The following is a 60948-nucleotide window of genomic DNA, read 5'->3' as shown; positions in this document are numbered from 1 at the left end:
ATAACTGACATGACTGCGGTTGACAGATGGACAACCATCCCTGATCGCACGGGAAAGGTTGATGTTACATACCTTGACTTCTCAAAAGCTTTTGATAGTGTTAACTATACATGCCTTATCAATAAGCTCAAACGATTAGGTGTTGAGTTAGCTTTAATATATTGGCTTACTTCACATCCAAATTACGAACTTCTTAGGGTCAGAGTAAACTTAACTTTCATTAGGCTATGTAATGTTCATGTGGGGTCCCTTAGGGTTTACCACTAGTATATTTTATTTATTTAATTTACACAAACAGTCTTCCTCAGCAGGTATCGTCTGATCTGTTATTTTTTCACCGATGATGTGAAACTTCGGAGAGAAGTTTGCGAGCAAGATGATAAGCTGGCACTTCAGGAGGATCTGGTTCGACTTTAATAGCGGGCAGATAACAACGAACTTTTAGCACTTCAAAGTGTAAAATAGTCCGAGACATGTCACGGACCACGTATACGATTTAGGCCGCTACCTTCCGGAGTTATCTCAAGTTAAAAGGATCTAAGGGTCTTGGTACCACACTTTCCAAAGTCTTACGATAATTGCGACAAAAATACTATTCGAGCAAACCTTGCACTGGTAACGCTGAAGCACATTTTGACTAGTTTAACGGTAAAATGTCCACTTAACCTTCAACATCTTTATTCAGCCTCTTTTACAGTATGGAAATATAGTGTTTCTTCCATCCATCAAAAAGGATAAGGATGCATTAGGAAATATCCAACGGCGAGAAGTGAAACCAGTTCTGGGACTCAAATTCGAGCCTTATACAGAGAGCCTTAAATCATTGAATCTTTGCTCATTACAATATAAGAGTCCCAGAGGTTACCTTTCAACGACGTACAAAAACCTTGACACTCTTTGTTATCTCCTCAAATATTCAATTAAGCCCAGTCCCAACAGAAAACTTAGAGATAACACCCAGAAATCAGCGACATGACATAGCAGAACGGACTGTAGGAATATGTTGATTAAAAGTATTCAGGTTACTGTACTAACTAGTAATTCCTGAAATAGTACAGCAGTTAGTAATAGATGGGCACAAATGAACGTATTATACTTGGAATTCGTAGTCAGCGGACTATCCTGTACAAAAGAACCATAGGATCATGGAAACACCGCAAGAAGCACATTCTATTCCTTAAGAGCAGTCAAATTCCTGAATTTTATGCCTGCTACTGCGGTCCAAGTGACTTCCCAGGAGTTGTTTAGGAGAAAACTTGACATGTTTATAAGGACAAAGCCTATTATCTCAATGACATCTACTAATATTTCCCTCTCTTATCATTAAACATACCTAGGTTCCTACTCAGCGGCATCGATAATCGACCAAAATTAAATATGAAAGGCCATTAAGTGAAAGCTTATTCTATTCTATCCAAAACCATTTGTATATGTGAACCACATCGGAGAGTTTTCTCAAGGCGCCTGGTTCAACTGTAACCTCGAAGCTCAAGGTAGTTCACTAGGCTTCTCTTATACCTGTCCTGTTTTTCTGCCGTGCAGACTACTTATTCTGAGTCAAAAAACTGACAACATCAGTTGCTGATCGGATATCCGTTGGTTGAGCACAACTTAGTTTATACAAAGTCGACTATCTTAAGGTTAGATTCATTTGAATAATATTGTTTAGATCACTTTCTAATGAATAATCCAATTGAACCGTGCGAATCTGTTGCAATTAATGACACATCCACCTTGCAAAACACCGTCAAAGATTTATGTCACAGGGTTTGTTCCCTTTCTCACTAATTTTCGTGAAATAGCTAGAGAAAAACCCTTTCGATTATAATGCACACGTACAACTCATCGAGTGTCTACGAAAAATAGGCGATTTCAAGAGACTCAAAACCTCGCGTGAGCGTATGCACGAAACCTATCCACTTACTCCAGGTAATTTAAATATTGTGAAAGTGTTTCCTGACAGTTTGTTAAGTGTTGTCTTTGGCTTATACAACCTGTCTAGTTTATTTTAGCCATATAATATCGGTACGATGCTGTATTTTGTGGGTCTCCATAAGTGTCGCAGCAAAACGTAACACTTTCAGTCCCAGTAAGGAAACAAATCAGAAAAGTCTGTGCTTTCTTTGGAATAAGAATTTACCAATCCTACGTTTTGAATATATTTAATAGACGAGATTTAGTAATTTATCGAAACTTGAATTCCTCCTGGTAATTCTTTGATGGGGTTCGTAGTAGTTGTTTCGATGTTTTTGAACGTTTAATCAGTGTCCATTTAATTTGGAAGATGAGAGTGGGGAATGTTTCGGTCAGCCTTATTACTTAGTAATCTGGTTTGTTTGGTCTAGCTTGGATAGTCTTCCAACAGTCTGAGGAATCGACGATAAGACCATTCGGTCACCTTCACTGAATAGCGAAATGTAATCGAGGATTGTGACAACTTCCTTACCATTTGTTTATGTAGTGTCTAATAACGATGACTTCGAGTTCGAGTATTATTCCGTGGACTCTTTTACATGTGTTGAATCACATGATGTCATTGTCGACCATATTTTACTTCAGAAAGTTATCTAATGGTCCTGTCATTGGATTTCTCCGGTCTATTATGAATGCATAAGTCCCCTAAGATTAGACTTGCCGATAGGAGACTGAGTACTACACTTACCTAGCATTATATTGCTTGTTTGAATCTGAGCTGCCGTAAACACGACTGACCAGCAACTCTTATCTTCCATATTTCAGGTTTAAATAATAGCGATTCTATACAGTGATTCATATTTACATAGAAAAACAAGTTACTGCCAAAGCCCCATCATCTAAATATTTTCTGTCACAAGGCATATTTTCTGCAGCTTAAAGCCGAAATTAGACAACTTCAGCCACCTGATTTTTAGACAGCAATTGAAAAGTTTTTAAGTATATACACCTTAGACTCCAGCTTGTGATCACTTTATTATTAAGTTATTTTCGTTCCTGAACTTAAAGGAAGATTAGACAATGTTACTGAATAGGGCGTTTAAGTTCAGTGTGCGGGTCCGCAGCTGCTTAAAATTTAAGGAAAGTTAATTTTACGGTATTAATTTACTAAGTAGCTCTTTGAGTAGGTCTACATTATCCCGAATGAAATTTTTAAACTATGAGTCATTATTCTTGAGTTTGTGGCAAATGACCAATATGTTAGATGTTTAAACATCGGGCTTTTAACTATATCTGGCGAAATTCTCTTTTCAGTCAATTGTATGCCAGTTTTGCTTCTAGGACCTGACATACCTTTCTGACTAATATCGTCAGATTATTTCTGGCTACTGCTCAAGTTGTTCAGTACTCAAGAAATTCGTTTTGCGGCTTTCCGCTTGTTACTTATTCGTCTTTGACTCATTTGGAGGATTCGACACTTGCTTGTCCCTCATCTCTATGTTTACATCTGGCAATCGCGCTTCGATTGATTTACTGTCGTTGCTGACTTCCTGCTTGTTTGTATCAACAAAATCCTTCTTGTAGCTGTGACTTATAAATACATCTACAGTTGGCATTGCTGCTGAGTAGACTATGATTGTTTAAACGGCACTGCTTAACAGTTATGTGGACCTCGGTCAGGTGTACAATTTATTTTACAGGTATAAAGTTTGTTCAAACATCGTGAATCCAACCTTTGGATTCATCACATGCCGTTCCTCGCTGGTTAGCGACAATCCACTCAACGGTTTATTTTTGGAAACTTCAAGAAGTTCTCAGATATCTCAAAAACTTGTTACACAATGGCGCGAAATTAACCAAAAATTTATCTTACCCATTAAAGGAGTACGAGTGCCCCCAAATGCCCTGGTACGGCCGAAAGTGGGGGGAACCCACTCTCCCTCTCGAAATGCTCTCACATGGCCACCCGTATAAAGCCTCTGCCAGGGAAGTCCTACTCACTGCCTTCACGTGGCCGGGGTGTTGTTTACACAAATAAGAGGATGAAAAACGAATGTCCGGCGCATTAACTGGATTCCAAACCAATGGTGCGCATGGGCTCCAGTATCCTGAAGGGACAAATGGGGTATGAACCAATTTTTGGTCACCGGCTTCCATGGGACTGTATCTCCTTACGACGCTTCACTGCCTTGTGGATCAGACCTTCAGGTCGAAGGCTCGGGGTGTGGCCTCCTAAGAAAACCACCTGCTTTGGTTTGGGCACTTGGGCAGTATCACAACCCTCACACATATCGAATGAGATTTGTGTAGCGCATATGTATTTGGTGCCTCCTTGTACCAATATCTGTGTTAAAATAAAATAAAAAGGAGTACAAGTATAAACTATTTCAAATACTCTCCTTGATACCCTTATTTCATCTAAATAAAGCGAAACAGTAGCTTCGATGTTAAATTTATCATAAGTAAGAATTTTACTTAACGAGAATAAATGCAATTGATTTTTAGATAGTCCACACTTAATTGATGCGATATAGCTAAAATGTATCATAACTCATGAACTTTGCTTCTTATTTAAGTGCTGTGATGGCGGTTGCACCGGATTTTTGTTTTAAAGCAGACTTACTACAAACTTTTGTCGTGATCTGTGGTTTATGGACTAATCCATTTTATGGCATCTGGTTACAATTCAATAAGCTTGCCTTGTTTAATCACTAGATTTCACCCATACTATTACTCAAATTTTCTAGCTTCAACTTGTAACAAGTGATTGTGTTGCCTTTAATCTATATTTTTACCTATCTTTTCCAGCACTGTGGCTTCAATGGATCGATGATGAGCTTAATAATGCTTCTACACTTGAAGAAAAGCGACGAGTGGAAATTCTTTTTAAACGTGCGATTGATGATTATGAAGGTCAGAAGCTGGGTGTACCTTTCATACTTTTGATATTGCTCCTGCCTTTCTAATCATGTTCTGATTCTTTCAATATTGCTTCAACGTTGATGAACGTTTAAAGTGAAGACTTTTGAGGTTTATAAATTATAGCATCTAAAGTAAAAAGAAGAAACTGTGGTATCGCACCGAAACGGAAGTTAATAGTTAAATGACGTTTATCGATTTGTCAGATTTACAAGTGGATACAACTGATGTGAAGCACTTTTAGAATAATTACAATTGATTTTGCAAACCTTTCTAAAACTGCTAATGTGCATTAGTTTGACTTGTAGCAGTAAGCTTCAAATGAACAACTAATCTGACTATATTTTGAGTGTGAATATGGTACTTGTCAAGGTATTTTTCCGAGTGTATTCATAATGTATGAAGTTTACGAAAGTATTCTGTTCTATGGCAGTAGATATCTGTTAGTGTGCTCAGTGATTACTCATTTTTGACTGAAGGTTAAAGTCCAAGACCATCACTTTATTGTGTTAGTGGGAACCCCTCGCACTCAAAATCGAATTTTTGTAGTGTATAATGTCTTCAGTTTGGTTTATTTCATGACTAAGACAACAGAACCCTGAATTGGATTTTTACTGCAACTTCTGTCGGTCTCCGAATTCGAACTTCAAAGGGATAGCAACATTCACCTGTCCAAGTTATCTAAATTCTTTATATTGTATTGTAAAAAAACGTAATAGTAAAATGAAGCATATGTGCAAACAGATAATAAATGACGATCATTTATAAAAAGATAGAAATCGGTATCTATTTGTGTTGATATGATTTATTATAAACCATATGCTCTAGCGAATTCCGCAACTAGTTTTGATTTTTGGACTGCCACAGTTTCGAAATTCTTTTTATTAATTAAATCAATCACTGGCTACTTTTAAGATTCCTATTAGTTCTCGATGTAGTCACTTTTAATCCTTACTACCCGAATATATAATCAGTGTAATTACATGCAGTATCGAGAAATCTACAAGCTAACAAAAACTATCTTTTAGTTCTTAAGTACCCACGATAGAAAATTACAAGGAAAATCGCAATAAAAGTTATTGTCACTAGGGTGATCTAAAGTTTTTCAACTTGTTCTTTTCTTTTTAGTTTTGCAAGGGGTTGCTGACTTCCAATATTCCTGTTGCGCCATGCTCACTAAAAGCAAGTGCTTGAGGAGAGTAAAATAACCTGTTCACTCAAATGAAATGCTAGTATTCCAGCGAACCTCAACCTAATAAATATTTTAGCTTATATATAGTCAGATGTTCCATCATGTTTTTGTAGGGAATCTAATTCAAAAAAATAGTATGGAAAGTATATAACTTCACTGTAAATAACAATAAAAAATTTGATTTCGTTTTCTTATAGATATCAATGTATGGTTGGAATACTGTCACTTCGCAATCTCTACTTCGGATTTTAGTTCTGCGGATAGTATAAAGCAAGCGGAAGTCATTTTTGAATCTGCTTTGTCACATCAAGGACTTAATGTTGTTGGGGGTTCGATGCTATGGGAGATCTATCGTGAATATCTCACTGTAGTGTGGTCTCAGCTACCACAAGATCATAAGGTTAGGAATATCTGTTTGCTTCATGAAAAATGTAACAGTTTATTTTTCTTATCACCTTTTGACCTTTGAGTATTTCACACTGTGGCACATCTTTATTATTCACGAGTCCTCCTCATATGTTCAAATAACCTATTATTTTGTCTATAACTTCCATGTAATCTGATGTATAGTTCTCTCTTCTCAACATAATTGTTGAACGTGATCAACCTAAAGCCATCTACTGTTTATTAAGCAGGAATCATTAAAATTGAAGCAATTTCAGTGCTTACATACTTCTTAGGTTATCTTGCAATATAGTCTAAGAACATAATTTGTTTATGATCTAATATTTCCTTGTTAGGCTGCCTAGTGTATTTGTAAATTAATTCTTTGTCAGTGTGTAAAAATAATGCGTCACAAAATAATTTAAATAGAATTTTAGAAAACCCGTAAAAATTTATCGTCGTATAAATCATAAGCGCTGCTGTCAAGAGTAATGCAAATTTTTAACTGCTACCCGTTGATTTTACATTTATTAAGGCTTATTTTCCGATTAGATGTTTGTGTGCTTTGTTCTAACCCACTTTTTGTGTAATGAGTATTGGTACTTTCCTGCTGCTGATAGCCGTTTACCGAGTACCGATTTGCATATCAGTAAAGTAGTCCGTACGTTTGTCAACTTCAATCTGCTGGACGAAAGTACTAGTGAATGGGAATCAGCCAGTCACAGTTCCCCTTACTCCTCATATTTATCTAATAGAATAGTACAGCATTAAAACTGTCAGGTTTTAAATCAAATGGTTGAGTGCGTTTGTGATTGTTAAAATTGACATTAGAGTAACAATGTATTAATCCTTCATTCTGTAGATTTCCATAATAAACCTTTGGTTGGTCATTCCAAACAAAACTGACGATATTACTACTTTGGTTTGAGCGACTGCGTACTATAATTAGCTTTCATACTGAAGTATCTAGTGAATTAGTCAATTTAATTAAAAATATGATTCGCAATTGGTTTTCTATATTTGGAGTGGGAAACAATTTATTATTTTTTTTGTTTAATTAGGAAATGAAACTAGAACAACTGAATAAAATGGACCGTCTATTTCAGCGTCAACTTAGCATTCCACATTTGAGTAAGCTATTTCTGAAAGAATCTTTCAATCACCTTTACATTTCTCCCAATTGTGATTTTGAATCCAGGACCTTTGGTCTCTCGCGCGAAAGCTTAACCCATAAACCACTGAGCCGGCATCCGATAGTGTTAATATTTAACTTCAACCAATCCGCGATGTCGCACGACCATCTTCAATTGTCTTCGGTGGGTAACTGCCCCATGCCTGACACGGTTGAACATTGATCGGCTCGTGAATTTAATGAAATTCAGCATTCTCCACAATCCAAAACTAAAATTCTAAACAACTATTGCGGCCATCTTGTTGTACCTAACTAATCCTATCAATAAGTACTGTTAATTAATAAACAAACTACACCATTCTCCGTTTCTCCGCTTGTCCATTATGCTGCAAACATGAGCATTTGGTTCCTCGTAACAATAGGTTAGGAGCTAATTGTTCAACGATTTCGATAACCTTTAAACTGCAACTCAGGTTTCACAGTCGAACTGCTTTCGAAATTCCACTTTGATGAAGATTGAACTAGTATTTCTGTTTATTTTCCAGTGTATACTCTACTGCAGATCTGGATACTTATTTAAATATTCAGCAACATCATTGAAACTATTTCGAATTGAACAGCCAGTTGTTGAATGCATTCTGTTACACATACCAGAAAAATGGTCGAACTCTACCGGTGTAAGACAAGGCCTATATTCATGAAGTTATTTGTTTACTCTTGGGATCCCTATGGGAGGAAAAGTGTGCATCATTTGGTGATCAGGTTTTATAACATATCACACTAGACAGAAAGTCTAATGTTTTTAGCCACCTGAACACAATAAAATAACGTACATTCTTGCTCTATAAGTTCTGTTTTTATTGTTCCCCAATTAACTTTTTCACCTTTGATAGGATTTTATTTTCCCATTCATTATAGATATGGAGGAGACATTAACTGAATATAAAACTTTCCTGTCTGATATTGGTGTAGAACTATATCAACCAAGGGGAAATTCAGATTCCTTTGTACCACAAGAAATCAAAACGGAATATGAGAAAGCTTTAGAGCGTTTGGCTGTTATTTTACCATTTGAGGAATCCATAGAAGTAAGTGGGGTAAATGAGTTGCTTTGTCAAGGCCTGTTAAGGGAACTGTTTATAAACCTTAAATGCATGTGTAAGCTATGCGAAGATTCTCCACATAATACTTTATTGGCGAAATATTTCTTGTTTTATCCCATCAGGGTGCTCACTAACCAGTAAGTGGCAAGAATGTTTCTAGGCCATCGGTAGTAGTGTGCAGATTTGGTGCTATATTGTAGATTTACGCCTATACATTTCTGATATGTTTTGTGCTATAAACTATAAGAGTGGCCCATTTCTTTACCGTTTACACTCATGTTATAATCACAAATTTTTAAAGCAAAATTTCGTTGGAAGACGATAAGATAAAGTTGATCAAATAGTGGACATTGAAAGTACTTAATGTTATCAGGCTGCAACCTTGAACGTCCTTATGACCTTATTGATAAAAGTAGTCATCATATGTCATGGTTAACATAGAGCCTGTGACAAGTGTAATTTAACCGATATTATCACTCTTCATATTAGGATAGGGAAAGAATATTAACAAGCTTAAAATCAAATGAGCTGGGATATTAGTACTAATGTTAGTTTAAAAAAACATGAGAATTAATTTTAATGATTATGGAGGAATCAATGCATCTGTGCCACTATGATCGATTTAATAACATAAAAAGAAGGGGAAGTAAATTAATTAAGAAAAGTGACGTTTATTCATGAAAATTGAGCACAATTGTTAGAAACATCTAACCTACTTATCTACTCTATACAACGTCTGACATTACAGCTTTAATCTTCAACTGAGAAAAGTTCAAAATGAGCTCAATGTATTAGACGAATAAAACGAGGTAAAATTATACAATCCGGGAACAGATCAATGTTGGCCCATAAAATTAGATTTGAAAAAATATCAAGATTGTTCTTAGGATGTTTAATTCAAACTCTAAGGTCACAGGTCTAAATCTCGCTCGACCTACTTCCATTTAAGAAACCAGTGAATTTAAACCAAGCACACAAATGTATTCCATTAATTTCGAGTCATAAGACCTCAAATTTCTAACTGCTGCTACTATCTCTCTCTTCACCCTGACCAAAGCGCTTGCTGTTCCATAACACTCGTCCGAATTAATGAATCAGAACATGTCTACTTATTCAATCAATCAACAGTTTAGAGTTGAGTGGATTTGTTATATTATTCTCATGTTTTAAACGATAGAGTTGACGTAGAGGTTGCGTGCATTAAAATATTCATTGTTGTTGCTATTTTTGGTGGTAATGTCTTTTCAAGGTATTCTCATATATTAGAAGTGATTTTTTACTACGCTTATTTTATTTAAGGAATCTACTGACAAGTCAGAAGCGGAATCTGTTTCCAGTTGGAATACGTATATTGATTGGGCGGTTCATTGTGCAAAACGAAAAAAGCCTAAAACATCTAAAAATACTGATAGTAAGAATAATGAGAACACTTCTAACAATTTTGTTGTATCACCTAATGAGTTATGCTGTCTTTTTGAGCGTGCTATTACAGCACATTGTTTAGATACATCTTTTTGGATACGTTATGCAGACTATGTGGTAAGTTGTTTATTATTTCAAATGAATATCAGCAGTATTTATTTTTTTACAGTTTAGTGTTTCACCAGTACAACCTTCTAGTAATAATCAAAATAATGTTGTATACAAACTTGAAACAAGTAACTAGAAAAACAATAAGTTGGAACTATTATATTCAGTATGTCTTGAACTACCATTCGATCTGTATATCGTATATTGCTTTTAATTAATTGAATGAGAATGAGTGGTTCGATTGTTAGTGGTTTCTGTTTACTTGAAAACAAATAGTTGATCGAGTGAAAAACAAAACGTTTCTACATTGTCTTTCTTGTTTTGTGTGGATACTCGGATTTTTGAATACGTTTATCCTTTTATATGTCATGATTGTTTGTTGTTATTTACCAGACAATCGTAACCCAATTGAATTGGATCATTCAGTAGACATTAATGACCATTAAACCTGAATATACGCTATCATGGAATATTCTTTATCTCAGGAATAATTATCATGGGAAATATACATTGAAATGTTGTCTTATTTTAAAGGAAAAATACTCATATGTTTATAAGGTAATTCGGCATCAGTTCGGTTTAGCGAACATTTAAAGTGTAGTTATATCGTGAATTAGATCACTCTTTTTATAGCAGCTTATTTTAAATATTAACAGAACATTGTATTCTTTGTAGTGAATTGTTTATTCTCTTCCTCTGTGGCATTATTACTCAAACCGAAATCAGTGAGGCGGGTTTCAGACCTGTGATCTGTTAATTTAAAGTGGAGTATTTTTATCATTAAGACATCGATTTACGTATTCGTCGGTCATAACTTGGAAATCAACGAACAATCGTTGTACCGTTTGATACTGTACGAACCATTAGTACCGTCTCTCGTTGAGTATGAGATTGGAATTCTTGTTCGGAGTCACATTATAAAAATAGGAATTTATCTGTTCTAGTTTTAGTGTGGCTTAAATGAACTCCAAAATACAAAAAAACTTGTACTAAGTTGATTAGTGGGAACAGTTTAAAGTATAACTGATAATTGTAGTAAGAACGTCAAATTCAGTAAAAATTCATGTATTATTTTTTTAAATAAAGCTAGTATAGCTAAAAATAAAGGAAGTGAATTCGTCGAAGTTGTAAAAAGGATTTTACAGGGTGCAGATACATGAATATCGTGGTTTTTATTTACTATGAAAACGACTGTATATTTATCGCTTGTCGTCTGAAGATTCTGAACAGGTTAACTAATAGCGGTTACTGGTTGTACTTACTTACTTACTTACTTACTTACGCCTGTTACTCCCAATGGAGCATAGGCCGCTGACCAGCATTCTCCAACCCACTCTGTCCTGGGCCTTCTTTTCTAGTTCCCTCCAATCCTTGTTCATTTTTCTCATGTCTATTTCCATTTCTCGGCGTAATGTGTTCTTTGGTCTTCCTCTTTTCCTTTGACCTTCAGGATTCCATGTGAGGGCTTGTCTTGTGACGCAGTTGGGTGCTTTCCTCAATGTGTGTCCTATCCACTTCCAGCGCTTCTTCCTGATTTCTTCCTCCACTGGGATCTGGTTTGTTCTCTCCCACAGTACGTTGTTGCTAATAGTGTCCGGCCAATGGATCTGAAGTATTTTGCGTAGACAATTGTTGATAAACACCTGTATTTTCTGGATGATGGCTTTCGTAGTTCTCCAGGTTTCCGCCCCATACAGTAGAACTGTCTTGACATTTGTATTGAAAATCCTGACCTTGGTGTTGGTTGACAGTTGCTTTGAGTTCCAGATGTTCCTCAACTGTAAATATGCTGCTCTTGCTTTGCCGATCCGCGCCTTCACATCTGCATTATATCCACCGTGTTCATCAATGATGCTGCCCAAATACGTAAAGGTTTTTACATCTTCCAAATCTTCTCCGTCAATTGTGATTGGATTGGTGCATTCTGTGTTGTATTGGAGAATCCTGCTTTTCCCTTTGTGTATATTGAGACCTATTGCTGCTGAGGCTGCTGCCACACTGTTTGTCTTCTCCTGCATCTGTTGTTGCGTTTGGGATAGAAGGGCCAGATCGTCTGCGAAGTCTAGATCATCCAACTGCATCTTAGATGTCCATTGTATCCCGTGCTTTCCTTCAGACGTTGACGTCTTCATGATCCAGTCGATCACCAGGAGAAAGAGAAAGGGTGAGAGTAAGCAGCCTTGCCTAACACCGGTCTTCACTTTGAACGACTTTGTCAACTGTCTTCCATGTACGATTTTGCAGTGTAATCCATCATATGAGTTCTGTATGATATTGACTATCTTCTGAGGCACGCCGTAGTGTCGAAGAAGTTTCCATAGTGTTGTTCTGTCCACGCTATCAAATGCCTTTTCGTAGTCAATGAAGTTGATGTAGAGTGACGAATTCCATTCAATTGATTGTTCCACAATGATCCGTAGAGTTGCGATTTGGTCTGTACACGATCTATCCTTACGGAATCCTGCCTGTTGGTCACGAAGTTGGGCGTCTACGCAGTCCTTCATCCTGTTCAACAATACCCTGTTGAAGACTTTTCCCGGTATTGAGAGAAGAGTGATGCCCCTGTAGTTATCACACTTGCTCAGATCGCCTTTCTTCGGTATTTTGATCAGAAGTCCCTCTTTCCAGTCTGTTGGTACTTGTTCCTCATCCCAAGTCTTATTGAAGAGAATGTGGAGTATCCTTGCAGTTGCCGCTACGTCTGCTTTTAGTGCCTCTGCTGGGATGTTGTCCGGTCCTGCTGCTTTGCCACTCTTGATTTGTCTGATGGCCATGCTGATTTCTTCAATTGTTGGTGGGCCAACATTGATTGGGAGGTCCGTGGGTGCTGCTTCGATGTTGGGTGGGTTCAGTGGGGCTGGTCGATTCAAGAGTTCCTTGAAGTGTTCTACTCACCTGTTTTGTTGCTCTTCAATGTTGGTGATTACCTTGCCTTCCTTGCTTTTCACTGGTCGTTCTGGTTTGCGGCGATTTCCAGAGAGTTTCTTTGTCGTGTCATACAATTGTCTCATGTTTCCTTCTCTTGCATCCTTTTCCGCCGTCGTTGCTAAATCTTCCACATAGTTACGTTTGTCGGTTCTGATGTTCCTCTTCACTTGTTTGTTTACTTCTGTGTATTCAGCTTGTGCCTTGGCTTTTTCTGCTCTTGTTCGACTGGTATTGATTGCTGCCTTCTTGTTCCTCCTTTCTTGAATCTTATCCAGTGTATCAACAGTGATCCACTCCTTGTGATGGTGCTTCTTGTGACCCAGGACCTCATGACATGTTGAAGTGATTGCCTCTTTGATCCCCTTTCAGTTGCTCTCCATAGTAGTTCCTTCTCCATTGAGTAGATCATGAAAGGCCTGGAACTTATTGCTGAGGACTATCTTGAATTCGTTGAGTTTGTTAGTATCCTGAAGAAAGGCCGTATTGAACTTTTGTGATACTGTCTGCCCCGTTGTCCAGTGCTTCTTGAGTTTCAATTTCATCTTGGCGACCAGTAAGTGATGATCTGATGCTATATCAGCTCCTCTCTTGGTTCTCACGTCCTCTATAGTCCTCCTGAACGTTTTGTTGATGCAAATATGGTCGATTTGGTTTTGTGTAGAGTGATCCGGTGAAGTCCATGTGGTTTTGTGTATGCGTTTATGTGGGAATATGGTGCCGCCTATGACCAGCTTATTGAAGGCACATAGATTTGCAAATCTCTCACCATTTTCGTTTCTTTCTCCCAGTCCGTGTCGTCCCATGATGTCTTCATATCCAGTGTTGTCCGTTCCAACCTTGGCGTTGAAATCTCCCTTCAGAATGGTCAGGTCCTTTGTTGGGCACTTCTCGACTATTGACTGCAGCCTATTGTAGAATTGATCTTTAGCGTCTTCATTGTAGTCGTTGGTAGGCGCATAGCATTGGATGATGTTCATTGAAATGCCCTCTTTCTTTGTTTTAAACGAGGCTTTGATGATCCTTGGTCCATGAGATTCCCATCCCATAAGTGCATTTTGCGCTTGTTTGGACAGCATCAATGCAACTCCTTGTGTATGTGGTGCATTTTCTTCTTCATGGCCGGAGTATAACAGGAGCTCTCCTGTAGTTAGTCGTTGTTGTCCAACTTGTGTCCAATGTGTTTCACTGATCCCAAGTACCTCTAGGTTGTATCTTTTCATTTCTGCAGCAATCTGGAAGGATCTTCCGGTGTCCCACATTGTACGAACATTCCATGTACCTAAATAAATGGTCGCTCTGGTTGTCAGAAGGGGCATCGGCCTCGTAACTTCCGAAGGGATTCGGCTTTCATCATGAGGCGTCATAATTCTTCTAAATGAAGATCTTCTGACTCCCAGGGCAGAGTTTAAAAGATTTGAATAATGTTTTCTGGTTAGCGTTTTTTTAGCGAGTTAGTTTTCTACGGGATGGGGACGCTAACCCCATGCCCAACCCTCCTCCTTTATCCGGGCTTGGGACCGGCAGTAGCCCCCGGAGGGACTCCAGGCGGAGTTTACTGGTTGTACAGTTTTACTTATTCTTCTGTTCATTCAAAAATTTCAGTAAATTGTTCACTGCAAATACCTGTCATCAACTGTAAGTTTGTTAATAATTAAAAAACGATGGACATGTTTCATTTAAATTTCGGACTTCTCATGCACCCACAACCTCACTTTGGCTCTAGACCTCAACCTTCAGGTTTTGTGGCAATTGCGGTATCTTAAGTTAACAGCCATAATCCCGTGACCCACTTGTCATGGTGTTTAAAAATCGTTTGCTGATTTCATCGGTGAATCATCCGCAAATCCAGTCAAATTAGGTTAAATTTACTTCATAAGTCAGCCGCTCACGGGTAATCTTTGCGAATTAAAGTTTGGAATGACGCATATTGTTACATATTCTTTTCGAGCTTTTTCTAAGAATTCTGCTATCTTTAGCCCCTAGACAACAGAAATCTCTTAATTGCCAAAAAACTTGGATATAAATGTTGTAGGCTCCGTGATTTCAGTCACTTGTGTTTTTCAGGAATCGACCTTCTACCAGAAGATTCACTTGTGGACTTAGGATATGAAAATGATATAGCTCTGCTAGATAAAAATACTGACAAAATACAGTCTTTTAACTTCTTTCCGTAATAAAATAATGGTTTGCAGAATGCGATTCTCTCCCTCTAAGTACAGGCTTGTTTCAGAACTGATGATAGCGAGTGAAGTAGTTGAGCGCGTCAACCACTTTACTTTCTGTGCGTCTTATTAGACCCAGTTGGTTAATGTCTGACATCTCACCGTGGATTCAGAAAACTCGGTTAAGTTTCGTCAACCTGAGCTGCTTGAAGTGTCGGTGAGATGTCAACCAAGAGATAAGTTCACTAAGTAGTAGTATGCTTTGTTTTACTTTATGACTGAAACAGTTTTCAAAATACAGTATATTAATAGGCTACTAGTTCTTGATCATAGGTGTTTTCAAAACATTGTTCATGTATGCTGCGATCACTTATTGAGCAATGTTGAAGTTAGGTGCAGGGTATTAGATGAAAATGGCAAATCAGTTAATGAGGTATTGAAACTTAAACAGCTACGATGGTTGAGATATTTGTTACGTATGTTGAACTACCGTCTAACTCGACGGGCGCTTTTGTTTGGTGTAGGAGTGAACTGGAAGAAAGCTAGTGGCAACCAAATCAAGACATGGAATCAGTCCATCAGATTACTGATCACTGAAATTCACCAGTAGGTCGGTAGGTCCAGGCTAAACCACCTGGGGTGTGCTTCATTACCAATTAATAGTTAGAGACTTTGGGTGACACGACATTGTTTGAAGTGGCACAGGTGCACTCATTTTTTGTCTTCACTAGATCCTGCTTTTTAAAATTATTTTACCTTTTTTCGCATTCCACTGGTCCATATTTTCCCCTCGAATCATATTTTCTATACCTAATCTTTTCTGCTACAATTGATACTGTTACTAATTCTACTACTCTGGAAATTTAAACGAACATTAACATATATTTACAGCTCCGTACAGTCAGTCCTCTTGAAAAGCTTTTGTAGCGTAAAGAAACCTCTGTTTTGGGATAGAGTGAACCCATTTTATTTCCTCTACTATTATTCTACGAATACTCAATAGTTCTATAAATTCGATCTTATGTGAGACGCCTATTACGTAATTCAGTTTGCTAGTAAATAAAGATCATGATTACTTTCAACAACATCTGATACACTTTCGACGTAATTATGCTCTTATATTTCCAGGAATCTCAGCTAGAAACGGATGTTCTGCGTTTGCAAAAGTTATTGTCTCGATCAGTTCGTAATTGTCCTTGGTGTGTCGAGTTATGGCAGCGTTATGCATTAGTCACTGAAGCTGTGATTCTTGAAAATATTTCATTCAAATCAAATACCAATGGAACACAACAGGAATCTGTTTCCAATGAGTCTGATCTATTTAAGGAGGTTGATGGTATGCTACTTTAAAAAATTGTTTTGTAGTTATTTTAGTCATATTACAGTTATGTATAACACCTAATGATGATATATAGGTTAATATATGGGAATTAGTGAAATACACTAAGTATTGTCTGAAGTCTTAGCGATGTTAATTGTCACTGGTAACTAAATTAAGCTGATTGATTGTAAAATTCCGAATATCACAATCGACTGTCGACTATGCAGTAAGGTTCAAGAAGAAAAAAGATCAGTATTTTTTTTACCTTATTAATTTTCTTATGTGTTTTCGTAAGTAATTCACTGTTCACTTATACTGTCTATTGTCTTTTGACATACTTTTCTATGTAAGTCGAAGTAAACAAACAATTTCACACCTCGTATGTAATTGATTTCGATTAAGTTGGTTTCTTTGAACTTAATCACTTGATTTCAAAGCCTTTGTTATCATACATTCAAGATAGAATCTACTCTTTAAACTTAATTAATAATGCTGATTGAGTTTGTTTTGGTTATGATGACTACAATAAAATATCTTCAATAGTTTTATTATTCCATTGAATTTATGTGATTAGCCACTAATTTACATATTTTAAATCGTTCAAAATCCATTTAACTGAATAAGGTAATTGTAAACATGAAAAGTTAAATTTTTAAATATTTTCACTGGTGATTATGTTGATGTTTATCAAAAATAAGAAAATTTCAATTCGCATACTAATTTTCATCACGAACAAATATCAATTGATATCTTCTAGTTAATATTGCCCTGGTACGACCGCGGGTGGAGAAAGTTAGCTCCCCCTCCTCGAAATGCTCTTACACGGCCACGTGTATACAGCCACTTCCAGGGAATGTTCTACTTACTACCTTCTCGCGGTAGAGATTTTGTTTACGAAAGCAAGAGGACGAAAAGCGAAAACCCGGCGCTTTAACTGGGTTGATGAATATAGACGATCCACCTAGGGGAGTTGGAAAACCCTTATTCCAAACCAATAGTGAACGTGGGCTCCAGGATCCTGAGGGAACGAATGGCGTATGAACTTGCTGTTGGTCACCGACTACCATGAAACTGCGTCTCCACTACCTTTTGGATTAGACCTTTAGGTCAAAGGCTCTGGGTGTGGCCTTCGAAGAAAACCAGCTGCTTCGGTTTGAGCGCCTGGGCAATATTCCGGCCCTCATCCAAATTAAATGACAAAGTGTGACGCATATGTATTTGGTGCCTCCTTGTGCCAATGTTTATGTGCTTAAATAAATAAGTAAATAAACATCAAATACATCTTTTGTACGTGTTTGTTTACCTGTTCTTTGTTATGAATCCATTACAGGTATATATGAAACAGCTCTAGCAGCTGGTTTCACTAATCCAGATGATGTATTGAAAATTTGGCGTAGTTATTGTGATCATCATTTGCGTAGACTTCTTTTATTAGATAAGAGCTCTTTATCTTGGGGTAAGTTCTAGAACTAATCCCATTCATTTTCTTATTATTCTACCTCATTATATTGGATTTTAATTTTGGTGTCTATTTACATATAACTATGTTATAATTGCCTGGAGGTAACTGACACTGAACCTAGGTTTTGCGGATGGTTGGCACGATTTAACAAGACGAATTGAAAAGATTCAAGGAACTGACGTTAGATCCCTTACCTCAGAGATTTTTGAACTGCAAGCAATGTAGAAATAATCAAGTCCTACCGATTTGCACTAAGGGCTGAATATTATGACTGGTTACTACGAAGTGATTAGTTAATGTATAGATATTGATTGCTTACAATCTTGAGTTTATGTAATTCGTAAAGCAGTTGGTTCAATATTGACCATCAATGAAGCCGCTTTAATTTTGTTCTGACTTCAGTATTTGGAAACTTATTCAGAAACTTCTGATTATGAGACACTGTTAATTGACCTTAATATTAAAACACTGCTTACACATAAGTTAGATAAGCTTCATTATATAATTTAAATGTTGGTTAAATAGATATGAAATCTGTCACAATATTCACACTTTCACGGAGAACTTATAATGAAACAATAATACTTAAAATACCAGGGTATAATAAAGCAAGGACGGTGGATAAAAAGGAAAAAAACCTGAAATGTCGTTTTTACTCAACGTTAATTCACCTTTATCGTGTCTATGACTAGTCATTCTCAACACAGCACAGCAACCTGTAACTAACCATAATTAACTCATATCTCAACCACCAATAGGATATTCTTAATGAATTTCTTTTTACTATGACATAAACTGAAATATTCTTTCTTTATAACCTTTTTCTTCTATTTTTAGAATATCGACTGTCATTACTTCGAGCAACATTTGGTCGAGCTATAGAATATTGTTTTGAATGTAAGTTCATTCTGAAAATGACTATAAACATGCATTTAATGATTTAATACTATAATAACAATTTGCATATTTGAAAGCTCCAATCACAGGGAAAAATAATATCCATATAAATAAATATTCTATATATCTACTATTCAAAATGAATTCAATATGTTGTGAACAGCTTTGATGTATGTAATCAGTCAGTGTTGGAAAATGCCGTATTGGGGGAAAACTTAATCCGAATCAATAAAAAAAAACAGGACATGAAAATATGAATCTAGTTCCTTAAGACTTCCGAATTTCATAGTTAATCCGCAAAAACATCTCAAACTGCACTATAATTACCTTGTTTTCTTTCACTGTTATTATCAGTTTTTACAGCTGAGAAATTTCAGTTTCCATGATGTGGAATTTCTCAAGTACAACTTGTGAGTACGGCAACCAATGTTGATTTAAGATGATTGTAAGGTCAACTTTCAACACATTTCCGTTACATTACTTTATGAACTTTCAGTGGATTTTCACTGTGATTTGTGTTTAGTGATAAACACCCAGTTCATTAATTCTAGTCATTGTGACAGTCATCACTTACAAAACTATGATTCAGAAACCGAGCTTCACTCTCTCTAGTCAGTGTGGCGCAAGGAAGAACAGAAAAGTAGTTTTGTTCACTATATTCAAATCTGGATTGCGAATATATTAGTTTAATATATCGATTACCTCCCAAACCGGTTGGTTAAAAAGTGATGAAAGATATTACTAGTTTGTATTCTTGATTGTTGACCTATTGAATCAGTGTGTAGAACTGAATAGCAGCATTATCCTACAGAACACCAAAGTCTAGATTAGGATGATTATTGTACGATGACGTTGTTTAGAAGCACTAACTACTATTCAGTTGCTGAGTATTATGACGACCAATATAATACATCAATGATATCACTTTTGTAAAGCAAACTTAATTATTTAATGCCAGCAATCACGAGATCTGTGTTCAACCCCTTCTTTCAGTTTCATTCAATGTAACATACACAGTGATTACTATACCGCATGGAGTTTTTTTAACTTTAGCAGTTATATTGCAAACGTAATCTCTCTATATACTTATAGTTTTTTCTCGCAAACAGACTTCAAACTGAAGCGACATTCAAGACCAAGAAGCATCAGATTACCTTTTTTATCCCAGCATGGGAATTTTCAGCAGTACGCTTACATAACTCCTCCAGAGGTTGGGCCTAGGGTCTCCAAGCCTCCAGCTGCGAAATTCATATCTCAATAATTTCGTTTGGATTGAGCATAATAAATATTACTACATTAGTTATTGTTTCCTGATTAATTTATATCTTCAGTTTCACATACTTGAGGTATCTTCAATAATGTTATATTTTTCATTTATAGTATTGCACTCTCAATCAAATGTTGATTGGTCACTTTTAAATTATTATGCATTTGTTGAAGTGAGTTTCTTTTACATTCTGAATGAACTATGTACTTCTTATTTCTACATGATCTTGTGGGAAGAAAGCAAATTAGATAAAATTCCTTCAGATTTCTACCTCAATTTTTAGTAGTCGAGATCGTAGTAATACTCTACTAATAAGGTTATGGATTATACATTTCTCACTTAATGAGTTTTAAAATGTGAATTTAGGTTAGAACATTCATCGAGAATCTGATGTTTAAAACTCTTCCTTTATTTAAAGTTAGTGCATCGGTCAAGTCTTTAAAATGCCTAAAGTATTTGATAGATGATAAAAACTGTAGATGATTGTACTTCAGTATCGTGGTTGAATACTAGAACTAGATCAAATCAGTGCGTTTAAATCTCATGATACCAACTGTCATTCGTAAGAAATTAAAATAACCGAATATCAAGTCAGTGAAGATACAGTAACAAATACAAGCTGCAGTACACTGTTAAGGATTCATAAAGATAAATGGCGATTCATTTGTTTTAAGTGTAAAATGGGATGATAATAAACCAAGAAATAAGACTTTCAAGTTAAAAAGTACTCATACAAAAATTCAGGTTAATTAATGAGTTGAGTGTATTTAACACTATGAACAATCCAAGAGAATTCGATGTCTCATCGTTTTCACTGTGTATCTGAATACGTTTTCGTGAATTCATCCATTGTAGTTGGGTGCAAATAACTTTTGAGTTCTAAGCAGTCCTCACAGTAGTTGTTCTATTTTTTGATAGTTAGAGAGTTGTTAACTATTATTTTAATGATTCCTGCTTTATGGGAACATCAATGCTTTTGTGCACTTCAATCGATCCACAACATTGTGCCACCATCTTTAGTGAGTAATTGCATCGCTCGATACGGTTTAGCCCCACTGTCTACAAATGCTTACTAGAACTCTGAAGGTTGTGAATGTTCAGTACAAGATAATTTTCGGTATCGGGTTGAGGAGATGGTTATATATACCATAGTAACCAATAGAAATAGGTGTGAATTACGTTAGATCACTATAGTACGCAGATTATAACACTGTAAAGGTGTGAAAAATTGTAATAAAGACTTATTGTAACTACATCAACAGTTTATGGTAATACTGATTCAGATTAATAATGACAGTTTTTAGTGACCCTGTATCTAACTCAAATGAAGTTGTGTGCTGATTGTTATCAAAATATACATGCCACCAATTTTCGTATAATTTTATTGACTTAATTCACGTTAGAGAATAATGGGATAAAATAAGCCAAATGAGAGAATGAACTGTGAATATGTATATTTCATACAGTATTTGATTCAGACAGACAATTAGGGAAACGAAATGAAGGGAGCGAAATGAAAGGAAATGGTGCGCAGCGGAGATGGCGAGTGAGCCAACTCGTTTTGTTCAGGCGTGACTCGGTATTTTTCGTCAGACCACAAATCAGTCATGGATACGTAATGAATAAGGCAAGCAATCAACTTACGAGCATATAAAAACAATCGGGGTTAATAAGCGAACAAGTGGCAGGGTCAAAATATGGCTTGAGAAGAGTGATTAAATTGGTCTGTCCAGAAGCTAGAGTAACTTATATGGGCTTGACATAGTACCAACCGCCACAAGTTTTTTAAATCAGTGATCGTACTAAGCTACGAAAATTGGGACCTCAACCTGTTAAATCTCTTTATGTCCATAGAATTTTCCACAGACTTACATCAACTACTAACTATTGTGAACAAGACAAAAGCAGTAATTCATTGCAGCAAAACAGTAACAAGAAGTTGATTATAACGTGACTGCATACTAAAACAGACAGTAGTTGAGATCAGATCACTCGGTTTCTAAGCTTGTGCATTCTAATCTCTCCATTTATTAATTGAATCACATTTGAAAATTTTTATTACTCATTAAGAACATTGTACAGAATGTGTGTTAAAAATTTCATATTTCAGGTTTTCAGTTTAAATGTTGAGCATGTTGCACTTGTTTCTTTTTCATTTTTCAGGCAAAGTATGTGGAAGATAAAGAGCGTGCTCGTTCTCTTTGGACAAGTTTAATAAAGTTACCTGGACATGGGAGTCGAGCTGAATACTGGATACCTTATATTCAATTTGAACAGTTAGTAGTTAGACATTTTATCTATATGTTGTTTAGTTTTATGGAATGCTGCTTTTATTTATATTCTGAACTGACTGAAAATCAATTTAATATTTTTCTCTTCATGTGATTATTGATTCTTATTTACTAGGCAAGTAACAAGCCGTTGGTTGTACTTCAAACATTTTGGTATGAAGGCTAATAATATCACTCAAATCTCGATAGATTTGGCGAGGTTCGAATTCCAAATTCATTGTCTGAGAAGATATATTCATTAAATCTTCTACTGTATTTGTGTTTTAAGAGATATTCACCACCTTTACCTGAACAGGACATTTGATTACTAATCCTTTAAGTCACTGATTTTCGTTTTTTATCGAAATCAAGGAAATTTCACCCTACATACAGCGTTACTTACAGCATTTGAAAAGATATAATTACTCTCAAAAAAGGATTTCTGTAACTCAGCGTAGTTCGTGTATGTAAGTATATGCAAAGGGTAATCGTGTGGTGTTGTACAATGAAGAAGTTAGCTGAAGTAGTGTTTGACTTATGTCTAAAAAATCAGCAACCTAATTTGTCAGGTCGAAGACATAATAAAAAAGATATTGTAGCAAACACTAGGAAGACGTGATCAGTAACCTCCCCTGAGAGAGTGGTTATGCTTATGTGTGTATCTTGAAGTACTGGGGCGGTAGCCATAGGTTCAATGATATGCATGTGATGTGTGATAGACAATCTATTGTAGCAAATACATTTCAAAAGGAGAAGTGAACGTCTACCCTCTAAAGTCGGTGAATATACCTATATGTATGCTTTGGGATGCACGGGATTAAATCCGTGCGTTACCGGTATATATGTAATGTATATTTGCTGACGGGGAGGTATGCCTGTATGTATACCAAGTGATACACGGACGAAAGTCCTTGTGTCACCTAGTATGCATGTAGACTATGCCTATCCAGGGTAAGTAAAAGCCTCAAATAATCTTTTATTTACTCTCCTTGGTGCTACTCCCACACGCCAAGACCTGCAGGGCAATGGTTCCCCATAAAATCACATCTACGTGGTGGGTTTGTGGGCCTTGAAAACATGAGATCCATTCCAGAAGGGCCACTGAGCTTCACCAAAAAAGACTCTACCAACCAATCTGGCTGGAACACTGTATCACTGAGCTATACGTGCAGCGATTGATCTCCTGTAGGCAGATGTATTTATAATTGATTGATCACTGGATAGCGACCTGTGTCAAGTTCTTCTTAGTGCTGATCGCTTTCTTATGCCCGGCAATGCGATATGACCGTTTTTCAATGAAAAAAATGTTTGTTTATCTTTTTCCTTCTTGATTGCACCATTAACTTTGTAGGACTTGGGGTGATATGAAAAATTTACTTCGAATATGTGCTATGGCTATTAATTCAATTAATTTTGACCAATCAGAATTAGTATTTCAAGTGGTTTTACGTGCAGTTGGTGAAACTGGGGTACCTGTTAAACAATATAGAGATATTATTACAAAAATACATGCACGTCGAGCTTCTTTAATGGAGTCTGTTAAAGATGTTCAGTCGACAAAATTAGATACTGAGGTAACTGTCCTAATTCCAAGCGAATTATATGTTCTGAATATGCATTATTTTCTTCATTTACCTATCACTTTAATCCAGGAATAAATATGGAGGTGGAAATATTTCAGACAGTTATCTATCTTTGTGCTTGAACTCATGTTTATTTCTACACTTATGGACATTTTTCTACGTCTAATTTGTCTACGTGGTTCTCAGTACCTTAAGACGCTACGGAGTAAAGTTTATTTTTCGATTTGTCTAATTCACCATGTTGCATGGTGTTCACCTGGTATTTGTCGGACAATTGGAATATGCGCTCCTCAACGAGTTGTCAAATGACTTGAATTTATTTCTTCATAAAGAGAATTTTCAAGTCAATGAATAAAAACTGCAAATAATAATCCATTTAAATAGTTTTGTATGAATAGTCCATTTAAATTGTTTTTGTATGTCTTGACCAGGGCTTATTAACCAATATTATGTTATTACCTCATACAAGTTCAGTGATTGAGAATGATTAGTATTCTTTTCTATTTTTCCTCTCGTAGATACCAGTTAAATTAATGGAAACCAATTTATCTGGTTCAAGAAAACGAAAACTACCTGATCATCAAAATGATGCTGCCACGTTAAAATCAGCCAAAGTTAGTTTACTGGTTTGTGTTTTACAATTTTCCACTATGTTTCTGTAATTTTGTAATCGTATAAAGCAAATTACGACATATTTCTCTTTCATAAGAATAATAGTTATTGTCAATGTACTCGTGTAGCGATTCAACATAGGTTGCTCTGCATTTAGATTTTTTTCCTAGGACCGAAGAAATTTTATAATAGAAAACTTCAGATCAGTTTCATAGTTATTTTGATGTTTCTGAAGTTTTAATTATGGGATTCATGTCCATTTGTTGTAATCATTTTTTGTACTCTTGGTGTGACAACTTTAGTACGAACCCCTGTATACATCTTGGTAATAGGTAGATAATTTGAAGTGTTTTTTGACTGATTGGTATTTGCACGTTCTGTAAGAAAATTAGCGATGTTATCGTTGTTTGGAATGGGCGACTATAGACTGTTCCCTTCAAAACCAGTGGAGCAATCGAAAAAAAAGAAAAAATCAATTTAGCCATTGGTGAATCACTACAGTGTTTTTCAACACCGTGCAACTTACCGAATGTAAAATTTCTGTCTTCGTCAGTTATAATTAGGATTAGAAAAAATGTAACCGCCGGAATAAAATGTATAGGATTTACTTGCATAATTTGTAAAACTGGGACTGTAAGACTGGATAAGTTGTATTAAAGTCTAGGATTCATTTTCACACCCGATTAATTACGACTCAAGTACAGCAAACGCAATAAGAATACTGTGAGCCTAGTCTTCATCGACTTTTTACCAGATGTTAGAACCCCAATTATCCTTGTTTATTCTCATCGCTAATTGTTTTTAGTGGCCAGAATGCAACATACAATTCCAAGGGTAGTATCATCTTGCAATAGTCTTTCTGTATTGTAGACTTCTAACGGGCAGCACATAGTCTTTTAAGGATTTTTATTCACAAGGTTCCATCTTGATATGGTGTATCCACTAATTCATCTGACTTCATTTTCTTTTTTTCTTTAGGTATCAAAACCTAATCCTACTTCTCATGGGACATTTGTTCCACACGATCCATCGAAAAATGAGTTTACAGTATTTGTAAGTAATCTTGATTATTCAGTCAGTGAGGAACAAATTCGGCATACTTTTGAAAAGGTGAGTTTTCTAAACAAATATTTGTTATTTTCAACCGGTCGTTTGTTAATTTGTATTCACCCATATTCTGAATTGATTGTCAACTGGTAGTATGAAATTTTAAGTTGGATAACACATCATATTCCGGTTTTCACAGCGAACACTTATCCGCTTGATATTTCTCTGTTCAGTGGTATCGAGTTTCGGTGATCATTGTTTCATCGTTTCTCTACTCGTGAATTAACTATTCCTGATAATCATTACCCTTTATCCGTAAACAACTCACTGAAAATGTTAAGGTATTTAAAACCAAACTATACATATTTGTCGATTATACGGAAATTATTTCATAGTGACACTATATCACTTTAGTTAACTGTATACCACAAGTTTTTTCCCACATATGCGGTATACGAGAAGCACTTTTCAGATTTCAAACTTACCATTTGACTTATAAATCAATTTTACTTTCATCATTATTAGCATTGTTAACAACTGGAATAAAAGGACAATGTTTTCATCATTAAAACCGAACTCATAAATCATTTTTTTAATATTGTTAATTACCAAGCGTTGTGCAAAACTATTGAGCATCGTCAATAGGTTTTAGATATAATTTGATGATTCCCAGTGTATTTTTAACATTATGTTCACTGGTCGAGATAGTTAAACTTGTCAAACTCTCTATAAACTAAAATTCACGTCTTTTAATCGTTTACTGGTATGGTGTGTGCTACTGATGTCGATGTATATTAGTAGTATATATCATCAATCGAAAGTGTAATACATGGCTGCAGAGGGTTAAGAAGATCGAAGAAAAGAGAATGATTGTTATGGAAACGAAGGAACAATGAAGTCTGAGACGATTGACTGATCTTTTTCAAATGAAGTATTTACTGTATGATTCTCAGATTTTACTAAGAGATTCTGTAATTTTGTGTTCAAATACATTCGATTGTCCCCACTTGTTTTCTCGTTCACTACGCTGGAAATGATTGTTCAGTGGTATGGTAGAGAAAATTTGTTATTAAACAGGTTCTTAATATTGATCTTCAGATAGAAAAGTATTTCCGTATGTTATGGAATCTATGGTGAAATACGCTTTACATAACTCCTTCCACCGAAAATTATACAACAGTATCACTATCTATATTCATCTACTAACTGCTTATATTCTTGGATTGTCAGTTTTTGTCTACGTTTCCATAGTGAGTTATTCAATGTCTGAGTTTATATATGTATGTTTTACAGTATTCAACGTTTGGTTGATGACGTCATATGGAAGTATGTCTTGGAAATAGATTCAGTCATAGACACCTATTATACCTTTAGCTTAACAATATTTATGGATGAATTTTATGCCCGTGTCATCTGTAGATATTTTCAGATACGTTTATATTGATCTATAGAATCATTGTTTATTCTGTGTACCATTACTTATACTATGAACAGTTGCTAAAATTGAACCATCCAAATACTTGACTACTTTGTTATACTACCACCAAAAGCAGTTAACTTTCTTTTTTATGACAGTGTGGAAATGTGACATCTGTTCGTCTCGTACGTGATTACGCTGGTCGGTCGAAAGGATTCGCCTATGTTGAATTCGAAAATAAAGAGTCTGTGAAAAATGCACTTACACTGGATAGACAAGGAATTACACGTCCGACCTCAGAAAGTGTGCCATGTGACTCTGATAGCCAAAAACAAAAAGAAGAGGATAATGCAACAATTCCAAAACCACCTAATTGTTATGATCGTCCAATGTTTGTATCGATATGTGATCCAAGCAGACTTAAATCATGTGGATTTAAATATACGGTTGGCAAAAAAGAACCTGAAAAGTTATTTGTGCGAAATTTAGATAAAGCTGTAAAAAATGAAGATTTGGAAAAGTTATTCAAGCAGGTTAGTTCAAGCCTACATATATAGTAATATATATGTATAATTAAACTGATTCAGACAACTATATTTGAACAATGGCCATGGCTAGGTGGAAAATCCCCCTATTCGCAATACCCCACCTACACTTGCTTCGCAAATATATCATGTAGCCTTCTTGCGGCGTGTAATCTGTTCGTCGTTGAAACATCATGTGATTCGTTCGGTACGTCAGTACTACAGAAAAATCATTGAATCATACATAGATCATCTAAAATCGTTTACTGAATAAATAAATATTCTGATTTTCATTCTCACCACAGTGTTTCTTCTTACTAAATCTAATCTGATCTGCTGTGTCACATGGTTACTACTTTTATGTATGGACTGGGTGAAGCTTGATGATGTTATGTAAAACAATATAAACGTTAAATTAGTTCTCATTGTACTATTCAATCGATCAACATCGGAGCGACTGTCACTTTAAAACTGGGCATAATGTTTACTACACAACAAGAGGAGTGAGTGAAGGTCTGGCTCATCTTATTTTAGACACAAATATTTCACTCAATGGAGAAAAGTAAGAAATATAATACCTACATAAAATAAGGAAAATAGATAGCCTCAACTCCCAGCTCTAATGTTTTTATTCTGACAGCAAATTATTGGTTGATTCATAACTGCTTACATGAGGGCTCAGGTGCGCAACATATGTTGATGACACGATATTCCAACATCTTAACTAGTGGACCCTGTTATCATATTACCTTTACGCCTCAGTACAGTCAACACTATGAATTCACATTTATTGCTTTTGGTTTACCACTATCCATACAGCTTCTTTAGTTTGATAGGACCTCAAATAACAAGTAAACTTTGACCGCTATGCCAAGTTGGTGGCTACGGTTACGTTCAATGTAACTTCTCTTCACTTAAAGTTTTTCATGTCTAACTGACTGTTCTTAATATCCTTTACTTTTATAGTATGGAAATATAGTGAGTATTCGTCTAGCAACATATCGTAACGGTGTCCCAAAAGGTCATGCCTACATTGAATTCACGAATGCAGATGATGCCAGTAAAGCGTTAGTTGCCACAAATGGCTTAGAATTCAGAAATAAAATATTGTCAGTATCTATTAGTGAACCACCTGTACGTGATGGAAGTGGTCCGCAAGGCTGTAAATCAATTACATCAGAAGAAAAAAAAGTGTTCAAAACCCCACAAATTATTAATTTGAGTGGTTCTCATCCTGTCGGAACTAGTGTGTACGTTCTATTACTTATTTGTGCAATAGCGTTTATTGAATTATGGGATTATTTTTCAAGCGGAAAGGTTCCGACAAAGAATCTGGGCTATACGCTTTTACTCATTAATTTATTATCTTACCGTTGCTTATTTATGTGTATATCCTCATGATTTGTCCCGTAGTTACTGACAACTAATGTACTCGACAAAACCTTTAGCTTCAGTCTGTCAAATTCATGGAAACACATTTTGTACCTCAAGTATTGATACTGAATCGGACAAACTACCGACTTTAAACTAATATAGAATCCATTACCATCTGCTACGGTCTGTAACTTAGGCTACTGTAAAAAAATGCATTTAAAAAAATACTGTATACTAAATCTCTGCCATAGAATATATCAATAAATCAACGGTTACAATCAGAACAGCTATCCATGTTGTAATGCGTGGCTTAAAGTTTACGATGTTAACGATTATTCAACTTACTCAAGAGTTTGAACTTTACTCAAACGGATTGATTACAGATAGGCATCATGTCACTTATCCTTAATGAGGTATAATTTATTTTCTTAGTTCTCACCTTAGTGTCTGCTGTTCAGCAGTTTCGCCATAACAGTATGTCAATAAATCTTCCATAGTCTGTAACTGTCATAGAGTTTTCACTATGATTATACATCTGTGTCAGTAACTATTCACGAAATTCGGAGGTCAACAACTGGCTAATCTTCGTCCTTTACTGAAACAACTAAGAAGCATACTGGTCAGTTCTCTCGGACACTTATTATCATATACATGAGTCCTAATATCTATATCTATCTATCCATATATATGAGACAGTGTTATTGCTAAGTGCATGTAGCATTTCTAAAATATGTCCAATATATGAAATCTGTGAGGCTGATACTAGTTCATGTTTTATTGCCATAAAATCTTTTACATCAGAAAATTAGTAATCATTTCGAAATTTTGGTTTGGTTTAAATCATGACTCTGTTGCTGGCAATAGGTAACAAATAGCTCCACAACCTCATGTGTGATAACTTTTATCCTACCATTACCATTTTGACTACAGAGTTCCTAATACACTGAGTATGTATTTGCTGGTTTTCTTCTCATATGGTTTGTATATTTCATTTGATCTTTGTAGACGGAAATCACGAACGCAGTTAGAATTTTTGCCTCGTGCAGTTCATCGAACACGTGAAATTCAAGATCAAGTGTCAGAAAGTAAGATGGATACTGGAACTATCGACCCTCAATCATCCACCGTTACTGGTAGTAAGGATAATGAGTACTTTCGAAGACTATTGAAGTGACGCACGACCTAACTTTTCTCTTGTAAATTATTGAATATCAATTTTTATAATAAACCCTATGGTCAGTTTATTGGCATCGGTATCCCAAAACTCAGTTCTTTCTAAGCTTCTTGTTAGCTAAACTTTCTGGTTAGTGCTTTCCTAACCTTCCTAATATACTTGATCAACTGAAAATACGGATGAGATTTCTTATCGGTTAAAAATGTGTGTAATGCGAAATGTGGTGTAATTACTTCTACAAAGTTTGACTGTTAATCATAAGGATGTAACATGCTGTAATTATAAATTGTAAGCTTGTTCCATTTTAACGAATGCTTGATCATAAGCTAATGCTCAAAATATAAGGTACAAGTTCTCCCAACGTATCACAGACGCATGACATTTAGACCACAGTACTCAGCCAAGCATCAAACAGAATTTGGACCTCAATCGTCGTTGAAGGCAGTTGGAACGTGAAGTGATGTTTTGTTGTTTACTGCCTCAAGGAATCTTATGTGGCGACTGAGAGCGTTGCTAACATGTAGTTTTCTAATGACTAAGCTTTGGCTTCTATCAGAATGCTTGGTTAAAACAAGGACGATATTCAAAGATATTGTTACAACGAAAGCTCTTACTTTTTTCACATGCTTTTGCTGGAAATTACCTGAACTGTACTAGACATCTTACGCTAATTGAAATATCCTTGTTGGCTAAGTTTTTCTAACATCATCGTCGTTAATCTCCCAGGAATTCGCATTTCCGTTTTTAAACAACAGTTTATTCAACATAGTCTGTTCTTCCCTAGGATTCTTCCATTTAGAAACACTCGTGTGGACTGTGAAGATCCTGTATACTGAGATTAAATAGGCGTGAATTTTGCATTTTGTGATAGTTTCTTTCGCACATATCATTCCATCAAGTGCACAACCACGTTAGCTGAACCCGATACATCGAGAAAAAGCTTCCATTGGTTAGTTCCTACAGAACTGGTCAACTTGCTCTAATCCACGATCTGTTTCAATTTCCTCAAACAGTGCTTCTACATCAACGTAAGGAGACTTTGGATGAAAGTAGGAGAACTCAGGAAAATTTGTTTTCTTATGCTAACGAGAACGTGGCTTTCGTTTGAAGTCGAGTGACTTTTTCATGTCTGACAAGGAGGAAGAGCGACGATTTGTGTATGAGGTTATTTCGGCTACACTATGTCATTCGATGAAACTTATTTGTTGTTTCCCTTTACATGTATCGCTTCCCCTGTTACCCTCTATATTCAACTACATGTTCATTTTTTGTTTCGCTTGTGGTTATTATGATCATGTCGATTGTAATTTTTGAATGGCTATCAGCTCCCTGATATCCTTGTGGTTTCGTGTTTTTTAACTTAACATTTCGATTTTTGGAGGATGCCATAATGGATGGCCTTATTACAGGATAATCTTGTTTAAGTTAGTTCATTAAATCTATCCCTAAAGGATAGAGACATAATCTCATTTATTATATGATCATTAATTTGTGGATTGAATGCTTACCATTGGGGGCGATTTGACTCGTTATTTTTTGGATAGAGCACTATTACTGGATTATTGGGAACCCTTTTATGTATTTAGCAACTGATTATACAATCTGTCGCTGAATTTTGCGTTCTTATCAGTTGGCCAAAATTTTATTCTGGCCCAATTTCGGTTTTTATATGTATTCTTGTTCTTAGCACATTTAAACTTTTCTACCTACTTACTACGTTACTATGTACTAACTGTTTCACCTTATCGCCTTTTAGTAACGTTAAAATACAGCGCATTATAGAATCATCTCGGTACAGATCTATTAAACCTCATTGGGTTTAGGATTTCACAAGGAGTTCTTTTCTCAGTAGCACAAATGATCATTTATACCTCAGTCTACCTATATGTGTTAGTACAATTAGTGTATCGTTCATTTAACTATGAAGACAATAGTCTCTTAAATCGGAATATCGACCTAATTTCAAGCCAATCATCTACCAAAGGATCGGGAGGTCAGAACTAGTATATGACACTCGCCACAGCTGTTGCCAATGAAGATGCATATTTACCCGGACTTCGTCGTGCGGCTAGCTACAATACGTTTGAAGATACTGAGGGTCGTATCTCACTTGTAGTATCAGTGAGAAACAATCGGACTATCCGAAGGTATGATTAGAGTCCCGTGTTACTACATATATTCAGGTTATAAAACAGTAAGTGCTGTGATAAAGGGTAGTGCTGTAAGTAGTTTCAGTTTTCGGACTTCTTAGAAAACTAGAGTAGCGTTCACTTATGATGTGAAACAAAACAAATTGATGGGGCGTGAATTTGCGACTCTTCGTGTTTCCCTCTGAATTCATACCTTGTTGAAATTTAAATACGGTTATCAGGATGATTAATAAACGGAGTCTAAGGAATAACGTGGAAGCCAAAGCACTACAGGACTGCTTCATTCACTTTAGAAAAATAAACAACTGGTATTGTCAATCACAAGTCAAACAACATCTAGAATAGTAATGATAAATTACATATAATACTAAACAATATGGTCAATAAAATCGGATAAATTAAACCGTTGATTGATCAACAGTCAAAACGTTTATGCATATAACTTACAAAAACGACAGATTATGTGACTTGATATGGAAGTGCATTTGGGATACAATCAGCTGGAGAGTAACGTAGTAGTTTCCAAGGTCGTCTAGTCATCGCGTGCAAAGCAGAACTCTTGTGAAGCGTTTCTTTACACAGCTCGCTCATGAAATGCTCAGGAACGTGGATATGGTAAGGAGGTGGTTGACGCACCGGCGTAGGTCCTCTCTGTTCAACTGATAGCTGTATCTGCGTCATTTCGATTTCTTTATTTTAGTTCGAACTCATATCCGGTAGCTGTGTAAGTGTCAATCAAAGAATTTGTAAGTATCGGTCTGGATTATCGGGCAGAGTAAGGAGAAGTAATTTGAAGATAAATTGGACCTTTCTGTATTGCGTTCGGAGACCATATTCATCTAACATTGATACCATAATATTGTTCTTTAGTATTCTATCCACTTCGTTAGGGGGACAGATTAAATCAAAGCATATTTCATGAACGATTGGCGAATTTTTAACCAATCAGCGCTGGTCGATACTTGGAAAAGACTACAATTTCCTCACACAAAAACTATAAATATACTAACGTTTTGTGCTCCTTACTTCCACCTTACCTTGTCATTTGGAATATAATTTCCTTCCTGTTCAACAGTGTTCTGATTCAGGGACTTGTCGAGTGCATTGGTGTCCAAGGATATTAAGCAATAGGAATAGCCGGGTCGTAATAAGAGAATTATAACAGGGTTATTAAATGAATGTTATTTACTTCGTGTAATAACTTATCCACTTCGAAAGTAATTGCGTTGAGTTAAGGCGAGCTCTACTCGTCATCTACCGCATCATTTCTCTGAAGTTCGCTCGTGAAACCGATCGATTAATGCTGAATGATAGTGGGGGCTGAATTTTACTTCTGGAGCACGCTGCTCGAAACTATCAAAATCGATAAATGTCCAGTCTCTTCTGTCATAGTAAACGTTCGACCATTTACAGGATACAAATTGCGTTTCCCCTATCCAGCCATCTCTACACGTGATTCCGTTGGAAACAATCCTCACCAATTCCTATAATACGATCAAAATCAAACAAGAAATCACTGTAGCCATGAACCGAAGGCATAGATCAAGGACATCACCGACTGCTGTACAAAACCTAGCTTCTGTCAACAGCAAGGACATAGGGTGGCTGTTAGAAAAATGTATCAACTGCATGGCTCTCAAAAGGCTGAAAATCAAAGCTGAAGGTATCAGAAAATGCATAGAATGGGTGCGACTGTTACACCGGTGTGGTGATCAGAATGTGGCCAAATGTCCACCTCATCAATTTAGAGCAACTTTGAATACAGTACATGTTACGGAACAAACCTCACTATCGTTCTAGCGGTCATCGGTTAGGCGTTCATCTCAAATTCAAGTTAGATGTAACGAGCGTTAAGATGTAAAACGTGCCACTATAATATCACCAACAAAAGAGCATGATGGTCTGTGGAGTATTAGAACTGTAACGTACTAGTCTGGACGAAGCTCTCGGACACTATGTGTTAAAATGACGTTAGCTATCACGTAACATAAACCTTCATACTACTGTGAAAATAAGCGTGTCACAAAATCCTCGTTCATTATACCTTCGTAACTATGGGTGTTCATCTTCTTGTCGATAGAAGAAATCATGTAAGTGGTCGAGTAAGACTTTATTCAGATCATGGAACATAAGAGTTGGAGCTCGAAGTTGTCCTTTTCAAGCACAAGGTTTTCAACAATCAATATAAAAATAAGGTAAATATAATGCTACACAAAATGATAAATAAACGAATACATGGGTCATAATGGTTTGCCGTTACTAAGGTGTTAGCGGCTAACTCCTTACCAATCAAAGTTGTCACAATACCTCACAACAGTTGATTCTCCGAGCCTGATGACTATAAATTCCAGAAGTTGAGAGAATCTAACTAAAGCTCTTCAGGCCCGATTCCTAGTGAAGACTGTCTTTTTCAGCCTTATAGGCTGTAAATGAGAACTAGATTAGCATTCGACGGCGAAGAAGCCAAATATTGCATACCCTAATGTCCGTCTACCTCGATCAACAAAACACGGTATATGACATATCGAGGGGCAGAAATTGTAATTTCTGTGATAACTGTACATTTCGGCAACGCCAAGGAGTATGATGTTTTTGGAAAAACTTCGAAATTAGACTGATCGTTCATAAATTATCTGATTCTGATCAAGATTTATCATACTTAAGGATCGACAGGCAGCACTGGTTAGGTAACGGTCATTTCCAAACCGTCACAAATGAGATATATCCAGAACCAAACGATAAGTTGGCAGCTTATTTTATGAGCCTCACACCCATAAGAGTGGTAAACACTTGTAGCTGTATCGTTTTCTAACCAAACGACTTTGTAAGCTGAGCATAAGTTAACTGAGAAAATTCACATTCAACATTTAACACGTAGAGAAGTTCGTTCAGTGTAACGTATCCTTCTTCATATGTAATATATTATTCTATCTACAACTTAAGTGTGTTTTTCGGAAGTGCTGAGCGTCCTGTTGCTGAACGTCTCGATATGACGGGTCAGTATAGACACTGACATGACTCCCATTTAAGATCCTGTAAATTAGGTAGTCACTTGATGTCAGATCTGCAATTTTGAGGTTAAGTCTATTATTGTAGTGGCAAGTATGAATGTACTGGAACCAAACTAGGCCATTAATCAACAGACTGAGAGTAAACGACCATAAGAAGATATGGAAGTATATGTATCCGGAAATATTCCCTTCAAGGTACCGGGCTGAATAAAGAGAAACTCAGATCGCTTATTACAGTCAGAATGGAAAGCTTAGAAAAATTGAGAGGTTTCCACACAGTATTCTGACCACTGCTCTTACTTGGAGTCAGAAAAACATGCCCAGTACAAAGTGCGAAGGGGCATGATATACTTCTTGACCAAAGCAGCAGCTTAAATACAAAATGACCCGTAATGTCTGTACAAGTTTATGTCTGAGCGCAAATCCGGAAGCCGGTGTGTCTGCGACCCTATAATACTTAGCGGTGAATGTACTGACTACCTGAAAATGGTAGAATTGTTCACAGGTCACTTTGAAACTCAGATAAAGTAAGAATTTGCAAAGGTGGGGCACCTTTTTACTCTAGAATCAGCTGACGTTCTGGAGAACATCTGCCTAACCCATGGGTTAGTTTTGAAGAGATTAAAATCCCTAAGACCATGAAAACTGCGAAGATTAGATTACAGCAAAAGCAATGAGTGGAGACCATCGGTAAACGGTTCTGTGGTATTACCATGCACTCACCTCAGTTTACATAACCTCTAAGACGATAAAAACAAGATACACTTTTCCCAATGTTCACGAAAAGAAATATAAAGTTCATCTTGTTATAGACCGATTGTATTACTCTCAATACTGTCTGAGACAATAAAATGGTAGACCAATGACTTAATGAGGGAATATATGAACAAGCACATTATCATCCATGAAGCCCAACACAGACACGGAGCTGGCAGGTTTCGCGTGTCTGGTTTTCGCTTAGCACGAGATGTCTGGACAGGTTGCCGTGACCAAGAGGTACCAATCTATGTTATTTTCCCGGAATTAACAGGAACGTTTGACACGGAACAGCGTACAATTATATAGAGACGGTAGCTGACTCACTTGGCACCGAAAGTATCCAAGGAGGTGGATGTTCATCACCAAAGTAAATATTGCTGAACTTATACTCGTTGTGTAAAATTAACAGCTTTTGTACTGATGAAACGCAGAAACCTTATGTTTTTCACGATTATTAATTCTCAGCCATCTCTACAGAACGCGACTAGGGATTACCAACAGAATGCCTAAAGTTCAGTGGTAACTACCAGGAGGAAGCGATCAAAACCTACGTAAACCTCTGTCCCATTCAAATACAATAATGTTTGTTAATTACACAAAATAAATCCTGCGAACCCGGAAAATGAAAATCACCAAACTTGTAGGAATCACTTAGGGTAAGTGAAGAGACATGCCACAAGTTGAACCGAGTGAGATTAACCCTCTAGTAGCCGTCTCCGCTACTTAGGGTTTTTCCCACTAATTTACAGGAGAATACGAGGCAACAAGGTAGTGGCGTGCTGCCTAATAATTACGCCTGGCCATCCAAAAAGAATAATAATAATAATAATATATTCTCAAATAACAGTTTGTTACATGAGGCATGCCAGTTTACAGGCAAGTTCAAATTGATACAAATTATACAATATCCACTGTAGTAAATTGCATAGCTGGGTTGATAATTTATAAGATATGAATGTAGATGGTTTTAATCAGTACCACAGTTGGCGCGCTTCATGAAAGTTGCGTTGCAAATGTGCAACTGATGGTCAAGGATAGGTCCATTGAAGGTGGGAGCTTCTAAATGTCGCAACCTTATGTCCCTTTGGAATGTCTAAGGCTTTGAGGATGGTGCAGGATGAAATCTTTCGTTCCATATCACAAGGGGGCTGAAAGAGGGAGCAAGTAAAAGAAAGGACGAGAGGCAGAGTAGCCAATATTCATGAAGGAATGTTTAAGGTATGATTACTCAGTCTACTTTTCGTTTATTAAGGTATTTGTTAAGAAAGAGCATTTTAATAGGTTAAAGAAAATAAGTATTAACTAGGTGTGAGTGGACATACAACTGACAAATGGAGGCGATTCGGAAAGGAGCTGAGAGCATGGGATTATTTGTGATTATAAAATAAAATACAGTGCTAGAAACAGTATTGTGATATACAATTAGCTATCTTCCTTGTATTACCGAAGCTGTTAGAGCCCCTTTCGTCTTTTTTGTATTATTATTTTTCTTCAGGTATCTACTCCCCTCTCCAGCTCATTAAATGTTGAGGCGACTATAGAATCAATAGCAGTTTTCAATGTCCTGACAAGATATTCCGCCTGACCATTAGAACAAGGATGTCTGGGAGCAGTAAACAGATGTTTGCACCCTATACCATTCAGCCAGGTAGTGACTGCATCTGCAGCAAAATGAGAGCCATTGTCGGTCACCAACACCATGGAACCCCTTCTCGACTAAATATCTTTCTTAATGCTTGGATTGTGACATCAGAATTTGGTGGAATTGTGAAAAAAACTTCAGGCCACTTTGAAGAAAAACAATGGCTACAATTGAGTATATTCTGCCAAGAGACGGACCACATTAGTCTGCATGAATTTACTGCCAGGCCTCAAACGATACTGGCCATGGAGTCCACTTCGAAGGCTGATTCTTCAACTGATGACATTTTTCGCAATCGTTTGCTGTACGACATATATCTGCATTTACCTCTGGCTACCAAAATGTTAGCCTTGTTAAAGACTTTATTATCCCAACACCTAAATATCCACTATGAAGATCTTCAAGGACAGATTAACGCAATGAAGGAGGAAAAACAACACGATCATTCAAACACAAAATACCATCAAGAGTGGTGGATAGCTCATCTCGCTTTGAAAAACAGACAGGAGATCTACGTTTCAGATTAGCATTCCAACCTTTCCGTATAGCGTTCAGTATACATCAAAAGTAGTTACGAGTTTCTCTAGTGAAATCTGGACGTCTCACTGGTAAAGGTTGCACTGACAAGCAGTCTGAAATACCAACAGGTTTATCTTGTAATGATTATCGAGAAATTTGGTCAACGTGTTGGTTTTTTGTTCGGCACCCCTATGTTGAACTGTATAGTCACAGGCACTCAGATCAATGCTCCATCGTTGAACCATAGCAACTGAGGAATGTGCTAAGGATTTTTCAGGACGATAGATAAACTTTACGGCTTTATGATCGGTAACAATAGTGAATTTCTTTCCGAATTAATATTTATGAAGTTTTTTAACAGCCCAAAACCCAGCTAATCCTTCTTACTGAGTCTGTGAATAACCTTGTTCAGTAACAGTAAGTTTGCGTGAAACACAAATAACTGGTCTACCTTCCTGTTCCAAAACTGCACCAATTCCCACAGGTGATGCATCAGTAATAAGCACAGAATGTACATTAGGGGAGTACGTTCGAAGAACAGCATCACTTTGAAGAAACTTCAGTAGACTTCGTAAGCATGACTCTTTTTCCTCACTCCATTTGAGTGAATTGGATGTTAAAATATTAAATAAGCAATTTGCACGACAAGAAAAATTAGGAATAAAACGGGAATAGTATTGAAGAGCACCCACTAGTGAACGTAATTCTGTAAGATTTTTCGGAGACAGTGCATTAGACAGTGGAGCTAGTCGTTTCATATCTGGTTTAAAACCAATACCATCAACTAGGTATCCAAGGCATTCAAAACTAGATACACAAAATGAACACTTATTTGGATTCACTGTCATATTCTTCCCAACTAAACGACGCAATAAAGCAATAAGTCTCTGGTCATGAACTACCTTATTAGAACCATGAACAATGAGATCATCTTGATAAACTTCAACACCTTCAAGATCACTAACTACTTTATTCATAACTACCTGAAATATGGCTGGAGAACAACCTAGACCAAATGGAAGGAAATTGTATTTGAACGGACCAAAAGGAGTGTTAATTGTCGTCAAAATAGATGAAGATTCATCTAAAGGAATTTGAAGATAAGCATCTTTTAGGTCAACTTTCGAGAACACTTTAGAACCATGAAGTCGATTTAGAATATCTTCAGCTTCTACCGTCGTGCACGTTTGCTTCAACAAACGGGAATTCAGAGTTAATCTATAGTCACCACAAATTCTAGGGGTCTTGCCGTTCGACTTCAGTGGCGTAACGATAGGAGTACCTGATGCTGAAGACTGAATTGGTTCAATTATGCCTTTCACACACAAGTCGTTTAATGTCTTATGTACTGCTTCTCGACGACCATAAGGAATTATTCGTCTTTTAAGAAAGACGGGATCACCCTGTACTTGAAGTTTTATAGGCTTAATTTTCATACCTCCACTGCACTTAGCACACATAGCTATCAAATCTTTAAGTAAAGTATCAGAATTTTCTTTAGAAACTAAGAAGGACAACTCTACCTTAAGCCTTTTCAAATTCTTTAAACCCAATATTGACAGTCCACTTTCACTAACTAAAAATTCACAAGGTATGTATGAAGAAATATCATCTCTTACTAACAATTCACATCTTCGTATGGGCAGTCTGTGTCCAGTAATCCCCAGTATTGATACTTCAATGGGTCGTACCACAACGTTAGAATCTAAAGATTTCAAGTTCTTGAGTGAAATAATGGACTCTATACTGCCTGTGTCCACAATAAAGTCATGAAATGAACCAAGCGATGTATACAGTCGCTTTTGAATATGAGCATTACCTTTCGAAATGATACACAAAGATAAATGATCACTAGAAACATCCGAATTATTGAAATTTAAATTACAAGATTTAGTACAGCTTGAAGCAAAATGGGCAGTAGCTTTGCTTACTGATTGAATGTGTCCTATCTTACCACATTTAAAACATTTAGCATTACGCAATGCACATGAATTACGAGAATGAAACTTTCCATATTATAAACATTTACCAAACTTCATCTCACCTTTGTGATTTGCTTTGTAAATTATACAAATCTTCCTATTGAAGCAATATACCGTCCGTTGTATATCAACTATTGGTCAATGCAAACACATTGACCCAGAACATTCACGCTCATATGTAACGTTTTCCCTTAAATGAATTCCTTGGAGTCTGTAGCGGTAAATAAATCCCCAAAATAAATAGCACTAAGTTTTCGACATTGGATGCTGACCATATGTTTTAGTGGACTCATCTAGCTGAAGGCGCTCGGTCAGGCATCCGCACCAGATCACGTGTGGTAACGCCGTGCTCAACATCAACCGCAATCGCTAGCCAGATTAGATCAGAGAATTCCGATATATTGGTCATCGCCAAATATACTCTTCCGATCTCCTCGACTCTGTCTTTTGATTTCTCTTGGTGGGAACGAAATATATTAGAAGGTGTTACTGGTAGAAGCGTTGTCAAACACTGAATACCTGTGACATCATCATTGGTGAGACCGACGTGATCTGGTACACCTAATTGCAACTGTGAGTCTGTTCCTTTTTGGGATTTTTTATATATCATTGCCTTATTTTTTTATTTTTTTAAACATTGTGATTTTTTTTCGTGTTTTTTCTTGGATATATATATATTTTCCCCTCGTTCATTATCGTACTTCATACTTCATCATGACTGAACAGACACCTACAGTACTCAAGCTTAAGACTTTGTCCCCGCCTTCGTTTCAACTGATGCCTTTCTGGCCCGACAACATCGAAGCCTGGTTTTGCTACGCAGAAGCCGACTTCTACGAGCACGGCGTGATCGACACACGTGCACAATTCCTCGCAGTAGTCAAGGCACTACCGCGCGAATTCAACAGGTACGTAACACCTGGTATGTTTACTAGTGATGTTTCCGATCCTTACGAAATCTTAAAACGCTCGATTCTTAAACGAGGAGACCAAACCGATCGACAAAGGTTAGATCAACTCTTCAACAATATCGACCTGCAACACGGTTCTGCGACAGACATGTTGCAACGGATGAGAGAGGTTATAGGCCCAAGAACTTTCGACGAAGGTCTATTCAAACAATTCTTCTTGTCAAAACTCCCTCAACAGGTGCAAGCAGTTCTGGTCTCGTTCCAGAACAACGCCTTAGACGAGCTAGCTGCATCTGCCGACCGCATTCTAGAAATTACGAAACCTTCTACTACCGAGGTATTTTCAGTCAAAGAAAAACCTCAAGCGACTCAGAATGATATAACCGACTTATGTCACACACTCACGCGTTATCTTAGTCTTCGTACCGACCGTAAGAGATCGCGCACACCACGTAGAAGCATTTCTCGTAAGCGATCTGTCTCTAGACCACGAGAGATAGATAACCCCGACTGGTGCTGGTATCATAACCAGTATGGAAAGTTTTCCAGAAATTGCAGAAAACCCTGCAATTTTCCCAACACGAAACCGACTGATTCGAAAAACAATTCGGGAAACTTCCAAGCCGGCACGCGTTAACGGCAACCGTAGCCGGCGAACAAAGCCGTCTGTTATTCGTCACAGATGTGACAACAAGAGTTCGCTACCTCGTCGACACTGGCGCAGAAGTTAGCGTTCTCTCAGCAAATCCTAACGACCGGCTACACGAATCGACCCTAAACTTACAGGCGGCAAACGGAAAACTGATCGCTACGTATGGCAAAAGGTACGTTTACCTTAACGTGGGTTTACGCAAACCCATACACTGGATTTTCGTTGTTGCAGATGTTTCTATACCAATCATTGGTATGGACCTTCTACAACACCACAATCTGATCATCGATACGCGCAAACGGAGGCTAGTAGACGGGAACACTAATTTGTCCGTTTGCGTAACTTCTTTTACTGGTTGTAGAGTATCCCCAGTCACAGTTAAACATATGATAGACCCACTCTATCAACCACTACTCGATAAGTACCCTGGGATACAACAAACTCAACCGAAACTACCATGTGTAACCAGCAATGTTACACATCACATCACGACTACAGGACCACCTGTATTCTCTAAAGCACGACGACTAGCTCCTGAAAAGCTAAGGTTAGCGAAAAACGAATTCGATCACATGATGGACTTAGGAATCATACGACCGTCAAGTAGCCCATATGCATCTCCGTTGCACATGGTCCCTAAAAAGGACAGCAACGATTGGCGTCCAACTGGTGACTATCGGCGATTGAACGCGAAAACCATTCCCGATCGTTACCCGTTGCCTCACATTCACGATTTGACAGCTACCTTGAAAGGTACAACTGTCTTTTCGAAAATCGACTTGGTTAAAGCGTATAACCAAATCCCTATGGCTACTGACGACATACCGAAAACAGCTATCATAACTCCTTTCGGACTCTATGAATTTTTGCGAATGCCTTTCGGTCTAAGGAATGCTGCTCAAACATTCCAAAGATTCATAGACGACGTTTTTCGAGGTCTCAACTTCGTACACGCGTATGTTGACGACTGTCTAATCGCAAGTCCGGACAGAGAAACACATCCAAGCATCTGGATCTTGTTTTCGAACGACTTCAAAAACATGGCATTACTGTAAACGTTCAGAAATGCCAATTCGGAACCGACTCGTTAGACTTCCTAGGACACACTATCGATGCTCAAGGCATTCGACCTCTTAGGACCAAAGTGGCGGCCATTCTGGATTACGCAGAACCGACCACCGTCAAGCAATTACGCACGTTTAACGGCCTCGTAAGTTTCTATAGACGTTTCATACCCAAATGCGCATTACTTATGAAACCTCTGACCGACCAACTTCGTGGAAATGCGAAATCCATTAATTCGGACGACACCGCACGAAAAGCATTCTACACAGTTAAGGAACTGATTGCTAAAGCAACAATGCTCGCACATCAGGACACCCGAGCACCCATTAGCATCGCAGTAGACGCATCCGACTCAGCAATCGGAGGAGTCTTACAACAATGGGTTAACAACTCATGGCAACCCTTGGCATTTTTCTCTAGAAGGTTGCTAGACACCGAATCGAGGTACAGCACATTCGGTAGGGAACTCCTAGCTATGTATTGTGCTGTACGGCATTTCCAACACTACATCGAAGGTCGTGAATTCACTCTTTTCACGGACCATAAACCGCTCACTTTCTCGTTAAGCTCTCCTTCTGACAAGTACTCTCCCCGTGAGTCTCGACAACTGGACTACATTTCGCAGTTTACTTCAGACATTCAACACATCTCTGGAGCAAACAATGTAGTTGCAGACGCTTTATCTCGCATAACTTCCTTGAACAGTTTCCAAGGAATCGACCTTCTTAAACTCGCCGAGCTTCAAAAGAAGACAGTGATCTTCAGCACGAGTTATCGTCCACAACACTTAAACTACGCATCAAACAGATGGGAACAGGTAAGGAAACCTTACTTTGTGACACATCTACAGGTAGGGATCGCCCAATCGTGCCGAAACATTATCGACGCAATGTCTTCAACACATTGCACAAACTTTCGCATCCAGGTGTTCGTGCAACCATCAAGCTTATAGCAGAACGGTTTTGCTGGCCTGGAATGAATAAAGACGTGAGGGAGTGGGCACGCTCCTGTGTAAGCTGCCAAAAATCTAAGGTTATCAGACACAATAAATGTCCCTTAGGCTCGTTTAAAACTCCCGATGCTCGCTTCGACCATGTTCATCTGGATTTGGTAGGACCTTTACCAGATTCAAATGGATACTCTTATCTCTTAACCTGCGTTGACCGTTTCACTCGATGGCCAGAAGCAGTACCTATCAAGGACATCACTGCTGAAACAGTGGCTCGCACCTTCGTCGAACGATGGGTAGCAAACTTTGGCTGCCCTTCAACCATCACTACAGACCGCGGACGTCAGTTTGAATCCGATCTTTTCCGTCGTCTGACCACACTTTTAGGAATCACTCGCTTCCGAACGACCGCCTACCATCCACAAGCAAACGGGTTGGTAGAACGTTTTCACCGACAACTGAAAGCTTCGCTATCAGCTGCAAACGTTTCACAGTGGACTGACGCTCTTCCACTCGTCTTACTAGGTATCCGCAATGCAGTGAAAGCTGACATTGGATACACTGCGTCTCAACTCGTTTATGGAACGACACTTCGACTTCCAGGAGAATTCGTGGATCCTTCATCCTCTTCAATGAACATGGATCTAACCTCCTACACGAACAGGCTTACAAACGCAATGCGTTCAGTTAAACCTGCTTTCACTCGACCTCAATCAACTGATGTTTTCGTTCAACCTGACTTACGATATAGTACACATGTTTTCGTTCGTCGAGACTCGCATCGACGACCATTCGAATCAGCATACGAAGGACCCTTCAAAGTTCTTCAACGTGAATCTAAGTACTATATAGTCGATAAGAACGGAACAAACGATAGCATCAGCATCGATCGCTTAAAAGCAGCGTATTTAGAAGGAAATCCTGTCCACGTCGATTTTCCTTCGGTACAATCGAACGACACGACTCCGACACTTATAATACCTCATCCGACAACCAACACACACGAAGATACATCGACAGTATCCGAAAATAAACTTAAAACGACGCGTTCTGGAAGAAGGGTGAGATTTCCAGAACATTTAAACGACTATTGCACGTAAGGCACTTCTCGACATTTTATATTATTTTTTAAAAAAAAAAAACAATTTTAATATGTTTATATGTTTTTATTTCTATTTAAAAAAAACAAAACAAAAAAAACAATTTTTTTAACGCTATTACGTGTTCATGAGTTTATTTTCCATTTTTTTTCCGCCGACATTGTGTTTTTACGCACATACGAGTGTATTTCGACATGTACTTACATTTTCTTTTTTCTTTTCCAGGACGGCTGGAAAAGAACGATGACGTTTATGAGGATCCGAAATTTTCATTGTACATTTTCTTTTTTACTATGTTGTACCTCCGTCCCATATAGTAAGGAAAGACGACCAGACGCTGCTAAATTTAGTAAGCTATCAGAAGAGTGTTTACCAACGACAAACTCGTTGGGTTTAAACTTCTGGCTGGCCACGTCTTAGGGTCGTCACTGCCCCACTAGGGGGGAGTGATCTGTAGCGGTAAATAAATCCCCAAAATAAATAGCACTAAGTTTTCGACATTGGATGCTGACCATATGTTTTAGTGGACTCATCTAGCTGAAGGCGCTCGGTCAGGCATCCGCACCAGATCACGTGTGGTAACGCCGTGCTCAACATCAACCGCAATCGCTAGCCAGATTAGATCAGAGAATTCCGATATATTGGTCATCGCCAAATATACTCTTCCGATCTCCTCGACTCTGTCTTTTGATTTCTCTTGGTGGGAACGAAATATATTAGAAGGTGTTACTGGTAGAAGCGTTGTCAAACACTGAATACCTGTGACATCATCAAGTCCTTTAAAAGAAAACCTGACATATTCTTGAGGACTATAGATAGTACCTCACCAACCCTGTTCTTTTTCTTTTTTACCGATAATATTCCTAGTTTCGTGCCTGGAGATATCAGTGATCCACTGCTACTAATTACGGAAGCCCGTTGGGCTAAATCTCTTTCTATTCGATCCCAAACCATTTTAACCATTTGAGTTCGTACAAAAGAAAGGTTAAGCCCTAATTCATTATCACATCCATCACGGTTAACACAGCCAAGTGGCAAGGATATTCACACTGGACGATGATCAATACCACGAGCTCCACATCGATAAGTAGTTTCGTTTTTACATGCTCATCAGAGAGGTATTAAATATTGAGCAGTTGCCACGGTGAAAGCTTCCGCGGTTTACAACTAATTCTATTACGGTTGATGTTTTTGCTGAACTACTCAAACTGTAGACGTATGTCTTTTAGAAAAATTAATTTAAAGGCAAAAATTCTTTTAAATAAATCAAAATGCTTTTTGCTGTAAGTTTACGGCTATTTGATATCGGATCCCATAACTATTAACGGTGGCCAATTTTCCTATTTTGCAGAAAAGTTCGTCCGTTTTGTGAAAATTTTGCGCAAGCATCAGTAGGAAAATTCGGGAAAACGGCACAAAATCTTCAAAATTTATCTGAGAGTTTCTAAAGTTTTCCTTAGATAAGGGGATACTAGACAGCACAAAATGTTATTTGTTGTAATAAAAACCGTACTTGAAAGACACTTAGTAAGCTTCGAATAAATTATTAGTTTTTTATATTTGCTGTTGGCACCTTATGAAATCGTTTTTGACTTCGTATTTCATTTTCTAGTTATAACTACAAACTATATTTTCAGTTATAACTGAATATATAGTTTGTATACATATGTAACATAGGTTATATGTTTATTGATTATAACCCATAAACCCCGTAAATACTTGAACACTTTATAGGTATCCTGTTTATGTCTTCAAATTGCTTTTCGTTCCAGAATTTTTCTCGAAGTTCTTGAAAATGTCCTCAATTCCACGTGTGTCAAGTTAGTTGACATGAAAAAGAAAGGGATAATACTACGTTTCTTTTTGTCTGCTCACAATGACAGATGATACAACGTCTTCACCCGAGGATGACATTTTCGTAGATAAAGGAGAACTCTTGCGAGAAGAGTAATGCTTTACTCACTATAATGCTTTAAATCTAGATACGCTAACCTAAGCAATGAGATTGAAGCAATTTCCGAAGAAATATTAGACATGTAAGTTCGGGCGTTTAGAAAATTTTTGGCTGTTAGACAAAGTGAATTAATACTTACCGAGCATTCTATCCAAGAACAAGAAGTTAAGAATGTAGTGTTTATTTCAGAAATTTTTATTATACTTTTATCAAAGATAGAATGAATATAACTCGTATTTGGAGAAAAAGCAGTCGAAACGTTTGAAAAATACAATAACGTTAGAAGATTATTATTTGTTTACTGTGAATGAATTAGAGAGAGATAGAGATGAAATGTTGACTATGTATGCTAAAAAAAAGTCTGGTGCGTCTGATGCTTTCGTTATACTGTACCGTAGAATTGCAGGATGTTTTACTACAGGAGAAAAAACTCCTGAAACATGTCAAAGAAGAATTAGTATCAACAGCAGATATTCAAGTAAGCTTTCAGATCTTACCGTTGGTACCAATGGTTTTGTATGCTAATCAAATAATTTGTAGATTCATAATAGCTGAAATATAGCTATAATTATTGACAACACAAAACGTTGCACGTATACAGGTTAGCTATATTTATGACAAATTACACTAACTCAAAAAAGACGGAATTAGTTGGATGAGAATCAAAACGTTTGTAGTAATATGAACATCATCTATAGAAAATATCCAGTTATACATGAGGTTGATTTTGGACGATTAAGGTTAGGTAATGAATGATGTTGAAGTTCAAGACATTACTGGATCTATTTTTATCGTTACGTTTAGTTTTAACAGCGCCATTTATGGGCTACAACTAAGTAATTTCATCATTGTGTGTCCACCTACAGACCTGACTTTGATCGACATTCAGGAAGTTTATTGGCTGATGCGGTGTATTGGGCCTACAGACGCCTTATTCCGGACAGTTCTAGTGGAGTTGTATTCTCTGAGCCGGATGGTTTTGTCGTGGAGCTTTCATTGTTCTTTTGAACAACATCATTAGCATAAACGTCGGGTTGAAGTGATATGTTCGAATTCCTCCATATATGATTCATAGCTTGTTCTGTCGACCCCGATCTTGATCAGCTATTGTTGACCTCTAACCTATCATTGTCTTCCTCATTATATTGACTGTATCTCCCTTTGACTTGATTCTTCGTCCTATATTTGTCCATGATTTTTATTATTGGTTGATAGATTGGATCAATTTCGAGGTGATTGACCTGAGTGCCAAGCTTCTAATAATCCCATAGTGTTTTTAGAATTCCTTCTATCCAATTATTATTATTATTATTATTATTATTATTTCAACACATAAATATTGGTACAAGAGGGCACCAAATATATATGCGCCACACCATATTTGTGCGTGCGTGTGTGGGCTGTGATACTACCCGGGTGCCCAGACCAAAGCAGGTGGTTTTCTTAGGGGGTCACACCCCGAGTCTTTGACCTGAAGGTCTAACCCACAAGGCAGTGGGGCATCGTAAGGAGATGCAGTCCCATGGTAGCCGGTGACCAACGATTGGTTCATACACCATTTGTTCCGGCAGGACGCTGGAGCCCATATACACCATTGGTTTGGGATCCGGTTAAGGTGCCGGACATTCGCTTTTCGTCCTCCCATTTTTGTAAACAACACCCCGGCCACGTGAAGGCAGTGAGTAGGACTTCCCTGGCAGAGGCTGTATACGCGTGGCCGTGTGAGAGTATTTCGAGAGGGCGGGCCCACCCCACTATCGGCCATACAAGGGCATTTGGGGGCCCTTCTATCCAATATCCCGACATTTTTGCAGTTGAACGTGTCTCCACAGTTGTCACAATGCATTGATATAAACATGGGTACGTCATGACATTTGACTGCCAATTGACGTTCGTGCGGGCGAAGATGAAGGCGGCGTTCTTGTGGTTTGATGTGGTGTTGTACGGAATTGTAACAGTTTGTTTTGTAGATGACGTTCGGTTTTTCTTATCTTTCACATCGTCCTTTGCTTTGCATAGGATTGATTAAAATGGTTTTGTTGGTTTATGTGCTACGCTTATTCCTACTGTCATAGTTCTACCGGACAAATGATGTTCTATAGGAATTATGGACAAGGAAGGATGTATTAGGTAAGCTGAGGGACTAATTGAATATAAAAGGGTATATGAATCATTGAACATCAATCCAATCAAAAGGTGAGATGACCAAATCTCAAGGACTTTAAACAATCTTGTCACAGTAGGAAAGATCAATTTCAAGATAAATGGAGAATGAAATCCGGTGGACCAGTACGCCATAGATTCTACAGTAGGCCGAAAATACACAAACCAGACATCCAACTTCGTCCAAATGTAGCACTCCAAGGAGCCCCAACAAACAATTTGTCGAGAGAAATTTCACGAATATGGAAACATCTAGCGGATTGATTCAATCACTCTATTAAATCTCCTATACAATTCCTGGACAGGATTAAGAACATTCAAATCAGCAACGACGAGCTGATGATATTCTTTGATTCAACGGTCTTGTTCACATCAATTGAACCGATCTCAGCGAGGGAAACTTTATCCCTGCTCTTCAACAACGACACAAATCTCCCAAAGTACACGAGGCTTCAATGTCAAAGTTTACTAGAAGTCATTGATTTATGTTCAACAACACACTTTCAATTCAACGAAAAAATCTACAACCAAACGAAAGAAGCACCAATAGGATCAATAATATTAGGACTTATTGAATAAGCAGTGATGCAAAGACTGAAAGCCTCGGTCTTACCAGTGATCAAGCCAAAAATATGGATTCATTATGTGGACGGCACATTGGTCACCATCAAGAAGGACGAGCTGGAAAACACTTTTAATCTGATCAACAGCATTTTCGATGACATAAGGTTCACGTTAGAACAGGCGTCAAACAATAAACTATCATTCTTGGATGTATTAATCACCAGGACCGATACAGGAAAACTGGAGATTTAAATATATCGGAAGCCAACTTACATGTCGGTTAAGACACCTGGAAGCGAAATAAATTCTAGATTTGTTCTTAATCGTTCTAAATAAAACTTCGTTTTACCACAGTCACGGATTTCTAATTTTGTTTGATTCTGCTAACTTTAAGAAAGTTTCAAACTTTATGAATTGCGGTCTGATAACTAGGCATTGATATCTGTTCATATTTAGTTAATCTAGTTACTCCTAATTATCCTTAGCATCCCGGTATAAAGTCCAATATGTTTTATCCGTTTTGAAAACTATGTTCTTATAAGCACAGATTACGTAAGATCAATAAGATGCATACACATCCAGCTGGGTCTCAAAATTTATAAAACGTGCATTCTGGTTTTCATAGGTGTTTATTAATGTGAATATAACTTATTTAGAGAAATAGTTCATAAAGACGTTTTGTTCAAGTTTAGTTTAATTTTGTTTCTGATTAGTTAATTCGTAAAAAACAAGAAGCAGAAATTGAACGTTTAGAAAAAGAAATAAGAGCTACCCGCAATTACCAATCAGGAAAACTTCAACAGTTTAAAGAGATATCTAAACAAAAACATTTGGAGTTGGAAAAAGAAGCTAAGATTATCTTGGATAACGTGACTGAAAAAAGTAAAAAGGTATATGTCTACCTGCTATTCATCTTCCGATAACTTTTTGATGAACTGACATAAACTAGTCGATGTATTTGCTGCCTTTTCTTAATTTTAGAGAACATTCCTAGATCTGGTAGCCTTTAGTGGAGCCATTCTAGTCACTTGGTCGCAATATTTCTGATGTTTTCGAGAAGCATATAAAGGTTGATTTATTTTGATGGCGAGTAGTTGAGCTTATTCTTAGTCATTAGGATGACTGGAACATTTAGCGATCTTATCGCTAAATATAACAAGTATTTTAAAGAGTTCCAAGCTATAGTGTGCAGAGTGAGATCGCATCTGTTCATCCCTTCTTGGGTGACCAGTTACGCTTACTGATAACGCTTCGAATATAAGATAATTTTAAGATACCTACATTTTTGTTCGCATTACAAAACATGTTTATAGTCTAATCGGTCTTTGTAACGGTTATTAGTGTCAGTCTCCCTCCAGTTGTTAAGGTTTTTGATTAGTTCCCATCTCTAGAAGTTTTTGTTGCGCAACATGTGTTAGATAAGGCATTGTGTAGCAATTATATTCTGTCTTACATCTATGGTTTCTGATATACTTGGTCATCATTACCCAAGCAGAAAAACATGGTGAATTTTTAACTAAAATGGATGATTTTTGCCAAGTTTAATAAAACTGGCAACATTTCAGGTATCTATTCACACCCACGTTTACAAGTGAATCTATAGGTTCCCCACAGACTTTACTAATAACCTTCATTTTCTAAAGAACATGGGACAATGTTTTCTTCAGGGTTCGGAAAAGAATGGACGGTAAAGATATGGGGAAGTAGGTGGTATGCAGGATTTTAAAATTTCCAAAACCCGTAATTTCATCATTTAATAAGCTAATATGTCATATTTTTTAAAACAAAGTAGTATTTACAAAGAATTTAACCTCAATGTAACGTAATTTCTAGGAAAATCGAAACGTCTGTATATTATCTTGAATAATATTACGAGTTTTTTCCCAGTCAAACTACCCCTGGTGTCCTCTTTAAAATTTGTTTCCACTTCTTTCTACTTTGAATAATATCAAGTGCCGTGTCTTCAATTTTTGAGCAGTTGCCTCCTGTTATGACAACGGATATCACTCACATATGTGAAGCACATTTCAGCCGAAGTTGTTACACCATTTCAACAACGAGAGAAGCGATTAATAGTATAAGCTAGTAGGAGTGAAAAATCATTGTTTACGTCACCTTTTTCGTTGTCATTGTTAGTTAGGCATTTGTACTTTGATAAGTCTTACTAACTTGGTTGAATGCGTTGTAAGAAAATAACGACTTTAATTTCTTTGATATATATTTCTGTATTTGACCAGTGGTTCTGTCTCAAATAATATTTAGTTGGGATTTAGCTATATGTTTTATCATAAGAGAATACCTGTTGAAACATCCAATTTGGTTTTTAGACTTATCAACAAAAGAGTAGTTGCAGAATCTACCACAGACACAAGCTATTGTAAACGCCTTTTATCAAAAATATTTCCCCAAATGTTACGGAAGCATGACAGATATTGCAGATTGTTTAAGTGTGATTATGCCATACACTTACTTGTCAGATACTTCTCTCTTCACTTAAAAGTACATTCTGAAATTATATACTACAGTTTTAATCATCATATACTGTTTGCCCAGCGAATGTCGATCATGTCTTTCGGAGTTCTCCATTTCTCTTCACAAGGCATTAAATAAACTCGTTACTGTATTCCTGGTTATTTTTTTGGTTGTAAGTCCTTAACCATCCACATTCAACCGAATAAAAATAATTATAAAATTCATGAATCTTTCAGTGAACCTACTGTCATGCCACCTCAATACAGATTGACTAATATGACAAGATCAAAAGAGCTTCATTAAGTCAACGTAGAAATCGATCGGCATGATATTTTAAGTGTGTCCACTTAGTAGACTATTGATTGATGCTAAATATTACTCATTCAAAGTATAAAACTCTGGTTAGTAACCTGACTCTACAACGGCATATGAAGTGTAGTGTATGCACATTTCATTTTGATTTATTTTGGAAGTCAAATAATTCTTCATCACCATTCTGCAGTTTTCATCATGTATTGTTGGATTTGGGTTCTCAGTATAAGGCATAACCCATTTAATCATGTCCGCTAACACAGAAGTGTCAGAGATGACAGTGGCGACGAGTATGGGATACGACTTCGGCCAGGGAAACCTCGATGGGTCAGTTAAGCACCGGAAAGATATGATAGTAATAGACGTAACCACTGATCAATATCTATCGTTATCAAAGGACATCACATTTGGATTTCCACTATATTGATCCTACTGATTATGGTTTCATGTTCTAACTTATGTTGGAGGATTCTAAAGCAATTTGCTCATGGATGATGAATTATTATTGGATCTGGAATTCAGTTAAGTTTTTCCAATTGAATTGCTTTCTAGTTATCCTGTTTGATCTCTTTTTATTACAACAGATTTCAAACAAACTGATCGTTGAACATGTTAATAAGATATGTAAAGAAAATGAGGAATTGTATAAGGATATCCTAAATAAATCAGAATTAATAAAAGCTATGGAAGCAGAAAAATCGAACTTGGAGAAACAAAATGAAGAGGTCAGACATAATCAGGTTTTTTCCAAGGTGAGGTTATGTTTTAGGTATATTTTACACAACTACTATTCAATAAGAAACGTAGTGCAAAATCTCTTGTGAGGATGAACTGATCTGACTAAGAACCCATAACAATTTGACATGTCTTTTCAGCATTTTGACTACTGTACAAATTCGACGAAACTAGGGGTATTGAAGATCAGCAGAAAAGGAATGTAGTTATATACAGTAGAAAATTGAGGGTTCGCAGGTTTTAGTGAAAGATGACAATAAGTAGATAGGATTAGGTCATAGAGATCTTTCTAATGTGTTTTTGTCGAGTTCCCATGGATCAGCATTTACTAACCTAGCTAGACTATCATTGGTTCCATACGTAAGGCTGAATATCAGTATACTAATAAACTTCATGAATACATTCATCTACCGAGACTAGTACTTTTTGCAAACCTTTTTTCATTTGGGCTGATAGGTAGTCTAGATAGTTTGTCACTTGATCGAACTTAGTTACCTGAATATCTACTTTTACCTTCTTCCTGAAGGACCGAAAAAATAGGCTGTTTAAACACTTCACACTATTTTTCTGTGAATCAAATAATTTGTGGTGACGTGATACAATAGAAAATGCAGCTATCTGTATAACTTGTCAGGGATTTTGACTTAGATTGTTCATAATCTCTCATTTTACTTTACTTTTAGGACCTGGAGTATGTTGAATATAAACGTTGCGAAGGCTTGTCACAACTGAAAAGTTTATCACCACAGAAATAAAGCAGCATTAAGTTGTCATCTATTTTTAAAAGCAAACAGACTTTTTAAAAAATGCTGTTTCTATCATTCTATTTTTGTGTAATTAGTTTTCTTTACGGATTTGAGTAGAGCCAGAGTAACATTAGACTCAGAATACTATGAATTCATTATACTTCGTGGTTTCTCATTAGCCGCTTATAACTGTTGATGTGTATTAAAGGGTAACATTAAGGTGTGATATAATATGTAGCAATCGATATTGATCACATGAGAAGTTAGAGTAACAAAGATTATCAATAATATATATATTATATAATTAAATGTAGTCCGGAGGCAGAATAGGATGGATCGTATAATAATTACAGTTGTAAAGATTCGAGTTTCATAGGTTTAGCGTTCGCGCGCAAGAACTAAGGTCCGGGGTTCGATTTCTACCTTGGGAGTCGTGGATGCGCACTCATGAGGAGATCTATACAAGGACAAAACGACCATCTGGTGCTTTCCGGTTTTCAGTAGTGGTCTAACTTGATGAGTTTTTCGAAGTTTAGAAGATCAAGCCGATGAAAAAACACCCATGAATGAAAGGATAATTTTGGCACACATAAATTAAAAATACGTTTGACGAAGGCTGAGTACATAACAAGATAACAATGTTTTCAGTTCAATATGCATACAAAGTAAAGTGATACTATTTTAGTAGTATAGAATCGTAACAGCTGGATCTTGAACCTTCATTTCACTTTAAGGTTACTTCCCTATATATTTCTAATTTTGGTCACCTATAACTTGGTCAAGCATCCGAATAGACAAAACGACTGGCATTAGGTAGCACCAAAAAATTAACTCAACAGTGGCGTTGAATGATTGAATTTTGAAATGAGTAAATAATTAAAAAATGCAGGGCAAAATTACTTTAAAAAATTAGATTATTGTTTACCGGTGTTTTATAATATAGGAAAGATCCGTTTTGCATATCAGTTGTTGTGTTGTAATGACCACTTTGTACGATGTTGCGTACGTATGAATATCACACAGATAATCGAAATGGAAACAATACAGACCAACTAAGCAGATTTTTTATTTTTCATTCCTAACTTTTTACATATCAACAGATTTCAATTATCATCTCGACAGTGATAGTGTAATAATACAATCGCTAAGGGAATCATAGATTGAATGTTGATCTACATCTGGAAAATAATACAGATTCGTTTGTGATATTGTGAAAACCACTCACTGGCTTAGATGTAACTTCATTTAGTTTATTACTTCTGATGTACAACTAATTAGATCTGGAATTTATGAACGTGATTGTTGGTAAATAAAAAATACTAAGAAAAATTTAGGTCGTGTAATCTTCCAAATATAATGACCGGTTTTTATCTCTATTGATTTCCTGTTTAGATATCCGATATTTTCAAAATAAAATATTAACTAGTAAAATGAGCTTTATACAACACAAATACAAACTCTACATAACGTTTAAATATTATTTTATTGAAATCCAACCTAGAACTAAGTTGTAAATTGCATGGTTTGACAGACTGAATAACAACATTGATCTACTATGAAACCGATGAACTGTAACCTAAGCTGTTTCAGACCATTTTGATTATTTAACTAACATAATGAGGAAACAAAATGAATTATTATCACTTAGTAACACCATTAAAACGTAAGAATAACTGAATAGTTGCTCTACACTAATTTGAGTCAGTTTATAAATACATATTGGCATCAATATACATAACTAAATATAGGATCTATCATCTACTGATGAACATTTAAAAGTAAAAGCTAAAACCAAAACAAATGTGGAGGTAAGAAATACTGTTTCTTCTGATAATTGGTCTTATATTTATATTTTATCACAATTTGTTTTGATAAAATACTAAAATTATTGAAGTGATTTAATCCATTAGCTTCCTAAAACGATTGATTGACAAGTTTCAACGAGATAGACTTTCAATGAAAAGAAATCATTTACTGGCCGATTAAATTAGGGAGTTAAAGTGTTCATTTGTATACAAAATAAGTAATAAATATTACATGGTTTGTTAGATCATTGATGAAATAAAGGTTGAATACAATATAATAAGCCTATCAGTAACCATGTGCGTTCGTATATCATATCATTCATTTTACTGAATGTTTGGTGTAAATCGGTTTAAAGTTTTTATTTTGGAATTCTTATTGGTTTTTATTTTTCAGCGAGATGTTTATGTTACCTTCGCAAGATTCATCCATAAAAATCAGTCTATTCAAAACCTTACCAAAGAATTAAATGCACTAGTAGCTCACCAATCACAAGGTGGCGTGTTTGAACGTTTGTGCCACTTGTGTAGGCATTAAAATTAACCATCCTGTTTTAGATTTGCTTGTACTGTTTGATTAGAATCAATTAGAAATATTTAATTTGATTCATATATGCTTTACAAGTTAATACTATGGTAATTACTGGAAAACCTTAACAGAAACATTACAGTTGTTGACATATTTCCCATGTAAACAGCAAAAATCAAGAATCAGATATATCGGTATCTATGTATTTTGTATATGCTTAACAGGGAAAGTAGTTGTAGCAGATGAACAAGTTGAAAATTTTCTTGATTAATAACGGTTTTCAGATATATTGGTTACTAAAAATATTTATAAAATATCTCTGAAAATCCTGTACTGTAACAAAAATTTACAGTATTGAATAAAGCTACTATTATTACCATTAGTTCGTTATTAGATAGTGTAGTTTTCAAAACTAACTGAAACATGCTAAAAGGTAACAAACTTGTTTTTTTTTAAAAAATACTCAGCACTAAAACAAAATGTAATACACTGTCAAATTATTCAATTTAATGATCATACTGTGCCATTTTGATTGATAGAATTCAATTCATGTTAAGAAGCAGAAAAAGAAAGAAGATAAATCAGCTGACAACAAATAAATCTAAATGTCCCTAACAAACTTACATTTTCATGTTAGTTGGAATTAAGACAGACATTTTAAAAGTTTTATTTAAGAATAACAAAATATTATCTCTGGATCATTATTACAATTTTATTAGAAGTTTTACATGATGATGATAATGATAATGTATATAAATCCAGTAAATAAAATGAACTAAATACAGTCACAAAAACACATTTTCTGATAGTCACTAGGTAATTTCATGGTTTTATATAGAACAATATATACAATATATATGTTTTACTGTTAACAGAAATTAATGTACAGTTATGAATATCATTGTAATCATGATTTATTAGTTCAGACTATACTGAGAATAAATTAATGTCATAGGTAATTTGTATGCAATGAAGAAAAAAAAACGATAAATTTTCAAATGATATCCTTGTTTGTTTACCCTTGATAATTCGATTTTTCTCTTCCCTATCCCTGATTTTCACCTCTGTATAAAAAAAAGGAAAAAAGAATCTAACAAATGATGTACATTTAGGCTAAGAAAAGTATGAAATACTTAGACTAAAATAATCTATAAAATGTTTCTTGGTTTTCTTTAGTTTTTTCCACTGAGGTAAGTACGTGATGAAAAGTAATATTTTGATTTCAGAAGGTCTCTTGAGATATCAGATGAAGAAATATTTTCAGGTTTGAACTTTGAAATTTCCGTTTACTTCCAAAAGAAAACATTTTGTGGGAGACTGGTATAAATAAAAGAGCTACCAAAGGCCATGAAACATTAGGCAGTCGACTGATCCTCCTTGATGACCTCTTAGAATTACAAGAGACCAAGGAGAATAAACGTAGTAAAATAACATGGATTATTCTTATTTCTTGTTTTCTCTTCATTTTTTTACAACCTAAACATAATAGTATAAATCGTATAAATGATTGTTTATTTATACATTAAGGAATAAGTAGATTCTAAAAGAAAATTTTAAAAAGGACATGGAGACAGATTAATAAAGAAAATTCAGACTATAAATTACTTAAGAACAACTAAAAATAGGACTGGCTATAGGATTAAAATATATGAAGCTTAAATAAAACTCGAATTAGAAAGAAAGTGAAGTTTTGATGACAAACATGAATTGGTAGACAACCAAACGTTGGAAAACAAAGAAACTAGGGCAGTATAATAGTTATAACAGTATCTTTTAGAACGCGTAAATACGATTTATGTTTTTAAAGAGTAATTTCTATGGTAAAACATATCAAGTTAGAGGTTACCTGTTTGAAATAGTCATGAAATCACAACGTTATGTCCACTATCAAGTAAATGACGGGCGTTCAGACTACTAAAGGAGTTTCGATCACTTAATCTCATCCAAGGAAAGTCCTTGAATATTGGAACGCTAAATCTGTGTTTTTCTCCTCCAAAGCAAGCACTTCGACACATGCATACAAATCGATTTACATGATTAAAGATAACGTATGACTAGTATTTGTTTACTGTTGAATGTCGTAACGAACAACCTTTTTGTATATCGAGATGCGTTCTACAGCTGGATAAGTCCTTTTTAATAGATTTATTAGTTTAGAATCAGCCTGACAAGATATTTTGTCGCTTTTGAATCTGAGTAATTTGAAAGCAATACTTTTTTCCCGTCGTAGTACACTCCACTAGCTTCGTTCTTGTCTTCTCACACTTGTTGATAAACTTTCGTGGATAACGTTTATTCATCAAACAACTATCAATAACATTTAATTCCTCTTCCATCTTGTACTCTGAGCATGATTCTCGTACTCTATTGGATTACGTTATAAACAAAGCTCATTTGTAGCTTATCGGACAAAGGCTACTCATATTCAAATAAAAAAAACAAAACTTATCATGTTTATCCTCGATTGTATGGGATTGGAAAGATTAAGCAATATATGAAACATGTTTTTGATCATCAAATACACACACTATTGACACAGCTTATTGATACTGGCTACTTACCCATCACCTAAATTAGACTGAACTCACAATTTTGCGACAAATGTAACTATCATTGCCGTTTGTCTAAACGCTATATTTAGTAAAGATCAAATTTTCACACTTTAACCAGATACTATTCAACGCGTTTAATAACGTCTAATTCCATTAAAGTTACTGAACAGAATCATTAATTTGGTTCATCATGAACTGCTATCAGTCGGACAATCATTGAAAACGAGAGGACGTAGGATTGATCTTCAGTTGTAATTCATAAACCTTCACCAAAGATTAATCACTGCTTTTACGTCTCACTTCAAACACGATACCATTAAGTTACTGAGTCAGAAATCAGTGATCCGCATTTTAAATCTCAATCAAGATTTATCCACACTGCAGTAATAAAAAGATTTGAGTTGTATAGTAAATATTCACATTTCTACTTTCTAAATTATTCATATTCTTTTCCTATGATGATTTAAAGTGTGGATAACCTAAGTCACTATACATTCATACTAAACTCTACTTTGTTTCACTTTCAATATTCAGAAATTCCATTTAAGTCATGAACCTCTTCATGTAAAGCCACTGCTGAAAACCAGGGAGCATTGAACGGCCGTTTTTTTCACAAAGGAGAACCTCTACGAGGCGCACCCCCACGACTCCGCCCGAGAGAATTGAACACAGGTCTGGCTGTTCCGCCCGAACTCCCAACCTCTAGACCACTGAACCGGCATCCGTTGGTATTATTATGTAACCTCTATCAATCCATGACATTGCGCGACCATCTTCTATTGTTTTCAGAGGGTAACTATCCCACACCTTATAAGCATCAGCTCCACTGGTCGTGGCCTCTCATTATGACTGTGTAAACTTCTTGAACGTGGAACTATTCAAAACATATAGTGGGATTATCAGACATTTGACTTTCAACTTTTTGTAATGATAACATTAGTTTGTTCTTTTTTTATTTTTTGCTTTGTGACCAATAAACAGTGATCGTAGGTGTTGGTCAGAATTCAGCAGAAATAAATTTCATGAGAACTGGCATTCATTAACAAGGTGAATATGCAATCGTAATGGAGTTGATGTTCCACGACCAGCTCATGGGCAAAACCCTTGACTTTCAAACTGGGCGATATGGGTTCAAATCTCAAAGTGTGATTCACTTTACTAAAGATTACAGTTACGTCAATCGATGAATGCCAGCCAGCAGAAACATAAGTACATATTTCCTTATCAATTGAATTTAACCACCTAGCATCAAATATGAAAAATATGCCCATTGATGGAATTAATGTCTTCTTTCCAAATGATAAATCCTAGTTTAGACAACATACTCAACGTAAAATTTCTAGAATTAAAACATAAAAGACCCCAATTCAACACATATCTTCATTTAAGAAACAACAAATATAATAAACATAAATGATAAGAATGAAAGCAAAACACTTGAATAGTTTATTAGAATGATAAAATCAGGATTATTGACGTTGAATTAGATCTACACTGAAACAAATACTATTATGATGAAAATGTTCTTTACAGTAATCTGGCTTACGAAAACTCATCAATTTTTTATGTTATATATATAGAAATAATTAGTGGGAATCATGTGATGGAACTGATAATGATTAATAATTATAACATAAAACAAACTGGAAACTATGGAACATTTGAGGGAAATAAAAAATAAAAACGAAATTATTCGATGAAAGATTTCACAAGTTGTTAACTAAACATCATTCTTAACTAGAATATGAATTAAAAGTATTCCGAATAATCTCAACTATAATTTATTATCACTGTTATTATTATTTGTCAGATTCATTGTTTCGTATTTAACTAAGTAAAATAAATCACAATTCATATGAACGAAGAATTTTCTTTTCAATGAATTTCTCATCAGCTTCTACAATTATCTCATATCCATATTAATAATCCATAAAATTGATTGAAGGCAGAGTACATCATTTGGAAATTGTAATATGTGAATCAAGAATTGTTGTTTGTCATATATCAAATCAAATCGAGTCGTTCATGTTGGAGCTGACTAATATAAAGTTGCTGACTTGAATCAGTTTATAAATGAAATGAAATTGTGGGATAAATAATGATCAGAATAAATATGGTCAATATGGAGTGAGGGAGAGAAAGAGAATAATGGAATAAAAATCAGAAA

At 36.3% G+C, this 60948-nt stretch overlaps 2 protein-coding genes across 4 annotated transcripts; both read left to right on the top strand.

Moving 5' to 3' along the window:
- Positions 1 to 1386: 1386 nt before the first annotated feature.
- SART3_1 (Squamous cell carcinoma antigen recognized by T-cells 3) lies at positions 1387 to 32890 on the top strand. 2 transcript variants are annotated; one of them, XM_051217018.1, is made up of 20 exons: positions 1387 to 1493; positions 1543 to 1640; positions 1670 to 1767; positions 1803 to 1929; positions 4723 to 4827; positions 6223 to 6425; positions 7471 to 7540; positions 8460 to 8629; positions 9944 to 10183; positions 16393 to 16600; positions 17916 to 18041; positions 18885 to 18944; positions 20325 to 20383; positions 22375 to 22487; positions 23833 to 24055; positions 24583 to 24678; positions 25655 to 25786; positions 27299 to 27673; positions 28631 to 28914; positions 30044 to 32890. In XM_051217018.1, the coding sequence occupies exons 3-20, from the start codon at positions 1681 to 1683 to the stop codon at positions 30210 to 30212; spliced, it is 2847 nt and encodes a 948-aa protein (XP_051065648.1). In that variant the 5' UTR covers positions 1387 to 1493; positions 1543 to 1640; positions 1670 to 1680; the 3' UTR covers positions 30213 to 32890. The 2 variants fall into 2 exon arrangements, with proteins under 2 accessions (XP_051065648.1, XP_051065649.1); XM_051217019.1 differs by lacking the exons at positions 1387 to 1493; positions 1543 to 1640; positions 1670 to 1767; ... (11 more) ...; positions 28631 to 28914; positions 30044 to 32890 and adding an exon at positions 5143 to 6183 and having other exon boundaries at positions 9944 to 11771.
- A 13087-nt stretch (positions 32891 to 45977) lies between these two features.
- MS3_00008683 (uncharacterized protein) lies at positions 45978 to 54223 on the top strand (the record flags this gene model as incomplete). 2 transcript variants are annotated; one of them, XM_051217017.1, is made up of 9 exons in its annotated part: positions 45978 to 46168; positions 46725 to 46899; positions 46935 to 46988; positions 47025 to 47079; positions 47126 to 47270; positions 47305 to 47384; positions 50347 to 50523; positions 53002 to 53169; positions 53836 to 53907. In XM_051217017.1, exons 2-9 carry the CDS (start codon positions 46829 to 46831, stop codon positions 53905 to 53907), a joined length of 822 nt encoding a protein of 273 aa, XP_051065647.1. In that variant the 5' UTR covers positions 45978 to 46168; positions 46725 to 46828. The 2 variants fall into 2 exon arrangements, with proteins under 2 accessions (XP_051065647.1, XP_051065646.1); XM_051217016.1 differs by having other exon boundaries at positions 45978 to 46479; positions 47122 to 47384; positions 50347 to 53169; positions 53836 to 54223.
- Between the last annotated feature and the right edge of the window lie 6725 nt (positions 54224 to 60948).

The sequence above is a fragment of the Schistosoma haematobium genome, chromosome 6, assembly GCF_000699445.3.
Source record: "Schistosoma haematobium chromosome 6, whole genome shotgun sequence".
Lineage (NCBI taxonomy): Eukaryota > Metazoa > Platyhelminthes > Trematoda > Strigeidida > Schistosomatidae > Schistosoma > Schistosoma haematobium.
The sequence above is the reverse complement of the archived record's forward strand: the minus strand, read 5'-3'. Positions and strand labels throughout refer to the sequence as shown.

What these genes read in the sequence shown, in the direction of transcription:
- SART3_1 (XM_051217018.1), top strand. Translation starts at nt 1,681, where the DNA reads ATGAATAATCCAATTGAACCGTGCGAATCTGTTGCAATTAATGACACA. An exon ending in TTCGGCATACTTTTGAAAAG is followed by an intron (nt 25,787 to 27,298) that starts GTGAGTTTTCTA and finishes TTTTTATGACAG; the next exon opens with TGTGGAAATGTGACATCTGT. An exon ending in TGGAAAAGTTATTCAAGCAG is followed by an intron (nt 27,674 to 28,630) that starts GTTAGTTCAAGC and finishes TTACTTTTATAG; the next exon opens with TATGGAAATATAGTGAGTAT.